The sequence below is a fragment of the Copadichromis virginalis genome, linkage group LG16 (assembly GCF_057382275.1).
Source record: "Copadichromis virginalis isolate Kocher_CV1m ecotype Utaka linkage group LG16, C_Virginalis_male_GT1.1, whole genome shotgun sequence".
Lineage (NCBI taxonomy): Eukaryota > Metazoa > Chordata > Actinopteri > Cichliformes > Cichlidae > Copadichromis > Copadichromis virginalis.
The window spans coordinates 1,024,556-1,095,803 of NC_140633.1; the positions used below are offsets into that span (position 1 = coordinate 1,024,556).

At 49.8% G+C, this 71,248-nt stretch overlaps 1 protein-coding gene and 2 long non-coding RNA genes across 4 annotated transcripts in view; all 3 read right to left on the minus strand.

Moving 5' to 3' along the window:
* LOC146690030 (rab3 GTPase-activating protein catalytic subunit-like) overlaps positions 1-11,598 on the minus strand; it is a gene marked incomplete at its 5' end in the record, with an annotated part of 24,695 nt that extends 13,097 nt beyond the window's left edge. Inside the window, 9 exons of the mRNA XM_085434732.1 lie at positions 1,197-1,287; positions 2,032-2,259; positions 2,362-2,368; positions 3,789-4,117; positions 4,418-4,472; positions 9,412-9,584; positions 9,762-9,850; positions 10,696-10,769; positions 11,528-11,598. Coding sequence (XP_085290858.1) covers positions 1,197-1,287; positions 2,032-2,259; positions 2,362-2,368; positions 3,789-4,117; positions 4,418-4,472; positions 9,412-9,584; positions 9,762-9,850; positions 10,696-10,769; positions 11,528-11,598 — 1,117 coding nt within the window. The remainder of the gene's footprint in view (positions 1-1,196; positions 1,288-2,031; positions 2,260-2,361; positions 2,369-3,788; positions 4,118-4,417; positions 4,473-9,411; positions 9,585-9,761; positions 9,851-10,695; positions 10,770-11,527) is intronic.
* A 9,923-nt stretch (positions 11,599-21,521) lies between these two features.
* On the minus strand, positions 21,522-26,702 carry LOC146690031 (uncharacterized). Its single transcript, XR_014915533.1, has 2 exons — positions 23,644-26,702; positions 21,522-21,647 (listed from the first exon to the last, which is right to left on the minus strand). It is a non-coding gene; the product is annotated as an uncharacterized LOC146690031 (long non-coding RNA).
* A 1,186-nt stretch (positions 26,703-27,888) lies between these two features.
* LOC146690032 (uncharacterized) lies at positions 27,889-31,503 on the minus strand. 2 transcript variants are annotated; one of them, XR_014915535.1, is made up of 3 exons: positions 30,384-31,503; positions 29,951-30,015; positions 27,889-29,468 (listed from the first exon to the last, which is right to left on the minus strand). It is a non-coding gene; the product is annotated as an uncharacterized LOC146690032 (long non-coding RNA). The 2 variants fall into 2 exon arrangements; XR_014915534.1 differs by lacking the exon at positions 29,951-30,015 and having other exon boundaries at positions 30,320-31,503.
* Positions 31,504-71,248: the final 39,745 nt, after the last annotated feature.

The window sequence follows — 71,248 nt, forward strand, 5'->3', positions numbered from 1 at the left end:
CCTACGCAGCCCTGAAAACATCACGTGTCCATCTCTGATACTTATAAGAGCTCAAAACTGGCCCAAACCCTGATGGAGTCCAAGGGCCTGCAGTGCAGAACACATCTTGAGCCCAAATCTTGGGGGGCTCAGGATTTGGGCTTTTTCTGCAGCTCATGGGCTGCATTCACTGAACCGACCACAAACTCATCTGTGCACCAAAGTACACAGTGAGACGTCCTTTACCCTCACATCACTGGACACTTCCAGGTTCTGGGTTCCATTCACTCTATACCAGTGGTGCCCAAATCTTTTTGCATCACAGCTGTGATACAGAACGGCTGTGTGGGCGGAGCCTGTTTCGCTTCAGTGCCGAAAAAAAGGGGTTGTATTTTGATGTAATGACTGTGTCGATGCAATCAGTCATTACATCACTCAGCTCAGGACTGAGCTGTGTAGACGCCAGCGTGTATCATACAGTGCATCCACTTGCAGCCCTCCTCGTTTCCCAGCCGTCGCGCCCCCGTCTGCACATCCCCACACAGTCCTCACGTTTCACAGTCAGTGATTGTAAAGAGTTCCTCTGCAGTGGCTCTGCCAGGAGCCTGTCTGCAGAGAAGTCATTCCTTTGTCCACCTGCAGAGGAAAGCAGCTACCATGCACCTTATCATTAAGCACTCGATAGGCAACTTTACAGGAGCAGAGCACAGACGCAGTTTTAGCAGAGACACTGTTGAGCACGACGGTTTAGAAGTGTGTGTCTGAAAAAGCCCTCTGACTTGTCTTTGTGCTCTGGATGTTTGGCGTCTTAGCTTGTTAAGCTTTAAACTGTCACAAACTTGCACTTTAAGACAGACACGCTGCGGCCTCTCCTCATCACCCACCACTGCGCAGGTATGCTTCATCTTATCTTCTTTGGCTTGGAAACATATTTGGTGATGCTTCATCCTCTGCTTTGTGTTTGTGTGCGAGCCCCGTCAAAAGGCTGTGCATTATGCTGGCAGCGTCCAAGATTTCTACTTTTTTATTCATGCAGCTTCTGGTTTTTTTTCTCCATTAACATCTCAGGTTGCATTTCATTTTCTTAGTACTTATTTTAATATCTTTAGTTTTTTGTATTTCGGTCTTACTGTAATTTACCTGCTGTGGGCTTAGAGTTATTTTCCCAGATTTTATTTCATATAAACGTGTTTTTCAACCAAACGGTGAGGACTTACCTTCTTCCTTCAGAATAGTTGCATGAAGTATACAGGGCAGGAGGTGACGGGCCAGGTCTGCAGGTTTCTGCATCGCCATGTAGTGCAGAACCTAAAGACAAACCCCCAAAAAGTTTAGTTTGCCTGGCTTCTGTTTTCCTTTTGCTCTTTCAGATCAACAGAATATTTTTGCACAGCCAACAGGCTGCCTCTGAAGAAGACTCCAGATAAACGGTGACCTTTCTCTATGATGGTTATTCACAGAGGGACCAGTCATACCCAGATCTTTAAATCTGTCATAAGACTATCAGTGAGCATTATTTTTAACTTTCTCTTTTTGGATAAACAATGTCTTTAAAAGACAGGCAACATTTTCAGTGACGGTGCAAACTGGAGCTCCGAGCTCTGCTTTCATATGTGCAGGAAGAACATGCAAACGCTTGGCAGGGACCTGCCCGGGTCCAAATCCAGGACCCTCTTTGGGTGAGGAAACAACTAACCCCAGTTACTGTTTGTCCCTTTCCCATAAAGCCGACCGGATCATTAATAGAAGCTGGTTTAAAGTTGTTCTTCATTTAACACCATCACACCACAGAAAGCTGCTGTGTGTCAGTTAAACATCGTGTGTGACAGCATCAGATCCTTTTTCATCAACATGTGAAAATGCTTCAACATGTCTGTGAGCACAGATCTGTGTTAAACTGACTTCTTCAACATACATGAGCCAAAACGGTCCCATGGCAGAAGCTGATCCTGAAAATCAGCAGAAACATTCATGAAAACACTTTGTGATCCACTTAGTAAACACGTTTGGCTTAAAACACGCATGTGGCAAAACGAACGACCTGCTTCAGACCTTCTCGGCCTCCTTGGTGTCATCAAAAAGTCTTTTTTGGCGTCGTGCAGGTGTGACCCTGGCAGTCTCCCAAGCCTCCACCCACATGTTGCCTGGGATCTTCATCCTGGGACTGAGTGTCCCCATCACCATTGTGTTGACCTTCTCATCAACCACTTCCTCTTCTACGTAATCCCGAGGTGAATACCAGCGCACAAAATCCTCCAGGACACAGCCGGGGTTGGCTGCCTGTGGACAGAGACACAAACTCGTACTTTAAATGAAGTAATGTGTAAATATATTCACTGACACCTCATACTGGCACTGACGACTCGAGCAGGGCCCACTCACGACACCACTGCATTCATGGACCCAAGCACACCAGGCTGTCACTGAACATAAAATGTCATTTAGGCATCAAAACGATTTCCTTCTGTTCAGGACTGGAAGTAAATACGTGTGATCTGGCAACAAAAATGTTTTACTTTTTTGTGTAAGAGTAAATCTGAAAATCTATGAATAACAAATCAATTGTATTTTAGTATTAAAACCAGTTCAGACTGAATAAAGAGCTCGTCCACACTGGATCAGAAACAGAGACATGGTGGGAATAACCAACACTGTAGATTCAGGGCAGCTGCAGCATGACTTACACTGTGTGCTGGTCATTATCACTGCATTACTGCCTCAGATCTGCAGGTCTCTGCAAAGACAAGGTTCAAATAACCTCTGAAGATGATTTATAAAACTGCAATGAGCTGTTTGAAAACTGACGACCACGTGATCGTCTGGTGATCAGAGGTTTCTGCACTCACGTAGCTTCTCCCAGCATGACTGCATCCATCATGCCACACGTGTCAGTGACAGAGTCACAGCTTTCCACAGCGTAGGCTGATCAACAGTCCTCTTATTCCACACTAGTTTACTTGTAAAAGCCTACATGACATTTATTATTAATTCATTAATATCCCATTCATTAACTGCACAGAGAAGACGGTTCCTGAAAATGAAACATGATGCACAGATATCAGACTCAGTCAGCTTCAGCTGAGGTTAATGACATTTCTGTGAACCACTTATATGAGATCTGCTTTCATGGTTTTGTCACACAAAGGCCGCCTCTGTACTGTTACAACCGCTTTCTTTTAGTTCTAATTATTAACTGCAGGTCTTTGAACATGGAGCGAGTGGGGTTGGGTTAACTCTGACTCTAAACTGCCCACAGGTGTGAATGAGAGCATAAATCAGAGGTGTCCAACTCCAGGCCTCGAGGGCCGGTGTCCTGCAGGTTTTAGATGCGTCCTTGATCCAACACAGCTGATTTAAATGGCTAAATGACCTCCTCAACGTGTCTTGGGTTAGGGCTATCCTTTGTCGCTAGTTAGCCTGACCTGTATCCCCAATGTTAAGTTTGTACATGGTATGTATGGTCGATTAGGTCATCTCAGTTGCAGGCAACCAACAAATAAAGCTTATCCTTATCGTGGAAGTTCTCCAGAGGCTGAACTAACCATCTGATTCAGGTGTGTTGACACAGGGTGAGATCTGCAGGACGCCGGCCCTCGAGGCCTGGAGTTGCCCACCCCTGGGTTAAATGTTTGTCTGTCTCTCTGTGTTCGCCCTGCAACTGGCGACCTGTCCAGGGTGAACCCCGCCTCTCGCCCTATGGTATGGGATAGGCTCCACCCCGTGTGACCCCGACTATTATTTTCAACATGCTGTATTTGGAATAAATAACAGCATATGATGTGTTTGCACAGTGAGGCAGTGACTCTGACCTGTGAACATAGAGAGGCTCTGCAGAGTTGAGCAGAGTCATGTTGTTGTAGGGGTGCAGCCTGCCCTCAGCTCTGCCCTCAGCTTGTGTCGCCTCAGTCTCGCCCTGGTCACTCAGGCACTCGAAGAATTCCTCCTCGCTGTCACTCCACGAGTCCCAGGATTTTCCTTGAGACATCTCTCTTGTTGAACTGGAAGCACTGGTTGCACACTCTGGTCCTTGGCGGCTCTTCTGGCAGGCACCTGAGACCCTGTGTTCCTTTTCTTTCCCCTCGGGTACCTTGTGAGATTCATCTCTGGCCTTCTTCCTTTCGATACAACAATTCAGCATCTGTCCAGGAACAAAAACTCTTTTCACACATGGAAACATAACACTGCTACTTGTGTTCAACAGACAACACGACATAAACAGGTGTTTGGGAGTTTGAAGATGCTGTATCACACTGAGCATCAGCTCTCAGAATTCATTTTTCTCTTTATCACCTAAACATCGTTCCAATTATCAAAGTTAACACAACACTTTTGATAAACCACTGGAATTAAAGTTGCAAGTCTACAAATGTGCATGATGTTGTTTTTTGTCTTTTAAATCGTTCGATTAGTCCTTGCACTTTGTGCACTGTGTGGCTACCTGGAACTTCTGATGCAAAAGACAACAGCGAAGATCAGGAGCTCCACCTGCCAGCCTGCAGATTAGGAAGCACAGAGATGGATATGAGTGAACACCAGTGTGTTAACAGAGAAACAAATACTGCTTAAACAATTTCAAGCAAAGTTTTAGTTAGAGCACGGCACAAACACTGCAGGGGCTTTTGTGCCTGGTATTATGTACTTGGATTTTTACATTTTGGTCATTTGTCTGTTATTAGAGACGGACGGAGATCCAACATGACTGACAACAAGACCAAAGCCTGATTCTAAAGTGTCGGCTCAGCTGGACAAAGTACAGACATCCAGCATTTGACTTTATTTATATGGCACAGGATAAGAACCACAGAGTGCTTCACAATAATATGAAACAGCACAAATCTAGTTCAAAGCCAGGCTAAATAAATGAGTCTCAAGCTGCTGTTTATAAAAATAAATGCAATCAAAGCAACATAATGATGGAGGCAAAGCACTCCACAGCCTGGGGGCCCCCACTCTGACAGATCCATCTCCTCTGGTCTCAAAATGTGTTTCTGTCTTCTGTCTGTGTCCAAGTCAACAGTCTAACGAGGTCCCACAAATGTCTGCAAATAGGTTCTGCTCTTCCACGAAGTCCTTTGAGATCCCGACTGAAATCGGCTGGTGCCAATATCTGCTGAGTGTTGGCCACGAATAAAGCAGCAATAACAGAGTTCAACGAGAACAACAACTTTTCATTATCAGTTATTCTTCACTCTCTCCACAGCTGATGGACCAACAGCAGCACACAGAGGACAGTGGTACCAGATACTTTGTATGCCGTCACCATCTGACAGAGGAGCTCCAGGGCTGAAAATATATCCTCAACCTCAGGTTCAACTAACGAACTGACCCAGTCACAGACTTCCAGGGAGGCTTTGGAGTATCATTCCCAAGTTCAAGCTCAGCCCCTAGTCCCACTTCTTAGAAAGGGAAACCGCTACTGTAGTCTGCTTATCCCGAGGTGGGAAACCAGGACAGTCCAACAACATCCACAGACTCAGTGGGACTCGCACCTCCAGCCCAGGAGTCCTGCCACCAAAGAGTCATGTAACTCGTCACAGACCTCGCCAATTAATATCAAATCAAATATCAGCTGGTTCAGTCCCAACTGATGGTCTCATTATTCAGGTTTCACACAAGAAACGTCTCATGACGGGTAAAAACAACGAGCTCTCTCAAGACTTTTGCAAAACATGCTGGTGGCAGTGGTCACAGTAGAACTACTGAAGGTTCCAGCGCACTTTTGGTAAAGTGGAAAGAATATTATTTCACCATAAATGGGCCACGACCAGGTGCTTCCCACAAGATTTCACACAGACCAGTGAAAAGAATTATCAGAAGAGTCAAGGCCCAGTTATGAAGAGCCACAGAAAGGCCTGGAATCAGCAGGTACGACTGTTTCAAAGAAAACAATATGGGCGCAAGAGCCACAGAAAAAAAGAGAAGCGTGAAGTGTGTTTAAAGTTTGCTGAACAAGTCTGTGAAACGCTGGCAGAATATTATCATCTGCATTCATAAAGTATCCACAGGCGTCTTTGCCTGCTCTCCTGTACACTCATGAGTTCACACCTACCTGCCCCTCTAACACCATCGTTACATTTGCTGATGATGCGACAATCATCAGCGGAGAAGACGGCGAACAGGCAGGAGGTTAAAAACCTGACAGGCTGCTGCAATGAACACAACCGTCTGCTCAGCGCCATCAAAACTAAGGAGATGTGACCTCAGCAGAGGGAAACACGTTCCTCTCCACATCAAGCAGACTGTGTTCAGCGAGTGTCCTCGTTCCTGGGGACTCACGTAGCTGAGGACCTCTCATGGTCCAAAGTCAAAGACTCCACCTCAGGATGCTGAGGAGGAGGAGGAACCATCTGGAGAAGAAAGTCTTGGTGGCTTTTTTACCACAGCACCATAGTGTGTCCCCACCTACTGCTAACAGCTTGGTATGCTAACTGCTCGGTGGGTCATTAAGACAGCACAGAAGAATAGTGCCTGTCCCTTTCCTTCCCTGGAGGACATGGTCAGCACTCGCTGTCTCAGGAGAGCCAATCAAATCTCATCTCATCCTGGACAGCACCTGTTCAAGAAACAGGACAGCCAGGCTAAGAAAACAGCTTTTCCCCTGGACCATCGATCACTGAACACTAAGCTCAGTGAACGGACCGAGTGAGCCTCCCTCCTACCTGAGACACTCCTGTGTAACATTCAGTATAATGTTCACTAATGCTGCCAAATGTAAGCTTACATCTAATACAAAACACCAGCATAACACGGGACAATTACACCCTCCCTCCATGGCTGCTGCCATCCAACCAGTGCAATACTCCTCTGGTTAAATGGTAAATGGACTGGTTCTTATATAGCGCTTTTCTACTCTTCTGAGCACTCAAAGTGCTTTACACAACTTGTGCATTCACCCATTCACACAAGCACATTTTTCTAGGTGCTTTCTAAGTAACATTCTCTCTCTCACACACACACACACGCGCACACTCCGATGAACGCATCGGAGAGCAATTTGGGGTTAGTATCTTGCCCAAGGATATTTGGCATGCAGCCTGGGGGAAGCCAGGAATTGAACCACCAACCTTCCGATCAGTAGACGACCCGCTCTACCGCCTGAGCTGCAGCCACCCTATTTTATTGCTATTTTATTCAGTTTGACGAATGAATGATGAGTGTAAGCAGGTAAGAATGTATGTAAGCTCTGCTCCAGTGTAATGCATAGGTACAACAATACGCTTTAACTTTATAGTTTGGTCACTTAATTCAATTCAATAAAACTTTATTGATCCTGAAGGCTGACCCCAATGGAAATTGGGTTAAGGCTGCCGACCTTTGCCAGCGCCATCTTACCCTTCTGACCATACATACATGACACAAACATCACATGGGGAAGACAGGTCAGAGAGGCATAACAATGGAAAATGCACCACATGAGGAAAGATAAGGAGAAAAAAATAACTCCCCCCAGACTGAGCTCCAACAGGGAGATCAGTTTGAGAACAGAAAAAAAACACCTCTGCACATGAAAAAAACTCTTAATACACGAAAGAAACACATGACAAGCAACAGGGATGGGTAAAGGGTGAGAGACAGCCAGTGTAGACAGTACATCCGGGCCTGCGTGCGCTGGTCTCCTTGATCCACCGTCAGCATCGGAGGGGAATAAGCGTCGAAGGCGTTTGGAGGGGGGAGGAGTGTACATCTGCATGTGTATATATGTCTGTGTAAGCGTGTGCGTGTCCAGAGTTCAGCTGAGACAGTGTCCTCCTCCCTGCCAGGCTAAGTAAACAGTCTTCCAGCCAACCCAGGTGGCCTTGCATGGAGTGGGAAGAACAGTCTAAACACAGTCGTTATCAGGGAGTTGTTGTTCGGCTCCAGCCTTGAGCCCACGGCTGGGGCCGAAGGGGTATCCGCATAAGTGATGGAGGTTTTTACTTTAGTGCGAACAGCTCATATGAATTTCAAAGCTGTTCTAACACTCCGACACTGGTCTCTCAATCTCCCGTTGGAGAGCCGTGAGCTTCTCCATGATGTTATCAAACTTGCGCTCCGTGATGTTGTCATTCTTGTGCTCAGAGAGCCGATTCTGAGAACTCAAAGACACGACGTCGTAGTCTCACTCCAAGCGCTTTATTTGTTACGCCATTTTTCTCCACACCAACAACAACCCTTCGCGGGCAACAGTACTCTCGCAGTATAACAGAAAATAACAAGTTAACAACGACCGCAGTGAGCTTCTCCAAGATGTGATCCAATTTGCACTCAGAAGTCTTATTCTGAGTATTCACAGCAGCCGTAAGCTTCTCCAAGATCTTATCCATGCTGCACTCAATGAGCTCATTTTGAGAAACTCACGCCTCTTCCCATCGTTTGAATCCCAGCGGGCAGCCTTGTGGGGGTTTGAACAGCCGGTTCCGCTTTCTTAATTCTTCGATAAGTCAGGGCCAAGCCAGCTCCGATCAGCCAGAACCCTGTTACCATGGTTCCGAACAGGTAGATCTCTTCAGCACTCAGGCTCACCCGAGCCCAGACTTCTCGTTGAGAAAGGGGTGTCAATTGCATTCAGGGACCAGTTGATCAAATCCATAATTCCTCTTTTAGGTTTTAGAGAACAGACTGTGAGAGAATGTTCCAGGGAAAAGTAATACAAAAAACACGAGAGTAAACAAGGACACAAGAGGCTAAGCAGGGAAGCTAAGGGAGAGGAGAAAAGTGCGACTGCCTTTGTTAAGAGCAAAACTCTCTGAATGCTGTAAACACACCGTGTTTGGGTGGCTGCATCCCAAAAACACCACAGCAACACTGAAGTCTGGAGGTGGGAGCATTATGATTTTGATGTTCCCAAAAAAAATGTGTGATTGCTTAGAAAAGTTATGCATAAAAACTTTATAACAAGCTGCAAAAGGGACTGAGCCATTAAATCTAACTCCAGGAAGGATGAATGGAGACATTGTTGATTAAAATCTGCTGCCATCTACCAGGATGATGAAGATGAAACAAGGATGGATGTTTCAGCAAGACCATGATCACAAACACAGCCAATGGAAACTGTTGGTTTCAGAGGAATCAAGTAAAGCTGCTGGAACGGCCCAGCCAATCACCTGAGCTGAATCTGTGGGAAGGATCCACGGAGCATTCGGGATTTATAGACTGTTTGTGTGGTGAGTGGGTCAAAGTCATGAGCAATGATGGGACTGGTTTCTCCATACAGAAGCTGCCATGAACTGTCATCACCAACATTTGTATAAAGTAATAAATAAATGTCTGTGTGTTTAATGTCCCTGTGTTACCGACATCTGGTGATAATTTCACATCAAAGCACCTTTAGAAATATATTTGCTTAGAGAACTGCTGACGTGTTCAATACTTATTTTACCTGCTATAGAATGAAAATGTTAATATGTGTGACATCTTTAAAATCAAAGCAGCACGAGCCTGTGAGGTACCCACCCACAAATAACATGGTTATTTTCCCACCGGTAACGCAACTCAAGGACAAACTCCTGCCAGAGGTGTCCAACAGCCCGCAGCCCACCGTAGTAATAGTTGACCAGACACACACACAGAGCCAGACGGTAGGTCAGACTGTCACTGGGGGCTGACTTCAGCTGGTGGAAAAGGTTCTACAACGAGGGAAAAGACCAGCATGAAATCAAACAGCAGGACACCAAATTTAATACATTCTAATAAAAATCCTGACAAAGTACTGACAGCACTGAGCCTGTCTTCACTCTGAAACTTATATTGGACCTGACCTGAGTGTAACCTTGAGTGTGCGAGTGGTGAAGAGGCAAACATACATAATCAGAGGTTTTCTCTTGCTCCGATGTCCCACTGGAGTTGGACAGCTGAGTGTTATTCTTACAGTCAGACTTCTCCACAGCAGCATCTGGAAACAGAGACACAAACACAAATAAATAAGTCTGTCATTTAGAAACTCTGTTGTTTTATAGATGTTAGAAGAATTAAACAAGTGGAGCTCACGTAGTCATCACTTCATGATAAAACACAGGATGCTGATCGCTCAGTGGCAAAAGCAGGATGTGACCAGAAGTAGACAATAAAAATAAGAACGCTGCCTGATATCCTGTTTAAGATGACGCTCTTGTGCTTTACTGAGCTGCTGTCAGATGGGATCAATATCTGTGGCCAGCACTCTAAGACATAAATGCAATTACGGCTGTAGTTTTAAGATTCAAGGTTGTCTTAGCTCGAGCTCGAGCTGCTGAGTGTGACGGGCTCAACAGTAACCAGGAAGGAAAAACTGTTTGTGAAAAGAAGCAGAGGAGCCACATCAGTACGAGTCAAACTACCACACGGAGGAAGTAGGAGGCCCACACAGAGAACAATGAGGAAAAAAAGACACTTTATTTGTCCTTGATTATGTTCTTTCTATCGGTAGCTTGATTACATCCATCTTATCTGCTGCGTATCATTTGGTGCATGAATTTTAGCCTCTTGGCTTAGAAATAGTTTCCTCTGTGCTGTTCGGACAAAAAACAAAGCCATAAAAAGTCTTCACACATCACACAACAATGTGTATGTTTGTAATGGATCCAAGTGTATTAGCAACCAGAAAAATACAACATTAAGGTCAGTGCACTTAATGCACTGACCTTAATGTAGTATGTAGCGGTGTGTTTGAAATCTGTACTGACTAGTAAAACCTCTGTGGTCAGCCCCAAAGCATCATGGTCTCCGTTCCTGAGTGTCCCACTGATCAGTTTAACTTACCCAGTAAACACTGAGGATTTTCAGCCGTCCTGACTCGAACTGACCAGTGAGGAGCTTGAAGAGGGTCGAGGTCACTGTTGGGTGATAAACAGAGTAAACAGTAGAGGAGAGTTTCTGATACACTTTTAGTTAAAGGGTTTTTATAAGTAATGAGTCATGTTTGATTACATGTGACGTAGTCCTTCACCAGTAATCAAGATAATTACACATGTAAGCATTTCCTTATGTCACACTCAGTTTGTCCCTTCATGCACAAGCTTGTTAGACCTGTGCCAGCTCTGTTTGGGCCTTACAATCAAACCCATGTACGTTTACCCTTTTAATAAACTGCTCCACCCATTTCCTACTTTACGAGTGAAATATGAAGCAATGCAGTGTGTACACGGATGCAACACTCAGTGCTCAGCGCAGCGTTTTGTGTGCTATAGTGCAAGTGAACAGCTCACTCCCATCAAAGCTTTTCCATTGGATCGTTAACACAAACACCAAATGTCAGGAGGACATGCGCCTCAAACTGGAGTTGTCTTTCTAGCCCGGGTACTGTGTTATCCTTGTCTGTATACCGAGCTTCTTATTAATAATCAGCTCTGCACAGGAGCAGAAGCAGAGTCCAGCCTGTTGCTCTTACAGTATAATACTCATAAAGAAAGTACAGTAACCGTGGTTAGTCACTGAGCAGCCCGGTGCGTTTCTCTTGATTTCTTTAGTCAGGGTAAATTCATTCACCTGCACGGGTTAGCTAAACGAACTTTACAAAACAAGTTTCCCCGACAGCCGAGTGCTCACCTAAGGACCTAAGTTACGGATTAGCTTACACACACATTTAACTTACCGAAAATAATACGGTGGGGCCTCAGGTCCTCCTGTCTGGTAGTCCAATTTACTGAAGAACACCTCAGGCTGTCACTTTGAAATAGCCGGTAATGTAAACGCTGGACCTCTCAGCATCTGCCATTCCCGAACAGACACATGCAAGTTTGTCCGTGACTGCAGCCGCGCTGTACATTTATTTCAGTTTCAATATTTATTTCAGTTTCAATATTTTTTTCAGTTTCAATATTTTTTTCGGTTTCATTTCAAGGTGGCATCGTTCTGATCCCATACACACACAAATTGATTTACAAGTACAAAATATTTATGAGCACAATTTGAGCCCATATACTCTCTCTACCACAGCTGCCTTTGAACTTGCCTGGCCAGGTCTGAGTCCAGCTTTGCTACTCCTGCCAGGTCACATGACACCGGCAGGCAGGTCAGTGGAGCCCTCTGGTGGTGGATATATGGCAGTGAAACAGGAGGAGGCCTGAGAACAGACAGCAGGCTTAACTAGCAGGACAAAGTAGCATGTAGTACTTGAAGGGGTCATCAAAGCCAATCAGCTCTCAGGAAAATGGAACATCATATAAATATTTCTCTTCTTTGATTTTCATCAATGTATTTCCTTTGATAGATTTTCCGTCAACACTTCTGCTTGATTAGAAGCTCATAGGCAGTTCCTGTCACTCTACAATAAAACAATGTAAAGGCTGCGCTCTCTGCCCTCCCTAATTTGACATATTTTGTTGTTTTGTGTGTGTGTTTGTCTGTGTGAAGTTTTGATGTGTATGTGAAAAACACAATTTTGAAAACACTGGAAAAAGACCTCAAGACATGTTTTCCTTTACTTTCTATGAAACAACAATTCCCACCAAGGCTTTTCAGTGTGAAATTTAGTGTATAGAAAATACCTGTGCCAGGTTGTCTCCATCTAGTGGTGAACATGGCCTCACCACTACATCAGGTGAGCTTTTCACTGTGCACAGTGACACAAAAGTCATTTAACAATTTTTAAAAAAGCAATGTTACAGATTCAGTAAGAACTGAAGTTTATCATAATCCTTCAAGTTTCATTCAGTAACAGCAGCTTTTTAATATTATTGACTATATTTTAGAGTCACATTTATATGAAATGTCAAACAATCACAGAGTGACACTGAACTAAACAATCAATGCCATGTGAGTTGTTCTTGTTTGTTCTTTATCTCAGATTTATTGTAAGCAGCGGGAGTAGAAGCTAAAGAAAAATAGTAAAGATATGAATGAATCTCTGCTCTTACAGCTTTTATTGTGCCATAATGTCTGCTTTGAAACTGTCCTCTTGCTCGTCTCTTGGATGCTCACCTCTTCTTCACCTGTTCCTTTGACCAAACTGCTGCACTCTCGTTCTCTGCTCTCGCCTCCTCTTCTGGTTATAATTAGGATGCAGTCAGCATGTGCCAAACAAACTCCCCCCAAATCGATCATGTTTGATATGATGATGACGTTTTTAACATCTTATTTATGCACTTGTTGGGTGGGAAAGAGTAAACAAAGATGGGGCATAGAAGCAGAACTGAGTCCTACGTGTGGCGGGACAGTAACTGTGTGTGTATATGTAAGCATTTAAACACTGCAGAGAGTCAAATTAACAGTAACACTATTTTGTCTAAGTCCGCCATTGTAGAAATTCATTTCACCGAAACAATAACATGGCGCACAATGTGACAATAAACGTATAAAACACAAATTCTTACCTAGCAGGAGAATAAATAATCAGTATTTTAAGGCTACTGCATGTATAGATGTCACTGCTGGCTCACATAAGCTAGCTCTGAGACCCGCCAGAGTTTACGCCACAGTTGACTGTCGCGAAAGAGTCGTAAATCACCGGCATTGTAAAACTTAAAATGATTCCAGGGCATGTTATAAAACACCCAATAGATGTACTGGATATTAAACGGTATCAAACGACTAAATGAACACAGGGTTACAATTACATGCTCACGTCGTCACATCGAGAGTTTATTCATTAATCATCAGAGTTCAACAATGTTACATCCAGTTGAAAACAGCTTCACTAACGCCAGCAAAACAGGCTAACAGTATATAAGAGCACAAAAACAGCCGTGCTTATCAACAGCTCGACATATCCTCAACAACTCACCTCAGTATGTGTAACCCGTTCATGTGTTACGCCTGTTGTTCTTGCGTTGTGTTCTGGCGTGAAAGTAAGAGGCAGGAGACAGTACTGGGTCTTTGGCTCTTTACTGCACATCTGCAACACAGAAACATGTGTCTGATCTGTGTGTGTCACGCGACTGCCAGTACACCTCTCCTCCGGCCATGCTGAAAGCAGCTGTGTCTGCAGCTTCATTAACACTACAATAATATAATGAATCAAATACAACAAATTGTTTTAAAACATTAACTTAAGCTCTCAAAAACAAAAAGCACAAAATAAATAATATGTCACTGAAAAAAACATCAAAAACAACTTATAAGAACAATAAACAAAATAATTCAAAAACAAATAAACAGTCAGATAAATACAATTCAATAACCAGGACCCAATATTCTGGTACTTATAGTTCAAACATTATACTTCAGTACAATTATATTAATAACCGCCATCTAACAGGCAGTACAACACTGTACTTATAAAAACAATGACTGAAAGACAGCATCTCCAAAACATAAGAACATCTCCATACCTGCAACACAGAAATATGTGTCTGATCTGTGTGTGTCACGCGACTGCCAGTACACCTCTCCTGACGAAGGAAAAAAGAGTGCATGCTGTTAAAAAAAGACTGCCGCGAGTAGCCGCTAGCAATCAGGCTAACTTAGCATGCTAGCATTTTAGCTGCGTTCTCGGCTAAAACTCATAAGCGTATATTAGTGAACTCCGCCCTCCACAAAACTTATCCCGAATGAGTCTCTTAATGACAAACAAAAACGCGGCGGTTTGGCTGTATTCACATTGCAGCTTGGGATCTGAACAAACTTTAATTAGCTGAGAGCAAAGTGGCAGTGACTTACCTCCGGCCATGCTGAAAGGAGCTGTGACCGGGGCACACATGCACGCGCCTACGTCACCACGCAGCGCACACACACATGAACGCACTATACACATATGCAGCATATTTATATTACTTGGTTTTAGAGTTGGAGTATTTACATATTGATCTGAAATATTTTGCTGCTGAGCAGCAGAGTTCCAAAGCGTCCCCCTGTAACCATGGTTACGCAGATGCGTTCCGACTGTCACGTCACCGAGGAGAACCTGTTTCAAATGTATACCTGGATCAACCTGCAATCAGTTTGAAAAGTTTTCTGCTGAGATCCGCAGCTCGACTTCCTGGCACCCCGGGATAAGATGAGTTGGTGTGTTTTTCACGGAGAAAAAATAACGTCAGTGTTAGATGAAAAAAAAAAAGATGCAAGCAGAAGAGGACAGCAGATTGAGAAGAGATTTATTCAAACGGTAAGGAGCTTCTAACAAGTGATATCTGATAAGCTTAAAACTTAAATCTTAAATCTAATGTCCAGATTCATGCTAAACTTTTCTGATTACTCCGTGTATCTGCACCGTTAGACTTTTCATCGCCACTTTACGGTAACATACTGGTGTCACTGCTGCCAGCGTCATACCGTGACGCCGTGTTACGGTAGCTTACCTTTCTGCAGGATGATACCGTTTTTTGCTGGTGTGGTATAATACTCTTGGACAAATTATGGTAACGCACCGTAGCCTTTTTTACGGTATCTCACTGGCGACAGTTATGTCAGTGAGATACCGTTATGTCGTTATGTCGTAAATTACGTCAACAAAGTAACATCATACTGTGATTAATAAATTGGTATACTACCGTTTATTCACGGTATGTCACTGTAAGCCCGCTGCAAGGTAATAAACTGCAATATATTAACCAGTAACTTACCGTTGGTACGCATCATCAGTACCAAAAATATTCATCTCTGCTAGAGGACACCGTGTCCTAACAGGCGGTCATTTACTCTTTTAAAAGGTCGTAATTTACCGTAATTTCAGTTAACAGTAACATACTGTAAGAGACTGGAGGGTTCCAAAAAAATTGGATGGATGGACACACACACACACACACACACACACACACACACACACACACACACACACACACACACACACACACACAAAATATAATTCATGTGCTTTACACCACTTTATTTCAATTCTGATTCTTCCCTGCTGAAATACACATTTCCAAAATCAAAAACTGAAAAGAACTGAAAACATATTTTCATTGAGGAAGCACTTGTTTTTACTAAACCATGTAATCCATTATTTTCTCAGATGGTTGTACAAACAATAACAATATTATGTCATATCCATATCATGGCAGACAACACATGCTCAAGTGTTGGGTTTCCTTACTTATATTTTGTAGGGTCTCAAACCTACAATGTGAAGTGCCTTGGCATTCATTTTGTTGGCACCATACAAACAAACTGAATTGTAATGGATATAATATCAAGCCCCACACGTCTGCCTTTATATACACTTTGTCCAAAATACTGGCTCACACGACCAAATCATTGCACAAAACAGGGTCCACAAGGACATGGATGAGCGTGTGTGGTGTGAAGGAACTTGACTGACCTGCACTGAACCCTGATCTTGCTTTGTGGACTGAGTTCATTGATTTGTAGGGTGAGCCAATACATGTGACAATTAAAGTGTAAGTAGCTGAAATAATTTTTAACAAACGGGTAAAAGAAGGTTAGCACTGTTGCCACACAGCAAGAAGGTCCTGAGTTCAATTCCACCATCAGGTCTTTCTGTGTGGAGTTTGCATGTTCTCCCCGTGTTTGCGTGGGTTCTCTCCGGGTACTCCGGCTTCCTCCCACCGTCCAAAGACATGCAGCTTGTGGGGATAGGTTAATTGGATAATCCAAATTGCCACTAGGTGTGAATGTGCGAGTGAATGTGAGTGTGAATGGTTGTCTGTCCCTGTGTGTTGGCCCTGCGACAGACTGGCGACCTGTCCAGGGTGTACCCCGCCTTTCGCCCTATGACAGCTGGGATAGGCTCCAGCGCCCCCCGCGACCCTGAAAAAGGATAAGCGGAAGTGAATGGATGGATGGATGGGTAAAAGAAGGGAAAAAAATCAAAACTGTTGCACTCAAAAAAACCTATTGGACAGAGACAGCGTCTTGCAAGATGGCGAGAGAGCTTGTCTTCATTGTTGCTCGTCTTGTGTAAATGTCCAGAAAGCATGGGCCATGGATCATCTGTGGAGACATGGGTAACAACACATTGGTCACTTAAATTATACAAGAAATGTACTAATTTCCCTAATTTGAAGTTCTCCACTCAAATTCAGTAAGCCACTGGAGGAAAGTTGTGACATGAGGGTTAATGTGAACAACCTTTCGCTTCACAGTGGTCCCAGTCTTCCTGCTTGTCCCAACCTTGGAGGTACATTTTGTTCCCTCTTCAGGGTTTATCCTTACAAAAAACCTTGCACCCGCTGACTCCTGGTATTCCAGGTTCAATACATAGAATGAACCAAAGAAGACTGACATTGCATCAGCACAGGTGTTCTCTTTGTCCAGCTCAACAATTACACGCCCCTCTGCACTCACCATCCAGCAGGTGGCGGTCATTGAACTTTGTCCTTAAATGTATAGGGGCAACATGTTGTCATTATGCAACATAAAATAATTTCAATACTTCACTTCTTCACACTGTCTAGATAGTCATAAAGCAAATACCTACGTACAGTTAATTATTAATGGCCTTATGTACATAAGTCCATTTTAACATATTATAATTGTACATAATTGGGAATTATTCTGCACATTAAACACACCTAACAAAGAGTCAGCCCAGTTAAAGTACCGGAGGTGAATCAACTGTATGGTTATTTTGGAGTTTATAGTTTGTGCTGCTGTTAAACTTTACAGTATTGACTTCAGTATTTCTGCTGTTGGTGTAGCTAGACTACTGTTGATCAGTAATATGTAATGTGAAATTTGATATTGTTACTTTGCTGGATTCACTGAGACACATGTCCAACAACCTTGGTTTATAAAGGAAATTACAGAAATTTGAGCTAACAAAACAGAGACTGGATACCTGTGTCCACGAAAAGCTCCTGTGCCAAACAGAAATTTTAATATGGTCTAATCAGCTCTATGTCATAAATGACTTCTTACCAAGCATAATCAGCCTTGGGGTGCTTGGCAGGCTTTTAACATGCAAACTGAACAATATAAATTTGTGTGCACTGAAGCCACAAAATTTAGAAATACACAGTTGCAAAAACTTCAGTGACCAATTACCTTTCCTGAATGACATATTCAATGCAAAAAATAAGAGTATTGTCAATAGGGACCAATTCCCAGTTTTTACATGATCAAAATTATTCACAAAAGGCTTCAATAAACAGAAAATGTGTGCCAACAAGAGAACAGTGCACAAAAATGAAAAGATATTTGAGCTCGACGCTTTAATGGGTTTAACATGACTTAGTCAGCACTCCGCACCGTACAGGTAGTACAAGCACACCTGAAAACACTGACCAGCTAACAGCTTTAAGCATTTGGGCGCAACCTCGGTAGTTCACCGATTCACCTGTTGCAAACGTCCAAGTTTCTATCAAGTCTCATAAATCCATCGGCAAATTACCTAACTAGTCTTTTGAGTCTCCACATTCAGAGATATTGACAATTTGTCTTTAAATGAAAATATCCTGGTAGGGTAGCTTAAAAGTCAAAACAAACAGTACTAAGAACGCATTTCGGACTTCTCTCGAATAAGTGAAAAAAACACTTACCTTCAGACTGATTAGCAGGTTCCGATCCAACTTGAATGTGTCCCATGTCAGTCCGTTTTAGGGAAAAAGTGTTAAGTGGTTTCATTTAATTTTGAGATACTCCCGCATGGACGAGCAGCAATTTGGAGTCTAGCAGAGTTACCACGAATAGCATACGATCTTCAGATATAATCCAATCAACCTTGCATTTAACCCGATTGAACATCCAGTTACCTCTGACTACTTCTAAGTTGCACATGTTAACGGTCTCATCATCACTCTGTGCTGCAGCGAACTGTATCTGTGGCACAGAATATTTGATGGCCATGTCGTTCTCCTGCTTTGCAGCTTTTTTTGAGTCTGAATTGCGGCTTAAACGTGCAAAACTAAGAGAAGCAGATCAATATTTTCTTCTTGTTGTTATTTAATGGTGGTTGGCAACCAGCGAAAGGAGCATTAACCACCTCGAGCACTATTTTCTATCCCCAGTGTTGTTTTGAAAGTGAATACCCGACGTGTGCGTCATACGTCACGTTGTACGTCAGGTGAAAGTGTGGTGTCGGCTATCGCACCTGTCGCATTACAAAGCTTTAAAAACGTAACAATCCAACACAACACAACGCGCTAAACTGTGATAATGTGTTACATTATCACTGAAGGAAACGGCTTCCAGGGCCTAATCCGTGGATCGGCTTCCTCCGAGGCGTGGACGTCTATCAGCAGAGAATGTACCTTAGTCTGTAACACAGTCAAATATATTCTCAAGTAATATTCAAGCATGCCATTCAGCGTGTTAGTACGAGCTCGGGAGCAGCTTGGGAGAACAAGAAAACAGAGACTGCTTCAGGTTGTCTTCCCAAATTGACTCAACTTTATTCACAAGTACAACAGTTTATATAGAGGGACAAATTCATGAGTCAGCAGATTCTCAGTTTAAACCAGTACAGACCAAGATAAGGGAGCGTCTTTCTGCCCTTGGGTGAAGAAGCATCCTTTGTATAGTGTATCAGTTCAGCTACAATTGTGATTATCTCAGCGACATATTTTCAAGGCACGAAATAAAGAGTTCTTTCATTAGTGAATTCTGAAACAAACCATCTGGCCTTCAACAGGCGTCTCCTAAAAGATTAAGAAACTAATGTAGCTGAGGGAGTGATCTCTGTGGTATTTCAACCTTGTACCAGCCTGTGATTCTCACACATCAATTCTTGGGTCAAAGAGAACAATAACTAAAACAAAGGGGCCTTATTGAATGACAGAGTTTTCCTGCATAATGTCACTATAAAACAATATCCAGTAAATGCTCCCATGGTACTAAAATACCTAACAGTTCCCCTCTTTTATTATTTTTTTAAAATAATAACTCAAATAGAAAGGAAAAATCACAAATGTAATAACATAATATAAAAAGCAAATCATAAAATGTAATAGTTCACAGCCTAATGTTCAATATACACACCAGGATCATCATTGGTAACATCTGGCACATCCTCAGGATCAATTTGTGCTAATTGCAAATACATTGAAGTAGCTGTACTAGGTGGGTGTCTTGCCAAGTGGAGCATGAGGTATTGTCAGCAAAATGTGGCTTGTAGAAATGTGAACAGGGTTGCAGTTTACAATACAAAATAGTAAATAAAAATCCTAAGGTTAATGCAGTAGATATGATTAATAATCTAAATATATAAAAAAACACAGTTCTTCAGTCGTCTCCTGGCCTGGTCCCAGGTTCGAGAGACCTAAGCGTCGTGTGATGACAATGGGCATTTCATTTTTTCCATTATCAGGATGAAACGAGTCTATCTTTATCAGGTTAGACATTGTGTGGTACTCTAGGCTTTCTGTTCCTGCTGGATGTTCGAGTACCTTGTTGTTGTTCAGGTGGGGGATCAAAGGGCTTTCTGAGTCTTGGCTCTTTCAGGCGTTGTGTGTTAATCAGTGATTGTGCGTGTGTAGGTGTATTGAATCCGGGCGCTGGCTCGCCTGAGTCGTCATCTACTTGATCCGACGCCTTAGGTGGTTTGGTGGGGCTGGTCTTAACCCTGCTGGCATGAATCCACTGAGGTTGTCCGTCTGTTAGGATGCTGGTTCTCGTCACTGCAAGTACAGTCTGGGGGCTGGAACACGCGGCCTCCCTGAGTGCCCTTGGTTTTAGCGACTTCACCAACACCGCATCTCCTGGTTTCCACGGATGGGTTGGATCTGTGGAAGGGAGAGGCTGAGAGAGACAAACTTTCTGATAGTTATTATTCAGTGTTTCTACCAGGTTATGAACATAGTCAGACAATGCAGTGTCTATGTCCCCTTCCAATAGCGGTGCCCCTCTGGAGGCTGACCATGGTGTTGGAAACGGTCTTCCCATGATTATTTCAAATGGAGATAATTTGGTTGCTGCGGATGGAGTCATTCTAATCTCGCAGAGGATTTGAGGAAGTAGTTTGATCCAGGTCATTCCTGTTTCTATCATTGCTTTAGTCAGGCGATTTTTTTATGGTCCTATTCATTCTTTCTACAACTCCTGAACTCTGAGGATGGTATGGCACATGATATTTCCAGTCTATTCCTAGAGTTTTAGCACACTTTTGAATTACTTCTGATGTGAATGAAGGTCCTCTATCACTGTTAATTTGGTGAGGTATTCCAAATCTGGGTATTATTTCATTGCACAACTTTTGACAGACTACTTCTGCAGTTTCTTTTGATGTTGGATAAGCTTCTACCCATTTACTAAATTGGTCCACTATTACCAGTAAGTACTTGATGCTTCCTTGTGCTGGCATGTGTGTAAAATCAATTTGTAATGTATGAAATGGGAAATCTGGTTGTGGTAAATGCTGATGTTTTGCTTTTGAGCTACCTACATTAGTTCGTGCACATGTTAGACAGGTTGCTAATATGCGTTTTACTGCGTGTGATGTTTTCTCGATTACAAATCTTGATTTTATTGCTCCTATTACCCCTCTTTGTCCGACATGACTCACACCGTGAAAATGGCGGACAAGGATTGGCAGTAGTGAAGATGGGAGGGCAATCAAACCCTCAAGGTTTTTGTATAAGCCGTCTCTGTTATCTAAGGTACAATCATTACTTTCCCAGTAAGTGTAATCTAAGGCAGAGGCTTGCTCTTGTATGAATTTTAGGTCAACATTTGTTTCTAAATAGTCTGGGAGTGCGACAAGTGGCAGCTGTAAAGGCAAAGATAATACTTCCTTTCTGGGTGGTTGCTGTGAGGCAGCAGCTGCTTTCGCGGTTACGTCTGCAAGAGCATTTCCCACTGCTTCGTCTGTGTCAGCCGTGCTGTGCCCCTTCGTTTTAACAACTGCAATTGCCGATGGCAGCTGTATAGCCTGCAAAAGTCTTTGAACAAGATCAGAATTAGCGATCGATTTTCCATCAGCAGATGTGAAGCCTCTCTGTCTCCACAATGTGCCAAAGTCATGCACCACACCGAATGCATAACGGCTATCAGTGTAAATTGTTACCCGCTTATCCACATGTAACTCACAGGTGCGTATTAAAGCCATGAGCTCTGCTTTTTGTGCTGAGTGAAATGGTAATGAGTGAGCCTCTAGTATGATGTCAGGCAATGTCACCACCGAATAGCCACAAAGAAATGAGTTGTCATTTGGTTTTGAACAGGACCCGTCCACATAAACAATGACTGAGTCTGGTATTGGTGTCTGCTCTAAGTCTGGGCGTGGTGCTGTGGATTCCTGTATACGTGTCATACAATCATGATCGTCAGGGTCGTCTGAACCATCCTGTCGGTCAGAGGAACACAGCATACGAATGAGTAAGTGTGCTGGCGAATTGGGTGTGCTGCTTGCTTTTATAGTGAGATTTGCTGTTGAAGTCAGTGTAGCTTCATAACCTGAGCGACGTTGTGCGGTCATATGTTGTGTAGTTATGTTTGCTAGAATGGTCGTGACCTGGTGATTGGTGTGTAGAATAGTGTCATGTGAGAGTGTGAGCTTCTCGCAGTCCCTTATCATGATAGAGCAAGCTGCTACTGCTCTCAGGCAGGCCGGCATCCCCTGAACTACTGCTGGCAGCACCTTTGAGTAGAAGGCTACTGGACAGTAGCCACAGCCATGCTCTTGGGCCAATACGCCTGCACAGGTTGTGCCGTTCTCTGTGACGTACAGGTGGAACGGTAAGTGGTAGTCAGGCAGACCCAAACAAGGGGCAGAGGTCAGCGCTCCCTGTAATGCATTGAAAGAGGCAGTCATTTCTGTTGACCACAGTATTCGAGGAGGCTTGTCTTTTTTGCAGCATTCACGCAGAATGTGGTCATGAAAAGAACAGTCTGGTATCCACTGTCTGCAATAGTTCACCATGCCTAGGAAAGACAGCATTTCCTTCTGTGTAGTGGGCTTAGGGACAGAGGTCACAGCTTTGACCCTGTCTGTAGTCATGGAACGTTGTCCGTGAGACAGTGTAAATCCCAAATATTGAACAGAAGTCTGACAGTACTGCATTTTCTTTGCTGATGCTTTGTGGCCAGTCTGTTGGAGGTGCTGGAGTAGCATATGTGTGGCAGTTTGACATAGTTTTTCACTTTCAGCACAGAGGAGGAGATCATCCACGTACTGGATCAAGGTACAGCCCTCTGGAGGAATGAAGCCGTCCAGGGTAGCACGTACCACCATTGAGAAAGCCGCAGGGCTGTCTAACATGCCTTGGGGTAAGCGAGTCCATGTGTACTGCTTATCTCTATGTGTAAAAGCAAATATCGGCTGTGTGTCCTCATGCACAGGTACTGAGAAAAAGGCGGAGCACAAATCCACCACAGTAAAATGTGTGGCTGTTGCTGGAATAGATGTCAGTATGCTGGGAACATCTGGGACAAGAGGTGGCAGAGGCATAATGACTGCATTAATTTGCCTTAAGTCTTGTGTGAAACGCCATACGCCAGGTTTGTTAGGCTTTGGCACAGGATTGACAGGAGTGTTATATGGAGATACTGTGGGCTTTATTACTCCAGCTGTCAATAAATCTCCTATGATGATGTCTAAGGCTGCGGCTTTTTCAGCGGAAATGGGATATTGCTTGACATATACCGGCTTGTTGTTTTTCAGCTGAGCATGATAAGGTGTACAGTCGATAAATCCTACATCATTCTCACCTCTTGACCATAATGTCATGTTTTGATATTCAGCTGGCAATGTGACAGCAAAGATAGTACAGTGTATGGGGTAGGTTAGATCTATGTGTCGACATGGTGCAGTAATGTCATAGCCTATGTCTGAGTTATGCGACAAAACCACTGTTTGGCCTTCACTGGTGTGAGCAGTTATCATGTTGTTGAACAGTGTGAGAGAAACAAATATGTGGCTTCCAGGCATGGGGTTACCTGGTAGTGGTGTCTGTACACGTGTTTGGCACAGTGTGTGACGTGGGGTACCAGTCAGATGGATATTGAGTTCATTCTCTGCTGAGGCGTCCAGCTGACACAGAGGCTGTTCCTTCTCCATGGTGTCGGTGCATAGGGCAGAGAAAACATAGCTGTTATCAGTGTCTGCAAACATTTCACCCTTTGTGTTAAATGAAATACACAAGTTCATTTTTGCCATTAAATCTCTGCCTAATAGATTCACAGGCGAGTTTGGAATAATTATGAATGGATGATATGTAATTTCGTCTGGTTTTGGGCCCCAGCGTGTTTTTAGAGAATGAGTTTTGGGGCATTGCACTAGAGTTCCGTTTATTCCCATGGTGTTGATGCACACAGAGGAAACAGGCCCACTATAGAATTTTCCAGACAGTGAACTTTTAGTGGCTCCACTGTCAACTAAAAAGGAATAAATCTTTTCACCTATTTCTATATCTAACGTGGGCAAGCTTTCTGTGTTACGGGACAATTGCAAATGCAGCATCGTGTGTAGTGCTTCACACTGTCCCTCGTCTTCACCTGGGCCTCCCTATTGTCGGTCCAGTCTTTCGTTATCATATGGGTGGGGATTAAAATGTGGATTATAAGGTTGCTGCCTAAGTGCAAAAGGGCCATTATTTTGATGTGATTCCTGTCTGCGTTGCCAGTTACCTTGTCTGGAAGAGCTCTGCTGACGCCTAGTGGCAGGAGCTGGTCCTGTGTTTTGTGGTTGAGACCTACGTGCTGCTGATTTGCATTCCCTCCTCCAGTGTCCTATTTTTCCACAATAAAAACATGCGTCTCCACTCCTATCTCTCCTTCTGAAATCTCCCTGCTGCGCTTGTTGAGGGGGCGGGGCCCCTGCATACATCATTTTTTCACTTTCCTCTGAGCCTTCAACATCAAAATTCAACATCATCTTAACACTTTTAGCCTTCGTGCTGTTGGGGAAAAGATCTGCACCAGCTTTTGTTTTGACAAGTGTGATAAAGTTCTTTATCTTCATGTCATAGAGATTATCAGTGGCAGTCAGCTTCAATAGTTGTGAACATTCTGGATGAATATTGTTTAAGAATGTTGTTATGAAAATCTGATCATTTCCTCCTTCAGGCGTGCATGCCTCATTAGTCCAGCAGTGTGTGAAACGTTTGATTTTATCTCTAGACATTGTGAGCAGAAATTTCTTTAGATTTTGAAAAAAGGCTGTGATTTTGTCATCGTTTATCCACAAAAACGAGGTGGTGTTGGCTGCTTGGTCATCTTTAGGGTCTAGTTCCTCTACTTCTTCAATAAGCTGAGATTCAGTCACACCTGGAATTCGTTGACATAATATATATCTATAATCAGGCCCACCCAAGTGGTGGTATCTGGTTTTACAGTTAATTTTGATTTTTTATCGGACCCGTCTAAGGTCTTTGAATTATTCTGACCCATGGTCAGTGATTTCCAGAGGGGTTTAGACGCTTGAAGGATTTAAGTTAGTTTTTATTTTGCTGTGGCACACCTGAGGTTACTTGATTTTTTGCTAGCAATTTTATCTTTTTAGTGAGCAACTTCTCACTTTTTAACGAGCAACTTCTCGTTTTATGACCCCAGGCAACTTCCTGTGTCCTTTCTGCTGGTGAGCAACTTCTTAGTTTATGACAACAGGCAACTTCCTGTGTCCTTTCTGCTTTAATTTACAAAACAACAGGCAACTTCCTGTGTTTCTATGTGGGCCACTAAAGAAGGCTCCTCAGCGTATCCCACTTGTTACTATGTGGGCCACTGAAGAAGGCCTCGTCAGCGTATCCCGTTTCTATGTGGATCACTGAGAAAGGCATAACACAGTCTTATAAAATAAAAGACGAGTGCCTACCTTCGTCAGGATCCCACTTCTGACACCAAAATTGAAAGAAACGGCTTCCAGGGCCTAATCCGTGGATCGGCTTCCTCCGAGGCGTGGACGTCTATCAGCAGAGAATGTACCTTAGTCTGTAACACAGTCAAATATATTCTCAAGTAATATTCAAGCATGCCATTCAGCGTGTTAGTACGAGCTCGGGAGCAGCTTGGGAGAACAAGAAAACAGAGACTGCTTCAGGTTGTCTTCCCAAATTGACTCAACTTTATTCACAAGTACAACAGTTTATATAGAGGGACAAATTCATGAGTCAGCAGATTCTCAGTTTAAACCAGTACAGACCAAGATAAGGGAGCGTCTTTCTGCCCTTGGGTGAAGAAGCATCCTTTGTATAGTGTATCAGTTCAGCTACAATTGTGATTATCTCAGCGACATATTTTCAAGGCACGAAATAAAGAGTTCTTTCATTAGTGAATTCTGAAACAAACCATCTGGCCTTCAACAGGCGTCTCCTAAAAGATTAAGAAACTAATGTAGCTGAGGGAGTGATCTCTGTGGTATTTCAACCTTGTACCAGCCTGTGATTCTCACACATCAATTCTTGGGTCAAAGAGAAAAATAACTAAAACAAAGGGGCCTTATTGAATGACAGAGTTTTCCTGCATAATGTCACTATAAAACAATATCCAGTAAATGCTCCCATGGTACTAAAATACCTAACAATCACGTATATCAGGACATCTCTTCTGAACCAAGACGAAGTGGTGCTACAAAGGAATTATTTCTTTAGGAGAGCATTTAATAGCAGTCTGGCCTGCAACAAAATGCACCGCTAAAAATACAGTTTCTGCTTGTCCCAGAATTTATTAATTTTGAGAGTGAAGTTGTAGGACTGATGCTGGTTAGTGGTGTAGGTTTCATGGATGTGACACCTTGTGTAAAATGACGACCAGAGCATATTATTAGGTCAGTTCACTGTAGTTAGGCAGAGGTGTCTTAAAAAGTACCACCTTATACAAAACAAATGAAGGTCCAGTATAAGAAAGAATAAGAAGAGAAAAAAAGCAACATCCTGCTAAATGAAGTCATTTTTAAACATTACTCTAAATGTAGCCATTAGTTTTTGTTGCTGGCCATACAAAAATAAGTATACTTCAATTATATTTCCCAAGTATATCTTACCTAGTACGTATACTAATAATGCTTCTTGGGACTATATTGGCCCCCGTTTTAGTACATAACAGTATTCTTGAAATTAACTTTTAGATGTACTTTTTGTTCACCATAATTGTACTAGCATAATGTCATAATGTCTACAAGAGTATAATTAAATATACTCGACTCTATCACAATACTAACCTTACAAGTATACTATTAATTAATAGTATTACTAATGTTTCACATTGTTTGACTAAACAAATGCATTTATTAATATATGAGGTTCCATTCAGTTCAAGGAATTAAATTTTAGTGTGGCTGCAACTTACTCCTTAAGTTAAAAATTATGCTGTATATTGTAGTTTATATGTTATACTGCTTTCACAGTGAATCACATTTTATAGTAATACACTCTGAATGAGGATTTTTTTTTCTCAAAGATATTTTTATTGAGTTGAAGCAACAAAGAAAAGCAAATACACGCAGAATTGTCAAACGCCAAACAAGCAAGTTTCACAGTGACTGTTAAAACTGAAATATCAGAATACAGATTAATGACACACTCACATGTCTTATAGTTGCTTCCAGCAGTTTATCCCCTACCCACAACACTTAGAACCCCTATCCCTCAGACCAGGAAGGAAAAAACCCAACAAACAAAGCAAGAAAAAAGAAGCAAACAAATAAAAACAACTGAATGAGGATTTAAGTAATTACTCTTAGATCTACAGTAGAAAACAACAGAAATCCAGATGGTGTAATAGTATAATCTCAGTAACATCACCAATTGTTACATTTGCTGTATTTTACAGCTGTTTCCATGAGTACGGTGAGTTACCGTAAAAATAGTGTAATCTCATGGAATTTTCCCACAATTACATGCAAATTACAGTACTAAACTGCTAACATCCTTTAGAGTTTTTTACTGTTGATTTTGCAGTACTAAGCTATGGAAATTACTGCAAAGGCTAACAGTGTTCATGTTTTGAATCGGGTAATTTCATGGTGAGAAATGTCTTTGACAAAAAAAATGCAGGATTAATTAATAGCTGTATATGACTGCTAGGTTAGGACGTGGTTAGGTGCAAATACTTAAGAGAGAGAGATTTTGCTCTATTAATATTTAATGGAAATCTTTTTCTTCATAAGATTGTGGGCAAAGTCAATAAATTGTCTCCTGGCTTTCAGGTCCCCTTGAGCCAAATTTACAGTTTTTGCAATTAAGAAAAGAAAAAAAGATTTAAGGTGAAACAAATTTTTTCAATTCATGGAATGATGACATTATCACTCATTCCATATTGTTCCTAAAGTTTGCAGTCTTTTTTTTAGTTAAAAGTTAAAGCAGAGCTTGTTTTTTTAGCTTCTTTGATAATGTAACTCTGCATATGTGTACATGCATGTGCACTGATGTGTGCATGGGGGGTGATTTAACATTACAGTCCCTTGAAATAGCATTCATAGTCCTTGAACTTGTGCACATTTTGTCACCTTACAACCACAAACAAAAGATGTTTTTATTGACAGTTTCAATGGTAGATTAACACAAAGTAGCACATAATTGTGAAGTGGCATGAAAATAATACATGGTTGTCAAAATTCTAAGCAAATGAAATTTGGAAAAGTGTGTCATTCTTTTCTATTCACCCCCTGCTCTTCATAGAGCCACATTTTGCTCCAGTTACACCTGCAGGTCTTTTGGAGTACGTCTCTACCAGCTTTGCACATCTAGAGACTGAATTATTTGCCCATTCTTCACTGTAAAACAGCTCAAACTTAGACAGATTGGATGGAAAGCGTCTCTGAGTCTGTATGACTATGTTTACTGTTTTGTCTATTTCAAACAGATGCCTGTCCTCACCTCTGCAGTGCTGCCGTCTCCTCTAACCCGGCATGTTTCTAAGGTATGTTTTCTTTCTTTTGGATGTTGTTCTTGTGGTTTTTCTTCAGAGATGAGGTTTGCAGTGTCTGTGTGGTGCAGCCGGTCTAGTCTAGGGGTAATGTCAGAGATTGAAACTTTACTGATAAATTGTCCAACTAAAAAAATACCGGGGTCCACAAATGTCATGTGACAACTAGGGATGGGTACCGGTATCCGGTGCCGTTATGGTACTGGTTCTGACATAAACGGTAGTAAACAGACCGAAAAGCAGCGCACATTTCGGTGCTTTATTTCGGTGCTTTTTTTCCCCTGAGATATCATACACTTTGGATTCTAGCCAATCATTTTACCTTTCCGAGGATAGTAGGCGGGCCCAGGTACGTACGTTCTTTTAGAGCAGAGCTACAGATTAAAAATGCCCAAGGCGAAGCGGTCAAAGTCTGGCTGTATTTCACAGCAAAAGATGCAAACTCAGCAGCCTGCAACAAGTGCTTTAAGGTGATACTGTGCAAAGGAGGTAACATCTCGAATCTGACGACGAACCTGGCGACGCATAGCGTTTTTTTAAAAGCCGAGAAATGCACCATATTTGATAGCTTGCTGCAAGACCTCACACCAAGCACATCTACTGCGGCTGTGGTGCCTGTTATCAGACCCGGAGTTAGCAACATCCCCCAAGAACCCGAAGACGAGAGTCCTGGCCCCTAGCCCTGCCAGTGTAGCGGAAATGATGACGGATGATGATGCAGCAGCAGCCGTTCTTCTCTGGGCGAGGAGCTTAATGTTGTTCGTGTGTAATTTACGTTGAGTAGGCTAACCACGTTATTACATTAATGCATGTAAGGTGAAGTAGCAAACACCGTCGTAGTTACATGCAGCTGTCTTCTTGTTTGATGGCAGATGCTCCCTTCATCCTGGCCAAAAAAGCTAAAATGACAAAAGAAAAAGTGGAAAACAGCTAAACATGAGAGGTTTTTGGACAAAGTTTGTGTTTTTTCCATTGTTTAAGCACTGCTAACCTAACCTAAACGATACCCATCCCTAGTGACAACCTAATTGGCTTACGGGATGATGACGTCCAGAGATGGGCAGTAACGCGTTACTGTAATCCGATTACTTTTTTCCAAATAACGAGTAAAGTAAGGGATTACTATTGCAAAAACGGTAATTAGATTACTGTTACTTTCCCGTAGGAACACTGCGTTACTAAAACCGTGATTTTTTTTTTGCGAGAATGTCTCATGACAGTGACGTAAGCGAGTGCCACATTTGTGACAACAGCTGCGTGCAGATCAACAATGGATCATATATCGAGTGCGGGAGAGAGTATGAGCGTTTTCCTTTACTTTCTATGAAACAACAATTCCCACCAAGGCTTTTCAGTGTGAAATTTAGTGTATAGAAAATACCTGTGCCAGGTTGTCTCCATCTAGTGGTGAACATGGCCTCACCACTACATCAGGTGAGCTTTTCACTGTGCACAGTGACACAAAAGTCATTTAACAATTTAAAAAAAAGCAATGTTACAGATTCAGTAAGAACTGAAGTTTATCATAATCCTTCAAGTTTCACTCAGTAACAGCAACTTTTTAATATTATTGACTATATTTTAGAGTCACATTTATATGAAATGTCAAACAATCACAGAGTGACACTGAACTAAACAATCAATGCCATGTGAGTTGTTCTTGTTTGTTCTTTATCTCAGATTTATTGTAAGCAGCGGGAGTAGAAGCTAAAGAAAAATAGTAAAGATATGAATGAATCTCTGCTCTTACAGCTTTTATTGTGCCATAATGTCTGCTTTGAAACTGTCCTCTTGCTCGTCTCTTGGATGCTCACCTCTTCTTCACCTGTTCCTTTGACCAAACTGCTGCACTCTCGTTCTCTGCTCTCGCCTCCTCTTCTGGTTATAATTAGGATGCAGTCAGCATGTGCCAAACAAACTCCCCCCAAATCGATCATGTTTGATATGATGATGACGTTTTTAACATCTTATTTATGCACTTGTTGGGTGGGAAAGAGTAAACAAAGATGGGGCATAGAAGCAGAACTGAGTCCTACGTGTGGCGGGACAGTAACTGTGTGTGTATATGTAAGCATTTAAACACTGCAGAGAGTCAAATTAACAGTAACACTATTTTGTCTAAGTCCGCCATTGTAGAAATTCATTTCACCGAAACAATAACATGGCGCACAATGTGACAATAAACGTATAAAACACAAATTCTTACCTAGCAGGAGAATAAATAATCAGTATTTTAAGGCTACTGCATGTATAGATGTCACTGCTGGCTCACATAAGCTAGCTCTGAGACCCGCCAGAGTTTACGCCACAGTTGACTGTCGCGAAAGAGTCGTAAATCACCGGCATTGTAAAACTTAAAATGATTCCAGGGCATGTTATAAAACACCCAATAGATGTACTGGATATTAAACGGTATCAAACGACTAAATGAACACAGGGTTACAATTACATGCTCACGTCGTCACATCGAGAGTTTATTCATTAATCATCAGAGTTCAACAATGTTACATCCAGTTGAAAACAGCTTCACTAACGCCAGCAAAACAGGCTAACAGTATATAAGAGCACAAAAACAGCCGTGCTTATCAACAGCTCGACATATCCTCAACAACTCACCTCAGTATGTGTAACCCGTTCATGTGTTACGCCTGTTGTTCTTGCGTTGTGTTCTGGCGTGAAAGTAAGAGGCAGGAGACAGTACTGGGTCTTTGGCTCTTTACTGCACATCTGCAACACAGAAACATGTGTCTGATCTGTGTGTGTCACGCGACTGCCAGTACACCTCTCCTCCGGCCATGCTGAAAGCAGCTGTGTCTGCAGCTTCATTAACACTACAATAATATAATGAATCAAATACAACAAATTGTTTTAAAACATTAACTTAAGCTCTCAAAAACAAAAAGCACAAAATAAATAATATGTCACTGAAAAAAACATCAAAAACAACTTATAAGAACAATAAACAAAATAATTCAAAAACAAATAAACAGTCAGATAAATACAATTCAATAACCAGGACCCAATATTCTGGTACTTATAGTTCAAACATTATACTTCAGTACAATTATATTAATAACCGCCATCTAACAGGCAGTACAACACTGTACTTATAAAAACAATGACTGAAAGACAGCATCTCCAAAACATAAGAACATCTCCATACCTGCAACACAGAAATATGTGTCTGATCTGTGTGTGTCACGCGACTGCCAGTACACCTCTCCTGACGAAGGAAAAAAGAGTGCATGCTGTTAAAAAAAGACTGCCGCGAGTAGCCGCTAGCAATCAGGCTAACTTAGCATGCTAGCATTTTAGCTGCGTTCTCGGCTAAAACTCATAAGCGTATATTAGTGAACTCCGCCCTCCACAAAACTTATCCCGAATGAGTCTCTTAATGACAAACAAAAACGCGGCGGTTTGGCTGTATTCACATTGCAGCTTGGGATCTGAACAAACTTTAATTAGCTGAGAGCAAAGTGGCAGTGACTTACCTCCGGCCATGCTGAAAGGAGCTGTGACCGGGGCACACATGCACGCGCCTACGTCACCACGCAGCGCACACACACATGAACGCACTATACACATATGCAGCATATTTATATTACTTGGTTTTAGAGTTGGAGTATTTACATATTGATCTGAAATATTTTGCTGCTGAACAGCAGAGTTCCAAAGCGTCCCCCTGTAACCATGGTTACGCAGATGCATTCCGACTGTCACGTCACCGAGGAGAACCTGTTTCAAATGTATACCTGGATCAACCTGCAATCAGTTTGAAAAGTTTTCTGCTGAGATCCGCAGCTCGACTTCCTGGCACCCCGGGATAAGATGAGTTGCTGTGTTTTTCACGGAGAAAAAATAACGTCAGTGTTAGATGAAAAAAAAAAAGATGCAAGCAGAAGAGGACAGCAGATTGAGAAGAGATTTATTCAAACGGTAAGGAGCTTCTAACAAGTGATATCTGATAAGCTTAAAACTTAAATCTTAAATCTAATGTCCAGATTCATGCTAAACTTTTCTGATTACTCCGTGTATCTGCACCGTTAGACTTTTCATCGCCACTTTACGGTAACATACTGGCGTCACTGCCCAGATAGCAAGGAAACATTGAAACAATGTTGAGTCAATATCAGGCTGTGTCATTGAATCAACGTTGAAGTGTGACGTTGACCTAACGTCACTCTTGCACCCTTTTTTAACGTTGAAACAACGTCAGGTTTTGACGTTGAATCAATGTTGAAACCTGACGTTGATTCAACGTTATATTTTCTAATACTGTTGACATTGAAACAATGTCAGATTCTGATATTGAAACACTGTTGAGCTATGGTGTTGATTTTCCACCTCTTTCGCACAGTTGCTTTTTATTAAAACAACAGTTAAATCATGACTGGAAATCTACCTTTCTTTATAGGTATTTTAACCAATACTAAACTACTGCATGTTTCCATCAATACTTCAACCACCTAAACACATAATTGTACTTATTCCTTAAATTGGACACCCTTTATAAAAAAAACCTAAATGTGTCACAATGTATCATGTCAATATTAATATCCTAAAATAAGAAAGCATTGCATGTGATGTAACAGAGAAAAAAAATAAACAAAAAAAGGTCAATAGGCATGTTTCGTTTGCTAAATACTTTATTAAAAGACAGTTTCCTATTTACGTTTATATGATTCACAGAAGTTTGTAATTTTTTGCATGATGTGCGTCCTGCACCACCCAAACGATCTGGGGCGTATCGGAGCCATTTCTGCACTGCTTGTGCAAAGACAAACTCGGACATAGAGTTTGCCCCTAACTGCTGCGTCAGGCTCCAATCAAGGCAAAGCGTCTCACCTATAGACACGTTTTAAGAGATGGAATTAGCGTGTCTCATGTCTTAAATGTGTATGCAAGTGCTTGTGTGTTTAATCAACAGGCCGTTGTTATGTATTTAAATCACATCTGACAGCTATTACACTTTATAGTTACAAAGTGTACATAACCTTTATATACTTACCATTGCCTTATTTGCCTCTTGTGATTGAAGAGGTGCCTCTGCATTGTTTAGCTCCTCAATGTTGTGCAAGGGCAAATCCAGAGGCAGTACCCCAGCATCTACCGATTCATTGCAGCCGGTATTGCGGATGGCTCTGACCTCCTCACGGAGTTCGTTAACAGCTCTCGTCAGGTCTGACAGAAAAAGATAACTTTTTTTTTTTAAGTATTTAAGAATACAGACAACTTGTCAAACGTTTCCTTGTGTCACACACAGATATGTACAAAGACACTAGACAGTATTTTATTACCTGGTATTTTCACTCGAGGGGCCTGGGGAAACCATTTTTTTGTGGGCTGCTCATCCTCTGAGTCACTATATGTGTACAGGGGATTTGGTCTAAAGAAAAAAAGCTGAAAACGGTCATAAGTAATTACAAATGTGCTTTTGGAATATTTTTTCCTAAAGTTACAGTTTGATTTATAACAACACACACAGGAAACGGAGATGTGCAAGAAGGTACAGTATACAAGGAATTTTTGAAGTGCACAAGTGTACACGGTTTTGCATTTATAAAAAGTTTACAAGCTTCCACTTTTTGGACTATATTATGTGGTGATATAGCAGTATGCAAGCACCACAGATATGTATAAAAGACAAGATCATAAATTCTTAGCAATCAAAGATATGTTTGTGAAATAAAAAAAGTTTTACTTGTGCTTTCTTTTATGACTGGTCTGAGTTTCAGCTTCGGACTGAAGGTCAGACATATCACAGTGTTCACTTAGATATTTCTGAAGACTGCGTTCTGCTTCGTGAAATGTGTCTGGAAGTACAAACACAATGTATGGCCAGACATAAATTAGGACACGAAAAACTTGTTATTGTTACATTTATACAACACCAATCCAGATGATACCCACCATGGCTTATTAGAAGTCGGACTGGTGCATAGGTGAGCCATGTTGCACCAGGATGAACTCTCCTCTTTACTGCGTCGTGGATCCTGAATGTGTCTCATGGAGGATATGGAGGCCATGACAATTTCTCCCCATTTATCCATGATCTAGGGACTATTTCTGTACCACCAGTGCTAAACTGCACAATGCACCAGTCTTTCATTTTTATCTTTTTTTTAATTTGGAGTCCTTTTTTGCCCTGTCTAGGATAAACAGGAAACAGATAATTACAATATATTTCATAGTCACTACAAAACTTGATCTATTGATTGAACTAAATAATAAATAATAGCTTAAAATGTATATAGGCAACAATTACAAGCAAACCCGTATATGTAAGCATTTAAACACTGAAGATAATAAAATTAACAGTATTTTGTCTAAGTCTGCCATTGTAGGAATTCATGGCACCGAGACAAAAACTTGGCGCACAGTGTGGCGTCAAAATAGGCGCACACCTTTGACGCTGCGTTTTCTCCGTCTTGCTCATCCACACGTAAATGCTAAACGCAGTTTACGTGTGGACAAAAGGTGCAAACGCAAGTTAGGTGAGCGTGCAGCGTAAAGTTTGAATTGAGTGCGAATCGAAGCGGGTGCTCACCAATCATTAAAAGTAACAAAGTCATTGAACACATTTATACAGTTACCTTTACGTTTATCAATCACAGATTTACAATTTTTTGTAGTACTATGCTAAAAAGCAACTACAGAGCGAAAGTCTGGGTCAAGCGCCGAGGCGACGGCAAGAACAAAGGAACCCTCGAAGCGTTAAAGCTAGCTTTGTAAGGGAATATAACGGAAAAGTATGAAACGAAAATGTTTTCTTTGTTGATAGACTTTGTTTGCAGTGCAATTTATTTGTTGCCGGATTGTAAGATGAAAGTAGACAATTTCGGGCTCCCACATTTTATCCGAAACTTTACATTAACAAGTTTGTTTGTTTGTTTTTACTGTTATTCAAATGCAACCGTGGAAATAACGAATAGAACAAAAGTCATTCATTCTTACCTTATACTAATCGTGGCGCAGGCCAGTGCAGTGCATGAACTGATGCCTTCTCCGGTCAATTCCGCTGAGAGTAAATCTAATGTCCCGCTCTACTGTACAAGACAATGGTTACCTGGAGGGATGTACCAATGTGATAGGGGTGCTGCGGAATAGTCCAAGTGGTAGCAGCTTTAATTTCCCGCTCAACTATAAATCGATGGTTTTTCAACGTGATTGTTGTCACCTTGTCAACTATAAATAGATCAACAATCAACGATGACAGAACAACAGTGAATCAATGTTATTTCAATGTCAGTGTCAGGTTTCATCAGTATTTCAATGTTGTTTCAACATTGGTTTTGTGTTGACATTTCAATCCTGACGATTCTGATGGTTCAGATGGAAAATCAACATCTGTTCAATGTCTCCTTGCTATCTGGGTGCTGCCAGCGTCATATCGTGACGCCGTGTTACGGTAGCTTACCTTTCTGCAGGATGATACCGTTTTTTGCTGGTGTGGTATAATACTCTTGGACAAATTATGGTAACGCACCGTAGCCTTTTTTACGGTATCTCACTGGCGACAGTTATGTCAGTGAGATACCGTTATGTCGTTATGTCGTAAATTACGTCAACAAAGTAACATCATACTGTGATTAATAAATTGGTATACTACCGTTTATTCACGGTATGTCACTGTAAGCCCGCTGCAAGGTAATAAACTGCAATATATTGTAACGTTCACAAGAACCAGACGGTTGGGTCTCAGTTTGTCCGTTTATTCGCCACATAAGCAAGCGGGTTGCTAACTCAGGGGAGAGCGCCCTCGTGCTACACCTCTCTTCAGCCTGGCACCCACACAACACAGAACCCAGGTCCCCCCTCCCCTTCCTCCACACCACCCTCCCTACTTCCTGCAGCACAACCAAACATGAATCTTAAAAGAACAACAACAGTGTGCAAAGATAACCAACATGTACAATAACACTTAACCATCGTTACACTGCCCCCCCAGCAATAAGTTCCTCGTCCCCGAGGGAACGACACAGTCTCTGAGGCGGGGTGGTAGCCTACGTTCCCTCCTTGACCTCCTGAGCCCCTGAGGTGGGCGTGGAGCGTCGGGGCTTTGGGGTGAAGAGTCCGAGGGAGGGGAACGCAGCCCCGGTCGGGGGCCCCTCTGAGCAGGGTCATGGACGCTCTGTACACGTCCCTCTGGAAAGGAGGGGAGGGACTGCCCTCTGTAGGGGGCCATCCGGTCTCTGTGCAGCGCTACTATCCTCCCCCTAGGAGGCAACTGCACCCTGTAAACAACCTCCCCCACTCGCTCTAGGACGCTGCAAGGCCCCACCCAGCTGCTATCCAGTTTAGGACACCGTCCCTTCTTTCTCTTTGGGCTGTAGACCCACACCAGCTCCCCAGCACGGAAGTGCCTCCCCTTAGTGGTGATGTCATAATTCCTCTTTTGGCGCAGGCCTGCCTTCGCCAGCTGCTCCCGGGCGTAGGAATGTGCAGAATCCAGCCGGTCCTGCAGCTTCCTTGCGTAGTCCCGGCCTGGTGGTGCTTCTGGCGCGTCCGGGGGCTTCCCAAAAGCCAACTCTGCAGGAGTTCTCAGCTCTCTCCCTAACATGAGCAGGGCAGGCGTACATTGGGTGGAGTCTTGCACTGCCGACCTGTAGGCCATGAGGATAAGGGGAAGATGGTAGTCCCAGTCCCGTTGGTGTTCTGAGGTAAGGATGGCTAGCTGCTGGGCCAGCGTCCTGTTAAACCTTTCCACCAGTCCATCGCTTTGGGGGTGAAGTGGGGTGGTGCGGGTCTTCTTGATCCCAAGGCGTTCACACATGGCAGCAAATACCTTGGACTCAAAGTTACGCCCCTGGTCACTGTGGAGGGTCTCTGCTGTTCCAAAGCGGCTGAACATCCCCTCCACTAATACATCAGCGACAGTCTCAGCCTCCTGATCTGGGATGGCGTATGCTTCCGGCCACTTGGTAAAATAGTCCATGGCCACAAGAACATAGCGGTTTCCTCTGTCTGTGCGAGGAAATGGGCCCATGACGTCCACAGCTACTCGCTCCATTGGAGCCCCTGCTGGTTGCTGCTGAAGCTGAGCCCGGGACTGGTCCTGTGGCCCTTTGTGTGAGGAACATGCATCACAGCTCCGGCAAAAGTCCTCCACATCCCTCCGCTGTTGACCCCAGTAATAGCCCTGGCGGAGGCGGCGGAGAGTCTTAGAGACCCCAAAGTGGCCGGAGCCAGTGCTCCCATGGCAGGCTTCCAGCACCGCTGACCTCAGCGACCTTGGCACCACAACCTGCCACCTCTCCTCCCCCGTGGCAGGATCCTTCCAGGCACGCTCCAACACCCCCCCCTTCAGCCTGAGAGCTGCAAACTTGGCCCATAGCCCCCTGGTACAGATGGAAAACCCAGTGACCTCATCCCAAAGGGGTTGCTCCCCCTTCTCCAGCCACTGCAGGACCGGCAGCAGGTCTGTGTCTTGTTCCTGCCGTGCCCTCCACTCCGCTGCATCCACCACCAGAAGAGCCCTGCAGGCGAGCTGTGCTGCTCCGCCTATTGTCGTGAGTTCCCGCTCTATTTCCTCTCGCTTCTCACAGTAACGGCAGCCAGCTGCAGCACATGGGCGGCGAGAGAGGGCGTCTGCGTTAGAATGGTGCGTCCCTGCTCTGTGCTCCACAGTGAAATTGAAGGCTTGGAGCTCCTCCAGCCAGCGAGCCACCTGTCCCTCTGGCTCCCTGAAAGACATCAGCCACTGAAGGGCAGCATGATCAGTTCTGATAACAAATGCTGTGCCGCACAGGTAGTACTTAAAGTGTCTCACCCCTGCCACCACAGCCAGCAGCTCTCGTCATGTGACACAGTAGCGCCGCTCACTCCTGTTCAGGACCCGACTGAAGTACGCCACCACCTTCTCACCTTCCGGCCCAACCTGCGACAACACAGCTCCCAGCCCCACATTACTTGCGTCAGTGTCCAGGACAAAAGGCAGGGTGGGGTCAGGGGGGGGCGAGGACTGGGGACTCTGTCAGCGATTTGCGGAGGGTGTTGAACGCCTGCTGACAGTCCTGGGTCCAGATGAAGTCACGGTCCTTCTGCAGCAGGTGGAAGAGTGGTGCGGCTATGGAGGAAAAGCCCTTCACAAACCTCCTGTAATAAGACGCCAGTCCTAGGAAGCTTTTGAGCTGTTTCTGGTCTGCTGGTGTGGGCCACTCGGTAATGGTGTGAATTTTTTCCTCCAAAGTGCTGATGCCCTCACGACCCAGCTTGTGGCCCAGAAACTCCACCTCCCTCCTCATGAAGTGGCACTTGTCGGGATGCAGCTTCAGGCCTGCAGCCGCCACCCTCTCCAACACTTGTCTCAGGGCATCCAGGGCAGCATCAAAGGAGCTCCCGTGCACTAGAAGATCATCCAGGTAAACCAGACACCGTTGCCGTGGGACGCCAGCCAGCACACTGTCCATAAGCCTCTCGAAGGTCGCAGGAGCGTTGCAAAGACCAAAGCTCAGGACTTTGAACTGCCATAGTCCCCTGTTAGTGCAGAAGGCTGTCTTCGGTCTGGATTCCGGGGACAGTGGCACCTGCCAGTAGCCACTCCGCAGGTCCAGGGTGGAGAACCAGGAGGACCCGGCTACTAAGTCGAGAGACTCATCAATCCTGGGAAGGGGGTAAGAGTCCTTCTTCGTCACTTTGTTGAGTGGTCTGTAGTCCACACAGAAACGCATCCTAGGACTTTTTTTCTTAGGCACCATCACCACCGCGGAGGCCCACGGGCTATCAGATGGCTCTATGATGCCCGCCTTCATCATTTCACACAACTCTCTGTCTGCAGCCTCCTGATGAGCCAGGGGCAGGCGGCGGGGGCGCCCTTTAATAGGCTGGACATCCCCGGTCTCAATGACGTGCTCTACCAAGTGTGTCAAGCCAACATCACTTTCTTTCAGGGCAAAAATGTCACTAAACTCTTTTAGTACCTGCCATAGACTCTCTTGCTGCTGTGGAGTCAGCCCCTCACAGTTCTTTGACCAGATACTCCTCACTGCTGAGAGCCTCTCCTCCTCCTCCGCTCGCTGTTCTGCTGGCGGGTCTGCAGGGGTCTCTGCGGTGGAGGTGGACGCCGCGGCAGATGCTGTGCAGACCGGGGGGGGAATAAGCGGCACCTTCTTCCCATCAGGGAGTGCGAGGAAGCCTTTGCCTAAGTCCAGTACACCACCAATGGCTCGTAAAAAATCCAGCCCAAGGATGCAGGCGTCCTGCACGTCAGCCACCCAGGCAGCATAAGACACACCGAGGTCCCCCACCTTGAACTGGAACACTCCCCTCCCTCTCATTGGGGCCAGATCACCGGTCACAGTCTTAAGTTGCACATTAGTCGGTTGCACAGCAGCTCCGGGTGGGACAACATCGGGTCGGACCAGCGTTGCATTGGACCCCGTGTCCAGCAGGGCCGTACAGGACACCCCCGCAATCGTCACTGGAACATGGCAAAAGCCGCCAACCTGGGTCCAGCCCACAGCGATGGCCGCACCAGGTGGGGGTGGCGGTGGAGTGGGGATGTCGTTCTCCCAGGCCCGTGTACTCCCGCCTACACGGGCCCATGGGCGTTTCCCTGAACCGCTGCAAGCTTGGGGCACTGCCTGATGAGGTGTCCGACTTGTCCACATCCCCAGCAGCTCTGCGGTCAGCGGTGTGGGCCAGCCCGAGGGGAAGGCGACTGCAGCGAAGCCACCTGCACCAAACTGCACAGGCCCGCTGGCGTCTCCGTCTGTTCCACAGGTGCTGACACAGCCCTCACCACGTGTGCGTCATCAGCGCCCCCAGAGGATCCCGCAAGCATCTCCCTCTCCAACGCTAGCTCCAGGGCTGCACTGAGTGTGGCCGGACGAGCAAGCTGAGTTTGCATACGGAGCTCTTTAGGGCTCAGGGCCTGCAGGAACTGGTCCCGAGCTAACTCCGCCTGCACTGATGGTGGCATGCTGTCATACGCCCTCCGGCAAAGGCACTCGACTTCATGGGCCAAAATGCGGAGGGGCTCACCTGGCAATCTGCGTCTGTTGTGGAACTCCGACCTCAGCAGCACTGGTTGGTTATACTGCCCGAAGCGCCTCTGAAGTGCTCCGACCAGAGCATTATAATCTCCCCTCTGCTCCATGGTTAGCAGCAGCAGGCATGCAGCTGCATCCTCACACAGGCACAAAGCCAACTGGAGAGCTTTATGTTCCTCAGACCAGCCAGCTGCAACAGCTAACAGCTCGAACTGTGCGATAAACACTTCCCATGGCGTCTTGCCGCTGAACTTAGGCGTTTTTATATGCGCTGCAGCTTGCTGGGCGCCGCCATGTTTGTTTACATCACGTGACGGCGCGCCAAGCGAGGTCGACTCCTTCCCGCCGGAATCGCGGCCGCTGTGCGAACAGTTCCCGAGCCTAGTCAAACCTGGAGAAAATCCAGCCTCGGCAGACAGCCGCAGCGCCGTTTCCCTCACTCCATGGGCGGGCGAGCGCGGACGAACCTCCCTCTCCTCCGTCTCCTTCTTAATCCTGCCCGGCAACATCCTCGTCTCGTAACGGCAAGCGTCGCCAGCAACAGGGTGTCGGGCGTTCTGGGGTTCTTTTTTCTTTCTTCACTTCTGACACCAATGTAACGTTCACAAGAACCAGACGGTTGGGTCTCAGTTTGTCCGTTTATTCGCCACATAAGCAAGCGGGTTGCTAACTCAGGGGAGAGCGCCCTCGTGCTACACCTCTCTTCAGCCTGGCACCCACACAACACAGAACCCAGGTCCCCCCTCCCCTTCCTCCACACCACCCTCCCTACTTCCTGCAGCACAACCAAACATGAATCTTAAAAGAACAACAACAGTGTGCAAAGATAACCAACATGTACAATAACACTTAACCATCGTTACAATATTAACCAGTAACTTACCGTTGGTACGCATCATCAGTACCAAAAATATTCATCTCTGCTAGAGGACACCGTGTCCTAACAGGCGGTCATTTACTCTTTTAAAAGGTAGTAATTTACCGTAATTTCAGTTAACAGTAACATACTGTAAGAGACTGGAGGGTTCCAAAAAAGTTGGATGGATGGATACACACACACACACACACACACACACACACACACACACACACACACACACACACACACACACACACAAAATATAATTCATGTGCTTTACACCACTTTATTTCAATTCTGATTCTTCCCTGCTGAAATACACATTTCCAAAATCAAAAACTGAAAAGAACTGAAAACATATTTTCATTGAGGAAGCACTTGTTTTTACTAAACCATGTAATCCATTATTTTCTCAGATGGTTGTACAAACAATAACAATATTATGTCATATCCATATCATGGCAGACAACACATGCTCAAGTGTTGGGTTTCCTTACTTATATTTTGTAGGGTCTCAAACCTACAATGTGAAGTGCCTTGGCATTCATTTTGTTGGCACCATACAAACAAACTGAATTGTAATGGATATAATATCAAGCCCCACACGTCTGCCTTTATATACACTTTGTCCAAAATACTGGCTCACACGACCAAATCATTGCACAAAACAGGGTCCACAAGGACATGGATGAGCGTGTGTGGTGTGAAGGAACTTGACTGACCTGCACTGAACCCTGATCTTGCTTTGTGGACTGAGTTCATTGATTTGTAGGGTGAGCCAATACATGTGACAATTAAAGTGTAAGTAGCTGAAATAATTTTTAACAAACGGGTAAAAGAAGGTTAGCACTGTTGCCACACAGCAAGAAGGTCCTGAGTTCAATTCCACCATCAGGTCTTTCTGTGTGGAGTTTGCATGTTCTCCCCGTGTTTGCGTGGGTTCTCTCCGGGTACTCCGGCTTCCTCCCACCGTCCAAAGACATGCAGCTTGTGGGGATAGGTTAATTGGATAATCCAAATTGCCACTAGGTGTGAATGTGCGAGTGAATGTGAGTGTGAATGGTTGTCTGTCCCTGTGTGTTGGCCCTGCGACAGACTGGCGACCTGTCCAGGGTGTACCCCGCCTTTCGCCCTATGACAGCTGGGATAGGCTCCAGCGCCCCCCGCGACCCTGAAAAAGGATAAGCGGAAGTGAATGGATGGATGGATGGGTAAAAGAAGGGAAAAAAATCAAAACTGTTGCACTCAAAAAAACCTATTGGACAGAGACAGCGTCTTGCAAGATGGCGAGAGAGCTTGTCTTCATTGTTGCTCGTCTTGTGTAAATGTCCAGAAAGCATGGGCCATGGATCATCTGTGGAGACATGGGTAACAACACATTGGTCACTTAAATTATACAAGAAATGTACTAATTTCCCTAATTTGAAGTTCTCCACTCAAATTCAGTAAGCCACTGGAGGAAAGTTGTGACATGAGGGTTAATGTGAACAACCTTTCGCTTCACAGTGGTCCCAGTCTTCCTGCTTGTCCCAACCTTGGAGGTACATTTTGTTCCCTCTTCAGGGTTTATCCTTACAAAAAACCTTGCACCCGCTGACTCCTGGTATTCCAGGTTCAATACATAGAATGAACCAAAGAAGACTGACATTGCATCAGCACAGGTGTTCTCTTTGTCCAGCTCAACAATTACACGCCCCTCTGCACTCACCATCCAGCAGGTGGCGGTCATTGAACTTTGTCCTTAAATGTATAGGGGCAACATGTTGTCATTATGCAACATAAAATAATTTCAATACTTCACTTCTTCACACTGTCTAGATAGTCATAAAGCAAATACCTACGTACAGTTAATTATTAATGGCCTTGTGTACATAGGTCCATTTTAACATATTATAATTGTATATAATTGGGAATTATTCTGCACATTAAACACACCTAACAAAGAGTCAGCCCAGTTAAAGTACCGGAGGTGAATCAACTGTATGGTTATTTTGGAGTTTATAGTTTGTGCTGCTGTTAAACTTTCCAGTATTGACTTCAGTATTTCTGCTGTTGGTGTAGCTAGACTACTGTTGATCAGTAATATGTAATGTGAAATTTGATATTGTTACTTTGCTGGATTCACTGAGACACATGTCCAACAACCTTGGTTTATAAAGGAAATTACAGAAATTTGAGCTAACAAAACAGAGACTGGATACCTGTGTCCACGAAAAGCTCCTGTGCCAAACAGAAATTTTAATATGGTCTAATCAGCTCTATGTCATAAATGACTTCTTACCAAGCATAATCAGCCTTGGGGTGCTTGGCAGGCTTTTAACATGCAAACTGAACAATATAAATTTGTGTGCACTGAAGCCACAAATTTCGGGGCCTGGGGAGCGAACACCCGCACAAAGGGTGGCCAGGCGGCCCGGTCCAGGTTTTTTCTTCTTTTCTTCTTTCTTTCACGCGCCTGGTGGGCGGTGCCACCCGATCACAAGGGCTGGCAAGGCTTTCGGAGCCTGGGGAGCGGACACCCGCACAAAGGGTGGCCAGGCGGCCCGGTCCGGGTTTTTTCTTCTTTTCTTCTTTCTTTCACACGCCTGGTGGGCGGTGCCACCCGATCACAAGGGCTGGCAAGGCTTTCGGAGCCTGGGGAGAGGACACCCGCACAAAGGGTGGCCAGGCGGCCCGGTCCGGGTTTTTTCTTCTTTTCTTCTTTCTTTCACACGCCTGGTGGGCGGTGCCACCCGATCACAAGGGCTGACAAGGCTTTCGGAGCCTGGGGAGCGGACACCCTCACAAAGGGTGGCCAGGCGGCCCGGTCCGGGTTTTTTCTTCTTTTCTTCTTTCTTTCACACGCCTGGTGGGCGGTGCCACCCGATCACAAGGGCTGGCAAGGATTTCGGAGCCTGGGGAGCGGACACCCACACAAAGGGTGGCCAGGCGGCCCGGTCCGGGTTTTTTCTTCTTTTCTTCTTTCTTTCACACGCCTGGTGGGCGGTGCCACCCGATCACAAGGGCTGGCAAGGCTTTCGGAGCCTGGAGAGCGGACACCCGCACAAAGGGTGGCCAGGCGGCCCGGTCCGGGTTTTTTCTTCTTTTCTTCTTTCTTTCACACGCCTGGTGGGCGGTGCCACCCGATCACAAGGGCTGGCAAGGCTTTCGTAGCCTGGGGAGCGGACACCCTCACAAAGGGTGGCCAGGCGGCCCGGTCCGGGTTTTTTCTTCTTTTCTTCTTTCTTTCACACGCCTGGTGGGCGGTGCCACCCGATCACAAGGGCTGGCAAGGCTTTCGGAGCCTGGAGAGCGGACACCCGCACAAAGGGTGGCCAGGCGGCCCGGTCCGGGTTTTTTCTTCTTTTCTTCTTTCTTTCACACGCCTGGTGGGCGGTGCCACCCGATCACAAGGGCTGGCAAGGCTTTCGGAGCCTGGGGAGCGGACACCCGCACAAAGGGTGGCCAGGCGGCCCGGTCCGGGTTTTTTCTTCTTTTCTTCTTTCTTTCACACGCCTGGTGGGCGGTGCCACCCGATCACAAGGGCTGGCAAGGCTTTCGGAGCCTGGGGAGCGGACACCCGCACAAAGGGTGGCCAGGCGGCCCGGTCCGGGTTTTTTCTTCTTTTCTTCTTTCTTTCACACGCCTGGTGGGCGGTGCCACCCGATCACAAGGGCTGGCAAGGCTTTCGGAGCCTGGGGAGCGGACACCCGCACAAAGGGTGGCCAGGCGGCCCGGTCCGGGTTTTTTCTTCTTTTCTTCTTTCTTTCACACGCCTGGTGGGCGGTGCCACCCGATCACAAGGGCTGGCAAGGCTTTCGGAGCCTGGGGAGCGGACACCCGCACAAAGGGTGGCCAGGCGGCCCGGTCCGGGTTTTTTCTTCTTTTCTTCTTTCTTTCACACGCCTGGTGGGCGGTGCCACCCGATCACAAGGGCTGGCAAGGCTTTCGGAGCCTGGGGAGCGGACACCCGCACAAAGGGTGGCCAGGCGGCCCGGTCCGGGTTTTTTCTTCTTTTCTTCTTTCTTTCACGCGCCTGGTGGGCGGTGCCACCCCATCACAAGGGCTGGCAAGGCTTTCAGAGCCTGGGGAGCGGACACCCGCACAAAGGGTGGCCAGGCGGCCCGGTCCGGGTTTTTTCTTCTTTTCTTCTTTCTTTCACACGCCTGGTGGGCGGTGCCACCCGATCACAAGGGCTGGCAAGGCTTTCGGAGCCTGGGGAGCGGACACCCTCACAAAGGGTGGCCAGGCGGCCCGGTCCGGGTTTTTTCTTCTTTTCTTCTTTCTTTCACACGCCTGGTGGGCGGTGCCACCCCATCACAAGGGCTGGCAAGGCTTTCGGAGCCTGGGGAGCGGACACCCGCACAAAGGGTGGCCAGGCGGCCCGGTCCGGGTTTTTTCTTCTTTTCTTCTTTCTTTCACGCGCCTGGTGGGCGGTGCCACCCCATCACAAGGGCTGGCAAGGCTTTCGGAGCCTGGGGAGCGGACACCCGCACAAAGGGTGGCCAGGCGGCCCGGTCCGGGTTTTTTCTTCTTTTCTTCTTTCTTTCACACGCCTGGTGGGCGGTGCCACCCGATCACAAGGGCTGGCAAGGCTTTCGGAGCCTGGGGAGCGGACACCCTCACAAAGGGTGGCCAGGCGGCCCGGTCCAGGTTTTTTCTTCTTTTCTTCTTTCTTTCACACGCCTGGTGGGCGGTGCCACCCCATCACAAGGGCTGGCAAGGCTTTCGGAGCCTGGGGAGCGGACACCCGCACAAAGGGTGGCCAGGCGGCCCGGTCCGGGTTTTTTCTTCTTTTCTTCTTTCTTTCACACGCCTGGTGGGCGGTGCCACCCGATCACAAGAGCTGGCAAGGCTTTCGGAGCCTGGGGAGCGGACACCCGCACAAAGGGTGGCCAGGCGGCCCTGTCCGGGTTTTTTCTTCTTTTCTTCTTTCTTTCACACGCCTGGTGGGCGGTGCCACCCGATCACAAGGGCTGGCAAGGCTTTCGGAGCCTGGGGAGCGGACACCCTCACAAAGGGTGGCCAGGCGGCCCGGTCCGGGTTTTTTCTCCTTTTCTTCTTTCTTTCACACGCCTGGTGGGCGGTGCCACCCGATCACAAGGGCTGGCAAGGCTTTCGGAGCCTGGGGAGCGGACACCCACACAAAGGGTGGCCAGGCGGCCCGGTACGGGTTTTTTCTTCTTTTCTTCTTTCTTTCACACGCCTGGTGGGCGGTGCCACCCGATCACAAGGGCTGGCAAGGCTTTCGGAGCCTGGGGAGCGGACACCCGCACAAAGGGTGGCCAGGCGGCCCGGTCCGGGTTTTTTCTTCTTTCTTTCACACGCCTGGTGGGCGGTGCCACCCGATCACAAGGGCTGGCAAGGCTTTCGGAGCCTGGGGAGCGGACACCCGCACAAAGGGTGGCCAGGCGGCCCGGTCCGGGTTTTTTCTTCTTTTCTTCTTTCTTTCACGCGCCTGGTGGGCGGTGCCACCCCATCACAAGGGCTGGCAAGGCTTTCAGAGCCTGGGGAGCGGACACCCGCACAAAGGGTGGCCAGGCGGCCCGGTCCGGGTTTTTTCTTCTTTTCTTCTTTCTTTCACACGCCTGGTGGGCGGTGCCACCCGATCACAAGGGCTGGCAAGGCTTTCGGAGCCTGGGGAGCGGACACCCTCACAAAGGGTGGCCAGGCGGCCCGGTCCGGGTTTTTTCTTCTTTTCTTCTTTCTTTCACACGCCTGGTGGGCGGTGCCACCCCATCACAAGGGCTGGCAAGGCTTTCGGAGCCTGGGGAGCGGACACCCGCACAAAGGGTGGCCAGGCGGCCCGGTCCGGGTTTTTTCTTCTTTTCTTCTTTCTTTCACACGCCTGGTGGGCGGTGCCACCCGATCACAAGAGCTGGCAAGGCTTTCGGAGCCTGGGGAGCGGACACCCGCACAAAGGGTGGCCAGGCGGCCCTGTCCGGGTTTTTTCTTCTTTTCTTCTTTCTTTCACACGCCTGGTGGGCGGTGCCACCCGATCACAAGGGCTGGCAAGGCTTTCGGAGCCTGGGGAGCGGACACCCGCACAAAGGGTGGCCAGGCGGCCCGGTCCGGGTTTTTTCTTCTTTTCTTCTTTCTTTCACACGCCTGGTGGGCGGTGCCACCCCATCACAAGGGCTGGCAAGGCTTTCGGAGCCTGGGGAGCGGACACCCGCACAAAGGGTGGCCAGGCGGCCCGGTCCGGGTTTTTTCTTCTTTTCTTCTTTCTTTCACACGCCTGGTGGGCGGTGCCACCCGATCACAAGAGCTGGCAAGGCTTTCGGAGCCTGGGGAGCGGACACCCGCACAAAGGGTGGCCAGGCGGCCCTGTCCGGGTTTTTTCTTCTTTTCTTCTTTCTTTCACACGCCTGGTGGGCGGTGCCACCCGATCACAAGGGCTGGCAAGGCTTTCGGAGCCTGGGGAGCGGACACCCGCACAAAGGGTGGCCAGGCGGCCCTGTCCGGGTTTTTTCTTCTTTTCTTCTTTCTTTCACACGCCTGGTGGGCGGTGCCACCCGATCACAAGGGCTGGCAAGGCTTTCGGAGCCTGGGGAGCGGACACCCTCACAAAGGGTGGCCAGGCGGCCCGGTCCGGGTTTTTTCTCCTTTTCTTCTTTCTTTCACACGCCTGGTGGGCGGTGCCACCCGATCACAAGGGCTGGCAAGGCTTTCGGAGCCTGGGGAGCGGACACCCACACAAAGGGTGGCCAGGCGGCCCGGTACGGGTTTTTTCTTCTTTTCTTCTTTCTTTCACACGCCTGGTGGGCGGTGCCACCCGATCACAAGGGCTGGCAAGGCTTTCGGAGCCTGGGGAGCGGACACCCTCACAAAGGGTGGCCAGGCGGCCCGGTCCGGGTTTTTTCTTCTTTTCTTCTTTCTTTCACACGCCTGGTGGGCGGTGCCACCCCATCACAAGGGCTGGCAAGGCTTTCGGAGCCTGGGGAGCGGACACCCTCACAAAGGGTGGCCAGGCGGCCCGGTCCGGGTTTTTTCTTCTTTTCTTCTTTCTTTCACACGCCTGGTGGGCGGTGCCACCCGATCACAAGGGCTGGCAAGGCTTTCGGAGCCTGGGGAGCGGACACCCGCACAAAGGGTGGCCAGGCGGCCCGGTCCGGGTTTTTTCTTCTTTTCTTCTTTCTTTCACACGCCTGGTGGGCGGTGCCACCCGATCACAAGGGCTGGCAAGGCTTTCGTAGCCTGGGGAGCGGACACCCTCACAAAGGGTGGCCAGGCGGCCCGGTCCGGGTTTTTTCTTCTTTTCTTCTTTCTTTCACACGCCTGGTGGGCGGTGCCACCCCATCACAAGAGCTGGCAAGGCTTTCGGAGCCTGGGGAGCGGACACCCGCACAAAGGGTGGCCAGGCGGCCCGGTCCGGGTTTTTTCTTCTTTTCTTCTTTCTTTCACACGCCTGGTGGGCGGTGCCACCCGATCACAAGGGCTGGCAAGGCTTTCGGAGCCTGGGGAGCGGACACCCTCACAAAGGGTGGCCAGGCGGCCCGGTCCGGGTTTTTTCTTCTTTCTTTCACACGCCTGGTGGGCGGTGCCACCCGATCACAAGGGCTGGCAAGGCTTTCGGAGCCTGGGGAGCGGACACCCGCACAAAGGGTGGCCAGGCGGCCCGGTCCGGGTTTTTTCTTCTTTTCTTCTTTCTTTCACACGCCTGGTGGGCGGTGCCACCCGATCACAAGGGCTGGCAAGGCTTTCGTAGCCTGGGGAGCGGACACCCTCACAAAGGGTGGCCAGGCGGCCCGGTCCGGGTTTTTTCTTCTTTTCTTCTTTCTTTCACACGCCTGGTGGGCGGTGCCACCCGATCACAAGGGCTGGCAAGGCTTTCGGAGCCTGTGGAGCGGACACCCGCACAAAGGGTGGCCAGGCGGCCCGGTCCGGGTTTTTTCTTCTTTTCTTCTTTCTTTCACACGCCTGGTGGGCGGTGCCACCCGATCACAAGGGCTGGCAAGGCTTTCGTAGCCTGGGGAGCGGACACCCTCACAAAGGGTGGCCAGGCGGCCCGGTCCGGGTTTTTTCTTCTTTTCTTCTTTCTTTCACACGCCTGGTGGGCGGTGCCACCCGATCACAAGGGCTGGCAAGGCTTTCGTAGCCTGGGGAGCGGACACCCTCACAAAGGGTGGCCAGGCGGCCCGGTCCGGGTTTTTTCTTCTTTTCTTCTTTCTTTCACACGCCTGGTGGGCGGTGCCACCCGATCACAAGAGCTGGCAAGGCTTTCGGAGCCTGGGGAGCGGACACCCGCACAAAGGGTGGCCAGGCGGCCCGGTCCGGGTTTTTTCTTCTTTTCTTCTTTCTTTCACACGCCTGGTGGGCGGTGCCACCCGATCACAAGGGCTGGCAAGGCTTTCGGAGCCTGGGGAGCGGACACCCTCACAAAGGGTGGCCAGGCGGCCCGGTCCGGGTTTTTTCTTCTTTCTTTCACACGCCTGGTGGGCGGTGCCACCCGATCACAAGGGCTGGCAAGGCTTTCGGAGCCTGGGGAGCGGACACCCGCACAAAGGGTGGCCAGGCGGCCCGGTCCGGGTTTTTTCTTCTTTTCTTCTTTCTTTCACACGCCTGGTGGGCGGTGCCACCCGATCACAAGGGCTGGCAAGGCTTTCGGAGCCTGGGGAGCGGACACCCTCACAAAGGGTGGCCAGGCGGCCCGGTCCGGGTTTTTTCTTCTTTTCTTCTTTCTTTCACACGCCTGGTGGGCGGTGCCACCCGATCACAAGGGCTGGCAAGGCTTTCGGAGCCTGGGGAGCGGACACCCTCACAAAGGGTGGCCAGGCGGCCCGGTCCGGGTTTTTTCTTCTTTTCTTCTTTCTTTCACACGCCTGGTGGGCGGTGCCACCCGATCACAAGGGCTGGCAAGGCTTTCGGAGCCTGGGGAGCGGACACCCGCACAAAGGGTGGCCAGGCGGCCCGGTCCGGGTTTTTTCTTCTTTTCTTCTTTCTTTCACACGCCTGGTGGGCGGTGCCACCCGATCACAAGGGCTGGCAAGGCTTTCGGAGCCTGGGGAGCGGACACCCGCACAAAGGGTGGCCAGGCGGCCCGGTCCGGGTCTTTTCTTCTTTTCTTCTTTCTTTCACACGCCTGGTGGGCGGTGCCACCCGATCACAAGGGCTGGCAAGGCTTTCGTAGCCTGGGGAGCGGACACCCTCACAAAGGGTGGCCAGGCGGCCCGGTCTGGGTTTTTTCTTCTTTTCTTCTTTCTTTCACACGCCTGGTGGGCGGTGCCACCCGATCACAAGAGCTGGCAAGGCTTTCGGAGCCTGGGGAGCGGACACCCGCACAAAGGGTGGCCAGGCGGCCCGGTCCGGGTTTTTTCTTGTTTTCTTCTTTCTTTCACACGCCTGGTGGGCGGTGCCACCCGATCACAAGGGCTGGCAAGGCTTTCGGAGCCTGGGGAGCGGACACCCTCACAAAGGGTGGCCAGGCGGCCCGGTCCGGGTTTTTTCTTCTTTCTTTCACACGCCTGGTGGGCGGTGCCACCCGATCACAAGGGCTGGCAAGGCTTTCGGAGCCTGGGGAGCGGACACCCGCACAAAGGGTGGCCAGGCGGCCCGGTCCGGGTTTTTTCTTCTTTTCTTCTTTCTTTCACACGCCTGGTGGGCGGTGCCACCCGATCACAAGGGCTGGCAAGGCTTTCGTAGCCTGGGGAGCGGACACCCTCACAAAGGGTGGCCAGGCGGCCCGGTCCGGGTTTTTTCTTCTTTTCTTCTTTCTTTCACACGCCTGGTGGGCGGTGCCACCCGATCACAAGGGCTGGCAAGGCTTTCGTAGCCTGGGGAGCGGACACCCTCACAAAGGGTGGCCAGGCGGCCCGGTCCGGGTTTTTTCTTCTTTTCTTCTTTCTTTCACACGCCTGGTGGGCGGTGCCACCCGATCACAAGAGCTGGCAAGGCTTTCGGAGCCTGGGGAGCGGACACCCGCACAAAGGGTGGCCAGGCGGCCCGGTCCGGGTTTTTTCTTCTTTTCTTCTTTCTTTCACACGCCTGGTGGGCGGTGCCACCCGATCACAAGGGCTGGCAAGGCTTTCGGAGCCTGGGGAGCGGACACCCTCACAAAGGGTGGCCAGGCGGCCCGGTCCGGGTTTTTTCTTCTTTCTTTCACACGCCTGGTGGGCGGTGCCACCCGATCACAAGGGCTGGCAAGGCTTTCGGAGCCTGGGGAGCGGACACCCGCACAAAGGGTGGCCAGGCGGCCCGGTCCGGGTTTTTTCTTCTTTTCTTCTTTCTTTCACACGCCTGGTGGGCGGTGCCACCCGATCACAAGGGCTGGCAAGGCTTTCGGAGCCTGGGGAGCGGACACCCTCACAAAGGGTGGCCAGGCGGCCCGGTCCGGGTTTTTTCTTCTTTTCTTCTTTCTTTCACACGCCTGGTGGGCGGTGCCACCCGATCACAAGGGCTGGCAAGGCTTTCGGAGCCTGGGGAGCGGACACCCTCACAAAGGGTGGCCAGGCGGCCCGGTCCGGGTTTTTTCTTCTTTTCTTCTTTCTTTCACACGCCTGGTGGGCGGTGCCACCCGATCACAAGGGCTGGCAAGGCTTTCGGAGCCTGGGGAGCGGACACCCGCACAAAGGGTGGCCAGGCGGCCCGGTCCGGGTTTTTTCTTCTTTTCTTCTTTCTTTCACACGCCTGGTGGGCGGTGCCACCCGATCACAAGGGCTGGCAAGGCTTTCGGAGCCTGGGGAGCGGACACCCGCACAAAGGGTGGCCAGGCGGCCCGGTCCGGGTCTTTTCTTCTTTTCTTCTTTCTTTCACACGCCTGGTGGGCGGTGCCACCCGATCACAAGGGCTGGCAAGGCTTTCGTAGCCTGGGGAGCGGACACCCTCACAAAGGGTGGCCAGGCGGCCCGGTCTGGGTTTTTTCTTCTTTTCTTCTTTCTTTCACACGCCTGGTGGGCGGTGCCACCCGATCACAAGAGCTGGCAAGGCTTTCGGAGCCTGGGGAGCGGACACCCGCACAAAGGGTGGCCAGGCGGCCCGGTCCGGGTTTTTTCTTGTTTTCTTCTTTCTTTCACACGCCTGGTGGGCGGTGCCACCCGATCACAAGGGCTGGCAAGGCTTTCGGAGCCTGGGGAGCGGACACCCTCACAAAGGGTGGCCAGGCGGCCCGGTCCGGGTTTTTTCTTCTTTCTTTCACACGCCTGGTGGGCGGTGCCACCCGATCACAAGGGCTGGCAAGGCTTTCGGAGCCTGGGGAGCGGACACCCGCACAAAGGGTGGCCAGGCGGCCCGGTCCGGGTTTTTTCTTCTTTTCTTCTTTCTTTCACACGCCTGGTGGGCGGTGCCACCCGATCACAAGGGCTGGCAAGGCTTTCGTAGCCTGGGGAGCGGACACCCTCACAAAGGGTGGCCAGGCGGCCCGGTCCGGGTTTTTTCTTCTTTTCTTCTTTCTTTCACACGCCTGGTGGGCGGTGCCACCCCATCACAAGGGCTGGCAAGGCTTTCGGAGCCTGGGGAGCGGACACCCTCACAAAGGGTGGCCAGGCGGCCCGGTCCGGGTTTTTTCTTCTTTTCTTCTTTCTTTCACACGCCTGGTGGGCGGTGCCACCCGATCACAAGGGCTGGCAAGGCTTTCGGAGCCTGGGGAGCGGACACCCGCACAAAGGGTGGCCAGGCGGCCCGGTCCGGGTTTTTTCTTCTTTTCTTCTTTCTTTCACACGCCTGGTGGGCGGTGCCACCCGATCACAAGGGCTGGCAAGGCTTTCGGAGCCTGGGGAGCGGACACCCGCACAAAGGGTGGCCAGGCGGCCCGGTCCGGGTTTTTTCTTCTTTTCTTCTTTCTTTCACACGCCTGGTGGGCGGTGCCACCCAATCACAAGGGCTGGCAAGGCTTTCGTAGCCTGGGGAGCGGACACCCTCACAAAGGGTGGCCAGGCGGCCCGGTCCGGGTTTTTTCTTCTTTTCTTCTTTCTTTCACACGCCTGGTGGGCGGTGCCACCCAATCACAAGGGCTGGCAAGGCTTTCGGAGCCTGGGGAGCGGACACCCTCACAAAGGGTGGCCAGGCGGCCCGGTCCGGGTTTTTTCTTCTTTTCTTCTTTCTTTCACACGCCTGGTGGGCGGTGCCACCCGATCACAAGGGCTGGCAAGGCTTTCGTAGCCTGGGGAGCGGACACCCTCACAAAGGGTGGCCAGGCGGCCCGGTCCGGGTTTTTTCTTCTTTTCTTCTTTCTTTCACACGCCTGGTGGGCGGTGCCACCCCATCACAAGGGCTGGCAAGGCTTTCGGAGCCTGGGGAGCGGACACCCTCACAAAGGGTGGCCAGGCGGCCCGGTCCGGGTTTTTTCTTCTTTTCTTCTTTCTTTCACACGCCTGGTGGGCGGTGCCACCCGATCACAAGGGCTGGCAAGGCTTTCGGAGCCTGGGGAGCGGACACCCGCACAAAGGGTGGCCAGGCGGCCCGGTCCGGGTTTTTTCTTCTTTTCTTCTTTCTTTCACACGCCTGGTGGGCGGTGCCACCCGATCACAAGGGCTGGCAAGGCTTTCGTAGCCTGGGGAGCGGACACCCGCACAAAGGGTGGCCAGGCGGCCCGGTCCGGGTTTTTTCTTCTTTTCTTCTTTCTTTCACACGCCTGGTGGGCGGTGCCACCCGATCACAAGGGCTGGCAAGGCTTTCGTAGCCTGGGGAGCGGACACCCTCACAAAGGGTGGCCAGGCGGCCCGGTCCGGGTTTTTTCTTCTTTTCTTCTTTCTTTCACACGCCTGGTGGGCGGTGCCACCCGATCACAAGGGCTGGCAAGGCTTTCGGAGCCTGGGGAGCGGACACCCTCACAAAGGGTGGCCAGGCGGCCCGGTCCGGGTTTTTTCTTCTTTTCTTCTTTCTTTCACACGCCTGGTGGGCGGTGCCACCCGATCACAAGGGCTGGCAAGGCTTTCGGAGCCTGGGGAGCGGACACCCGCACAAAGGGTGGCCAGGCGGCCCGGTCCGGGTTTTTTCTTCTTTTCTTCTTTCTTTCACACGCCTGGTGGGCGGTGCCACCCGATCACAAGGGCTGGCAAGGCTTTCGGAGCCTGGGGAGCGGACACCCGCACAAAGGGTGGCCAGGCGGCCCGGTCCGGGTCTTTTCTTCTTTTCTTCTTTCTTTCACACGCCTGGTGGGCGGTGCCACCCGATCACAAGGGCTGGCAAGGCTTTCGTAGCCTGGGGAGCGGACACCCTCACAAAGGGTGGCCAGGCGGCCCGGTCCGGGTTTTTTCTTCTTTTCTTCTTTCTTTCACACGCCTGGTGGGCGGTGCCACCCGATCACAAGAGCTGGCAAGGCTTTCGGAGCCTGGGGAGCGGACACCCGCACAAAGGGTGGCCAGGCGGCCCGGTCCGGGTTTTTTCTTCTTTTCTTCTTTCTTTCACACGCCTGGTGGGCGGTGCCACCCGATCACAAGGGCTGGCAAGGCTTTCGGAGCCTGGGGAGCGGACACCCTCACAAAGGGTGGCCAGGCGGCCCGGTCCGGGTTTTTTCTTCTTTTCTTCTTTCTTTCACACGCCTGGTGGGCGGTGCCACCCGATCACAAGGGCTGGCAAGGCTTTCGTAGCCTGGGGAGCGGACACCCTCACAAAGGGTGGCCAGGCGGCCCGGTCCGGGTTTTTTCTTCTTTTCTTCTTTCTTTCACACGCCTGGTGGGCGGTGCCACCCGATCACAAGGGCTGGCAAGGCTTTCGGAGCCTGGGGAGCGGACACCCGCACAAAGGGTGGCCAGGCGGCCCGGTCCGGGTTTTTTCTTCTTTTCTTCTTTCTTTCACACGCCTGGTGGGCGGTGCCACCCGATCACAAGGGCTGGCAAGGCTTTCGGAGCCTGGGGAGCGGACACCCTCACAAAGGGTGGCCAGGCGGCCCGGTCCGGGTTTTTTCTTCTTTTCTTCTTTCTTTCACACGCCTGGTGGGCGGTGCCACCCGATCACAAGGGCTGGCAAGGCTTTCGGAGCCTGGGGAGCGGACACCCGCAGAAATGGTGGCCAGGCGGCCCGGTCCGGGTTTTTTCTTCTATTCTTCTTTCTTTCACACGCCTGGTGGGCGGTGCCACCCGATCACAAGGGCTGGCAAGGCTTTCGGAGCCTGGGGAGCGGACACCCGCATAAAGGGTGGCCAGGCGGCCCGGTCCGGGTTTTTTCTTCTTTTCTTCTTTCTTTCACACGCCTGGTGGGCGGTGCCACCCCATCACAAGGGCTGGCAAGGCTTTCGGAGCCTGGGGAGCGGACACCCGCACAAAGGGTGGCCAGGCGGCCCGGTCCGGGTTTTTTCTTCTTTTCTTCTTTCTTTCACACGCCTGGTGGGCGGTGCCACCCGATCACAAGGGCTGGCAAGGCTTTCGGAGCCTGGGGAGCGGACACCCGCACAAAGGGTGGCCAGGCGGCCCGGTCCGGGTTTTTTCTTCTTTTCTTCTTTCTTTCACACGCCTGGTGGGCGGTGCCACCCCATCACAAGGGCTGGCAAGGCTTTCGGAGCCTGGGGAGCGGACACCCGCACAAAGGGTGGCCAGGCGGCCCGGTCCGGGTTTTTTCTTCTTTTCTTCTTTCTTTCACACGCCTGGTGGGCGGTGCCACCCGATCACAAGGGCTGGCAAGGCTTTCGTAGCCTGGGGAGCGGACACCCGCACAAAGGGTGGCCAGGCGGCCCGGTCCGGGTTTTTTCTTCTTTTCTTCTTTCTTTCACACGCCTGGTGGGCGGTGCCACCCGATCACAAGGGCTGGCAAGGCTTTCGGAGCCTGGGGAGCGGACACCCTCACAAAGGGTGGCCAGGCGGCCCGGTCCGGGTTTTTTCTTCTTTTCTTCTTTCTTTCACACGCCTGGTGGGCGGTGCCACCCGATCACAAGGGCTGGCAAGGCTTTCGTAGCCTGGGGAGCGGACACCCTCACAAAGGGTGGCCAGGCGGCCCGGTCCGGGTTTTTTCTTCTTTTCTTCTTTCTTTCACACGCCTGGTGGGCGGTACCACCCGATCACAAGGGCTGGCAAGGCTTTCGGAGCCTGGGGAGCGGACACCCGCACAAAGGGTGGCCAGGCGGCCCGGTCCGGGTTTTTTCTTCTTTTCTTCTTTCTTTCACACGCCTGGTGGGCGGTGCCACCCGATCACAAGGGCTGGCAAGGCTTTCGTAGCCTGGGGAGCGGACACCCTCACAAAGGGTGGCCAGGCGGCCCGGTCCGGGTTTTTTCTTCTTTTCTTCTTTCTTTCACACGCCTGGTGGGCGGTGCCACCCGATCACAAGGGCTGGCAAGGCTTTCGGAGCCTGGGGAGCGGACACCCTCACAAAGGGTGGCCAGGCGGCCCGGTCCGGGTTTTTTCTTCTTTTCTTCTTTCTTTCACACGCCTGGTGGGCGGTGCCACCCGATCACAAGGGCTGGCAAGGCTTTCGGAGCCTGGGGAGCGGACACCCGCACAAAGGGTGGCCAGGCGGCCCGGTCCGGGTTTTTTCTTCTTTTCTTCTTTCTTTCACACGCCTGGTGGGCGGTGCCACCCGATCACAAGGGCTGGCAAGGCTTTCGTAGCCTGGGGAGCGGACACCCTCACAAAGGGTGGCCAGGCGGCCCGGTCCGGGTTTTTTCTTCTTTTCTTCTTTCTTTCACACGCCTGGTGGGCGGTGCCACCCCATCACAAGGGCTGGCAAGGCTTTCGGAGCCTGGGGAGCGGACACCCTCACAAAGGGTGGCCAGGCGGCCCGGTCCGGGTTTTTTCTTCTTTTCTTCTTTCTTTCACACGCCTGGTGGGCGGTGCCACCCCATCACAAGGGCTGGCAAGGCTTTCGGAGCCTGGGGAGCGGACACCCGCACAAAGGGTGGCCAGGCGGCCCGGTCCGGGTTTTTTCTTCTTTTCTTCTTTCTTTCACACGCCTGGTGGGCGGTGCCACCCCATCACAAGGGCTGGCAAGGCTTTCGGAGCCTGGGGAGCGGACACCCGCACAAAGGGTGGCCAGGCGGCCCGGTCCGGGTTTTTTCTTCTTTTCTTCTTTCTTTCACACGCCTGGTGGGCGGTGCCACCCGATCACAAGAGCTGGCAAGGCTTTCGGAGCCTGGGGAGCGGACACCCGCACAAAGGGTGGCCAGGCGGCCCGATCCGGGTTTTTTCTTCTTTTCTTCTTTCTTTCACACGCCTGGTGGGCGGTGCCACCCGATCACAAGGGCTGGCAAGGCTTTCGGAGCCTGGGGAGCGGACACCCGCACAAAGGGTGGCCAGGCGGCCCGGTCCGGGTTTTTTCTTCTTTTCTTCTTTCTTTCACACGCCTGGTGGGCGGTGCCACCCGATCACAAGGGCTGGCAAGGCTTTCGTAGCCTGGGGAGCGGACACCCTCACAAAGGGTGGCCAGGCGGCCCGGTCCGGGTTTTTTCTTCTTTTCTTCTTTCTTTCACACGCCTGGTGGGCGGTGCCACCCGATCACAAGGGCTGGCAAGGCTTTCGGAGCCTGGGGAGCGGACACCCGCACAAAGGGTGGCCAGGCGGCCCGGTCCGGGTTTTTTCTTCTTTTCTTCTTTCTTTCACACGCCTGGTGGGCGGTGCCACCCGATCACAAGGGCTGGCAAGGCTTTCGTAGCCTGGGGAGCGGACACCCTCACAAAGGGTGGCCAGGCGGCCCGGTCCGGGTTTTTTCTTCTTTTCTTCTTTCTTTCACACGCCTGGTGGGCGGTGCCACCCGATCACAAGGGCTGGCAAGGCTTTCGGAGCCTGGGGAGCGGACACCCTCACAAAGGGTGGCCAGGCGGCCCGGTCCGGGTTTTTTCTTCTTTTCTTCTTTCTTTCACACGCCTGGTGGGCGGTGCCACCCGATCACAAGGGCTGGCAAGGCTTTCGTAGCCTGGGGAGCGGACACCCTCACAAAGGGTGGCCAGGCGGCCCGGTCCGGGTTTTTTCTTCTTTTCTTCTTTCTTTCACACGCCTGGTGGGCGGTGCCACCCGATCACAAGGGCTGGCAAGGCTTTCGGAGCCTGGGGAGCGGACACCCGCACAAAGGGTGGCCAGGCGGCCCGGTCCGGGTTTTTTCTTCTTTTCTTCTTTCTTTCACACGCCTGGTGGGCGGTGCCACCCGATCACAAGGGCTGGCAAGGCTTTCGTAGCCTGGGGAGCGGACACCCTCACAAAGGGTGGCCAGGCGGCCCGGTCCGGGTTTTTTCTTCTTTTCTTCTTTCTTTCACACGCCTGGTGGGCGGTGCCACCCGATCACAAGGGCTGGCAAGGCTTTCGGAGCCTGGGGAGCGGACACCCTCACAAAGGGTGGCCAGGCGGCCCGGTCCGGGTTTTTTCTTCTTTTCTTCTTTCTTTCACACGCCTGGTGGGCGGTACCACCCCATCACAAGGGCTGGCAAGGCTTTCGGAGCCTGGGGAGCGGACACCCGCACAAAGGGTGGCCAGGCGGCCCGGTCCGGGTTTTTTCTTCTTTTCTTCTTTCTTTCACACGCCTGGTGGGCGGTGCCACCCGATCACAAGGGCTGGCAAGGCTTTCGGAGCCTGGGGAGCGGACACCCTCACAAAGGGTGGCCAGGCGGCCCGGTCCGGGTTTTTTCTTCTTTTCTTCTTTCTTTCACACGCCTGGTGGGCGGTACCACCCCATCACAAGGGCTGGCAAGGCTTTCGGAGCCTGGGGAGCGGACACCCGCACAAAGGGTGGCCAGGCGGCCCGGTCCGGGTTTTTTCTTCTTTTCTTCTTTCTTTCACACGCCTGGTGGGCGGTGCCACCCCATCACAAGGGCTGGCAAGGCTTTCGGAGCCTGGGGAGCGGACACCCGCACAAAGGGTGGCCAGGCGGCCCGGTCCGGGTTTTTTCTTCTTTTCTTCTTTCTTTCACACGCCTGGTGGGCGGTGCCACCCGATCACAAGGGCTGGCAAGGCTTTCGTAGCCTGGGGAGCGGACACCCTCACAAAGGGTGGCCAGGCGGCCCGGTCCGGGTTTTTTCTTCTTTTCTTCTTTCTTTCACACGTCTGGTGGGCGGTGCCACCCGATCACAAGGGCTGGCAAGGCTTTCGTAGCCTGGGGAGCGGACACCCTCACAAAGGGTGGCCAGGCGGCCCGGTCCGGGTTTTTTCTTCTTTTCTTCTTTCTTTCACACGCCTGGTGGGCGGTGCCACCCGATCACAAGGGCTGGCAAGACTTTCGGAGCCTGGGGAGCGGACACCCGCACAAAGGGTGGCCAGGCGGCCCGGTCCGGGTCTTTTCTTCTTTTCTTCTTTCTTTCACACGCCTGGTGGGCGGTGCCACCCGATCACAAGGGCTGGCAAGGCTTTCGTAGCCTGGGGAGCGGACACCCTCACAAAGGGTGGCCAGGCGGCCCGGTCCGGGTTTTTTCTTCTTTTCTTCTTTCTTTCACACGCCTGGTGGGCGGTGCCACCCGATCACAAGGGCTGGCAAGGCTTTCGTAGCCTGGGGAGCGGACACCCTCACAAAGGGTGGCCAGGCGGCCCGGTCCGGGTTTTTTCTTCTTTTCTTCTTTCTTTCACACGCCTGGTGGGCGGTGCCACCCGATCACAAGGGCTGGCAAGGCTTTCGGAGCCTGGGGAGCGGACACCCGCACAAAGGGTGGCCAGGCGGCCCGGTCCGGGTTTTTTCTTCTTTTCTTCTTTCTTTCACACGCCTGGTGGGCGGTGCCACCCGATCACAAGGGCTGGCAAGGCTTTCGGAGCCTGGGGAGCGGACACCCTCACAAAGGGTGGCCAGGCGGCCCGGTCCGGGTTTTTTCTTCTTTTCTTCTTTCTTTCACACGCCTGGTGGGCGGTGCCACCCGATCACAAGGGCTGGCAAGGCTTTCGGAGCCTGGGGAGCGGACACCCGCAGAAAGGGTGGCCAGGCGGCCCGGTCCGGGTTTTTTCTTCTATTCTTCTTTCTTTCACACGCCTGGTGGGCGGTGCCACCCGATCACAAGGGCTGGCAAGGCTTTCGGAGCCTGGGGAGCGGACACCCGCACAAAGGGTGGCCAGGCGGCCCGGTCCGGGTTTTTTCTTCTTTTCTTCTTTCTTTCACACGCCTGGTGGGCGGTGCCACCCCATCACAAGGGCTGGCAAGGCTTTCGGAGCCTGGGGAGCGGACACCCGCACAAAGGGTGGCCAGGCGGCCCGGTCCGGGTTTTTTCTTCTTTTCTTCTTTCTTTCACACGCCTGGTGGGCGGTGCCACCCGATCACAAGGGCTGGCAAGGCTTTCGTAGCCTGGGGAGCGGACACCCTCACAAAGGGTGGCCAGGCGGCCCGGTCCGGGTTTTTTCTTCTTTTCTTCTTTCATTCACACGCCTGGTGGGCGGTGCCACCCGATCACAAGGGCTGGCAAGGCTTTCGGAGCCTGGGGAGCGGACACCCGCACAAAGGGTGGCCAGGCGGCCCGGTCCGGGTTTTTTCTTCTTTTCTTCTTTCTTTCACACGCCTGGTGGGCGGTGCCACCCGATCACAAGGGCTGGCAAGGCTTTCGGAGCCTGGGGAGCGGACACCCTCACAAAGGGTGGCCAGGCGGCCCGGTCCGGGTTTTTTCTTCTTTTCTTCTTTCTTTCACACGCCTGGTGGGCGGTGCCACCCGATCACAAGGGCTGGCAAGGCTTTCGTAGCCTGGGGAGCGGACACCCTCACAAAGGGTGGCCAGGCGGCCCGGTCCGGGTTTTTTCTTCTTTTCTTCTTTCTTTCACACGCCTGGTGGGCGGTACCACCCGATCACAAGGGCTGGCAAGGCTTTCGGAGCCTGGGGAGCGTACACCCGCACAAAGGGTGGCCAGGCGGCCCGGTCCGGGTTTTTTCTTCTTTTCTTCTTTCTTTCACACGCCTGGTGGGCGGTGCCACCCGATCACAAGGGCTGGCAAGGCTTTCGTAGCCTGGGGAGCGGACACCCTCACAAAGGGTGGCCAGGCGGCCCGGTCCGGGTTTTTTCTTCTTTTCTTCTTTCTTTCACACGCCTGGTGGGCGGTGCCACCCGATCACAAGGGCTGGCAAGGCTTTCGGAGCCTGGGGAGCGGACACCCGCACAAAGGGTGGCCAGGCGGCCCGGTCCGGGTTTTTTCTTCTTTTCTTCTTTCTTTCACACGCCTGGTGGGCGGTGCCACCCGATCACAAGGGCTGGCAAGGCTTTCGTAGCCTGGGGAGCGGACACCCTCACAAAGGGTGGCCAGGCGGCCCGGTCCGGGTTTTTTCTTCTTTTCTTCTTTCTTTCACACGCCTGGTGGGCGGTGCCACCCGATCACAAGGGCTGGCAAGGCTTTCGGAGCCTGGGGAGCGGACACCCTCACAAAGGGTGGCCAGGCGGCCCGGTCCGGGTTTTTTCTTCTTTTCTTCTTTCTTTCACACGCCTGGTGGGCGGTGCCACCCGATCACAGGGGCTGGCAAGGCTTTCGGAGCCTGGGGAGCGGACACCCGCACAAAGGGTGGCCAGGCGGCCCGGTCCGGGTTTTTTCTTCTTTTCTTCTTTCTTTCACACGCCTGGTGGGCGGTGCCACCCGATCACAAGGGCTGGCAAGGCTTTCGTAGCCTGGGGAGCGGACACCCTCACAAAGGGTGGCCAGGCGGCCCGGTCCGGGTTTTTTCTTCTTTTCTTCTTTCTTTCACACGCCTGGTGGGCGGTGCCACCCCATCACAAGGGCTGGCAAGGCTTTCGGAGCCTGGGGAGCGGACACCCTCACAAAGGGTGGCCAGGCGGCCCGGTCCGGGTTTTTTCTTCTTTTCTTCTTTCTTTCACACGCCTGGTGGGCGGTGCCACCCCATCACAAGGGCTGGCAAGGCTTTCGGAGCCTGGGGAGCGGACACCCGCACAAAGGGTGGCCAGGCGGCCCGGTCCGGGTTTTTTCTTCTTTTCTTCTTTCTTTCACACGCCTGGTGGGCGGTGCCACCCCATCACAAGGGCTGGCAAGGCTTTCGGAGCCTGGGGAGCGGACACCCGCACAAAGGGTGGCCAGGCGGCCCGGTCCGGGTTTTTTCTTCTTTTCTTCTTTCTTTCACACGCCTGGTGGGCGGTGCCACCCGATCACAAGAGCTGGCAAGGCTTTCGGAGCCTGGGGAGCGGACACCCGCACAAAGGGTGGCCAGGCGGCCCGATCCGGGTTTTTTCTTCTTTTCTTCTTTCTTTCACACGCCTGGTGGGCGGTGCCACCCGATCACAAGGGCTGGCAAGGCTTTCGGAGCCTGGGGAGCGGACACCCGCACAAAGGGTGGCCAGGCGGCCCGGTCCGGGTTTTTTCTTCTTTTCTTCTTTCTTTCACACGCCTGGTGGGCGGTGCCACCCGATCACAAGGGCTGGCAAGGCTTTCGTAGCCTGGGGAGCGGACACCCTCACAAAGGGTGGCCAGGCGGCCCGGTCCGGGTTTTTTCTTCTTTTCTTCTTTCTTTCACACGCCTGGTGGGCGGTGCCACCCGATCACAAGGGCTGGCAAGGCTTTCGGAGCCTGGGGAGCGGACACCCGCACAAAGGGTGGCCAGGCGGCCCGGTCCGGGTTTTTTCTTCTTTTCTTCTTTCTTTCACACGCCTGGTGGGCGGTGCCACCCGATCACAAGGGCTGGCAAGGCTTTCGTAGCCTGGGGAGCGGACACCCTCACAAAGGGTGGCCAGGCGGCCCGGTCCGGGTTTTTTCTTCTTTTCTTCTTTCTTTCACACGCCTGGTGGGCGGTGCCACCCGATCACAAGGGATGGCAAGGCTTTCGGAGCCTGGGGAGCGGACACCCTCACAAAGGGTGGCCAGGCGGCCCGGTCCGGGTTTTTTCTTCTTTTCTTCTTTCTTTCACACGCCTGGTGGGCGGTGCCACCCGATCACAAGGGCTGGCAAGGCTTTCGTAGCCTGGGGAGCGGACACCCTCACAAAGGGTGGCCAGGCGGCCCGGTCCGGGTTTTTTCTTCTTTTCTTCTTTCTTTCACACGCCTGGTGGGCGGTACCACCCCATCACAAGGGCTGGCAAGGCTTTCGGAGCCTGGGGAGCGGACACCCGCACAAAGGGTGGCCAGGCGGCCCGGTCCGGGTTTTTTCTTCTTTTCTTCTTTCTTTCACACGCCTGGTGGGCGGTGCCACCCGATCACAAGGGCTGGCAAGGCTTTCGGAGCCTGGGGAGCGGACACCCTCACAAAGGGTGGCCAGGCGGCCCGGTCCGGGTTTTTTCTTCTTTTCTTCTTTCTTTCACACGCCTGGTGGGCGGTGCCACCCGATCACAAGGGCTGGCAAGGCTTTCGGAGCCTGGGGAGCGGACACCCGCACAAAGGGTGGCCAGGCGGCCCGGTCCGGGTTTTTTCTTCTTTTCTTCTTTCTTTCACACGCCTGGTGGGCGGTGCCACCCGATCACAAGGGCTGGCAAGGCTTTCGTAGCCTGGGGAGCGGACACCCTCACAAAGGGTGGCCAGGCGGCCCGGTCCGGGTTTTTTCTTCTTTTCTTCTTTCTTTCACACGCCTGGTGGGCGGTGCCACCCGATCACAAGGGCTGGCAAGGCTTTCGGAGCCTGGGGAGCGGACACCCTCACAAAGGGTGGCCAGGCGGCCCGGTCCGGGTTTTTTCTTCTTTTCTTCTTTCTTTCACACGCCTGGTGGGCGGTGCCACCCGATCACAAGGGCTGGCAAGGCTTTCGTAGCCTGGGGAGCGGACACCCTCACAAAGGGTGGCCAGGCGGCCCGGTCCGGGTTTTTTCTTCTTTTCTTCTTTCTTTCACACGCCTGGTGGGCGGTGCCACCCGATCACAAGGGCTGGCAAGGCTTTCGGAGCCTGGGGAGCGGACACCCGCACAAAGGGTGGCCAGGCGGCCCGGTCCGGGTTTTTTCTTCTTTTCTTCTTTCTTTCACACGCCTGGTGGGCGGTGCCACCCGATCACAAGGGCTGGCAAGGCTTTCGTAGCCTGGGGAGCGGACACCCTCACAAAGGGTGGCCAGGCGGCCCGGTCCGGGTTTTTTCTTCTTTTCTTCTTTCTTTCACACGCCTGGTGGGCGGTGCCACCCGATCACAAGGGCTGGCAAGGCTTTCGTAGCCTGGGGAGCGGACACCCTCACAAAGGGTGGCCAGGCGGCCCGGTCCGGGTTTTTTCTTCTTTTCTTCTTTCTTTCACACGCCTGGTGGGCGGTGCCACCCGATCACAAGGGCTGGCAAGGCTTTCGGAGCCTGGGGAGCGGACACCCGCACAAAGGGTGGCCAGGCGGCCCGGTCCGGGTTTTTTCTTCTTTTCTTCTTTCTTTCACACGCCTGGTGGGCGGTGCCACCCGATCACAAGGGCTGGCAAGGCTTTCGTAGCCTGGGGAGCGGACACCCTCACAAAGGGTGGCCAGGCGGCCCGGTCCGGGTTTTTTCTTCTTTTCTTCTTTCTTTCACACGCCTGGTGGGCGGTGCCACCCGATCACAAGGGCTGGCAAGGCTTTCGGAGCCTGGGGAGCGGACACCCTCACAAAGGGTGGCCAGGCGGCCCGGTCCGGGTTTTTTCTTCTTTTCTTCTTTCTTTCACACGCCTGGTGGGCGGTGCCACCCGATCACAAGGGCTGGCAAGGCTTTCGGAGCCTGGGGAGCGGACACCCTCACAAAGGGTGGCCAGGCGGCCCGGTCCGGGTTTTTTCTTCTTTTCTTCTTTCTTTCACACGCCTGGTGGGCGGTGCCACCCGATCACAAGGGCTGGCAAGGCTTTCGGAGCCTGGGGAGCGGACACCCGCACAAAGGGTGGCCAGGCGGCCCGGTCCGGGTTTTTTCTTCTTTTCTTCTTTCTTTCACACGCCTGGTGGGCGGTGCCACCCGATCACAAGGGCTGGCAAGGCTTTCGTAGCCTGGGGAGCGGACACCCTCACAAAGGGTGGCCAGGCGGCCCGGTCCGGGTTTTTTCTTCTTTTCTTCTTTCTTTCACACGCCTGGTGGGCGGTGCCACCCGATCACAAGGGCTGGCAAGGCTTTCGGAGCCTGGGGAGCGGACACCCTCACAAAGGGTGGCCAGGCGGCCCGGTCCGGGTTTTTTCTTCTTTTCTTCTTTCTTTCACACGCCTGGTGGGCGGTGCCACCCGATCACAAGGGCTGGCAAGGCTTTCGTAGCCTGGGGAGCGGACACCCTCACAAAGGGTGGCCAGGCGGCCCGGTCCGGGTTTTTTCTTCTTTTCTTCTTTCTTTCACACGCCTGGTGGGCGGTGCCACCCGATCACAAGGGCTGGCAAGGCTTTCGGAGCCTGGGGAGCGGACACCCGCACAAAGGGTGGCCAGGCGGCCCGGTCCGGGTTTTTTCTTCTTTTCTTCTTTCTTTCACACGCCTGGTGGGCGGTGCCACCCGATCACAAGGGCTGGCAAGGCTTTCGTAGCCTGGGGAGCGGACACCCTCACAAAGGGTGGCCAGGCGGCCCGGTCCGGGTTTTTTCTTCTTTTCTTCTTTCTTTCACACGCCTGGTGGGCGGTGCCACCCGATCACAAGGGCTGGCAAGGCTTTCGGAGCCTGGGGAGCGGACACCCTCACAAAGGGTGGCCAGGCGGCCCGGTCCGGGTTTTTTCTTCTTTTCTTCTTTCTTTCACACGCCTGGTGGGCGGTGCCACCCGATCACAAGGGCTGGCAAGGCTTTCGTAGCCTGGGGAGCGGACACCCTCACAAAGGGTGGCCAGGCGGCCCGGTCCGGGTTTTTTCTTCTTTTCTTCTTTCTTTCACACGCCTGGTGGGCGGTGCCACCCCATCACAAGGGCTGGCAAGGCTTTCGGAGCCTGGGGAGCGGACACCCGCACAAAGGGTGGCCAGGCGGCCCGGTCCGGGTTTTTTCTTCTTTTCTTCTTTCTTTCACACGCCTGGTGGGAACCTTGGTGCATTCCGGAACTCTGAACATTCCGGAATTCCGAACATTCCGGAACCTTGGTGCATTCCGGAACCTTGGTGCATTCCGGAACTCTGAACATTCCGGAACCTCTGTGCATTCCGGAACTCTTAACATTCCGGAACCTTGGTGCATTCCGGAACTCTGAACATTCCGGAACTCTGAACATTCCGGAATTCCGAACATTCCGGAACCTTGGTGCATTCCGGAACTCTGAACATTCCGGAACTCTGAACATTCCGGAATTCCGAACATTCCGGAACCTTGGTGCATTCCGGAACTCTGAACATTCCGGAACTCTGAACATTCCGGAATTCCAAACATTCCGGAACCTTGGTGCATTCCGGAACTCTGAACATTCTGGAACCTTTGTGCATTCCGGAACCTTGGTGCATTCCGGAACTCTGAACATTCCGGAACTCTGAACATTCCGGAATTCCGAACATTCCGGAACCTTGGTGCATTCCGGAACTCTGAACATTCCGGAATTCCGAACATTCCGGAACCTTGGTGCATTCCGGAACTCTGAACATTCCGGAACTCTGAACATTCCGGAACCTTTGTGCATTCCGGAACCTTGGTGCATTCCGGAACTCTGAACATTCCGGAATTCCGAACATTCCGGAACCTTGGTGCATTCCGGAACTCTGAACATTCCGGAACCTTGGTACATTCCTGAATTCCGAACATTCCGGAATTCCGAACATTCCGGAACTCTGAACATTCCGGAATTCCGAACATTCCGGAACCTTGGTGCATTCCGGAACTCTGAACATTCCGGAACCTTGGTGCATTCCGGAATTCCGAACATTCCGGAACCTTGGTGCATTCCGGAACTCTGAACATTCCGGAACCTTGGTGCATTCCGGAACTCTGAACATTCCAGAACCTTGGTACATTCCGGAATTCCGAACATTCCGGAACCTTGGTGCATTCCGGAACTCTGAACAATTCCGGAACTCTGAACATTCCAGAACCTTGGTACATTCCTGAATTCCGAACATTCCGGAACCTTGGTGCATTCCGGAACTCTGAACATTCCGGAATTCCGAACATTCCGGAACCTTGGTGCATTCCGGAACTCTGAACATTCCGGAATTCCGAACATTCCGGAACCTTTGTGCATTCCGGAACCTTGGTGCATTCCGGAACTCTGAACATTCCGGAATTCCGAACATTCCGGAACCTTGGTGCATTCCGGAACTCTGAACATTCCGGAACCTTGGTGCATTCCGGAACTCTGAACATTCCGGAATTCCGAACATTCCGGAACTCTGAACATTCCGGAATTCCGAACATTCCGGAACCTTGGTGCATTCCGGAACTCTGAACATTCCGGAATTCCGAACATTCCGGAACCTTGGTGCATTCCGGAACTCTGAACATTCCGGAACCTTGGTGCATTCCGGAACTCTGAACATTCCAGAACCTTGGTACATTCCGGAATTCCGAACATTCCGGAACCTTGGTGCATTCCGGAACTCTGAACATTCCGGAACTCTGAACATTCCAGAACCTTGGTACATTCCTGAATTCCGAACATTCCGGAACCTTGGTGCATTCCGGAACTCTGAACATTCCGGAATTCCGAACATTCCGGAACCTTGGTGCATTCCGGAACTCTGAACATTCCGGAATTCCGAACATTCCGGAACCTTGGTGCATTCCGGAACTCTGAACATTCCGGAATTCCGAACATTCCGGAACCTTTGTGCATTCCGGAACCTTGGTGCATTCCGGAACTCTGAACATTCCGGAATTCCGAACATTCCGGAACCTTGGTGCATTCCGGAACTCTGAACATTCCGGAACCTTGGTGCATTCCGGAACTCTGAACATTCCGGAACTCTGAACATTCCGGAATTCCGAACATTCCGGAACTCTGAACATTCCGGAATTCCGAACATTCCGGAACCTTGGTGCATTCCGGAATTCTGAACATTCCCGAACCTTTGTGCATTCCGGAACTCTGAACATTCCGGAACTCTGAACATTCCGGAATTCCGAACATTCCGGAACCTTGGTGCATTCCGGAAATCTGAACATTCCGGAATTCCGAACATTCCGGAACCTTTGTGCATTCCGGAACCTTGGTGCATTCCGGAACTCTGAACATTCCGGAATTCCGAACATTCCGGAATTCCGAACATTCCGGAACTCTGAACATTCCGGAATTCCGAACATTCCGGAACCTTGGTGCATTCCGGAACTCTGAACATTCCGGAATTCCGAACATTCCGGAACTCTGAACATTCCGGAATTCCGAACATTCCGGAACCTTGGTGCATTCCGGAACTCTGAACATTCCGGAATTCCGAAAATTCCGGAACCTTGCTGCATTCCGGAACTCTGAATTCCGGAACCTTGGTACATTCCGGAACTCTGAACATTCCGGAACTCTGAACATTCCGAAACCTTGGTGCATTCCGGAACTCTGAACATTCCGGAATTCCGAACATTCCGGAACCTTGGTGCATTCCGGAACTCTGAACATTCCGGAATTCCGAACATTCCGGAACCTTGGTGCATTCCGGAACTCTGAACATTCCGGAACCTTTGTGCATTCCGGAACCTTGGTGCATTCCGGAACTCTGAACATTCCGGAACCTTGGTACATTCCGGAATTCCGAACATTCCGGAACCTTGGTGCATTCCGGAACTCTGAACATTCCGGAATTCCGAACATTCCGGAACCTTGGTGCATTCCGGAACTCTGAACATTCCGGAATTCCGAACATTCCGGAATTCCGAACATTCCGGAACTCTGAACATTCCGCAATTCCGAACATTCCGGAACCTTGGTGCATTCCGGAATTCCGAACATTCCGGAATTCCGAACATTCCGGAATGCACAATGGTTCCGGAGTGTTCAGAGTTCCGGAATGTTCAGAGTTCCGGAATGCACCAAGGTTCCGGAATGTTCGGAATTCCGGAATGTACCAAGGTTCCGGAATGTTCAGAGTTCCGGAATGCACCAAGGTTCCGGAATGCACAAAGGTTCCGGAATGTTCAGAGTTCCGGAATGCACCAAGGTTCCGGAATGTTCAGAGTTCCGGAATGCACCAAGGTTCCGGAATGCACAAAGGTTCCGGAATGTTCAGAGTTCCGGAATGTTTAGAGTTCCGGAATGCACCAAGGTTCCGGAATGTTCGGAATTCCGGAATGTTCAGAGTTCCGGAATGCACCAAGGTTCCGGAATGTTCAGAGTTCCGGAATGCAGCAAGGTTCCGGAATGTTCAGAGTTCCGGAATGTTCAGAGTTCCGGAATGTATCAAGGTTCCGGAATTCAGAGTTCCGGAATGCACCAAGGTTCCGGAATGTACCAAGGTTCCGGAATGTTCAGAGTTCCGGAATGCACCAAGGTTCCGGAATGCACAAAGGTTCCGGAATGTTCAGAGTTCCGGAATGCACCAAGGTTCCGGAATGTTCAGAGTTCCGGAATGCACCAAGGTTCCGGAATGCACAAAGGTTCCGGAATGTTCAGAGTTCCGGAATGTTCAGAGTTCCGGAATGCACCAAGGTTCCGGAATGTTCGGAATTCCGGAATGTTCAGAGTTCCGGAATGCACCAAGGTTCCGGAATGTTCAGAGTTCCGGAATGCAGCAAGGTTCCGGAATGTTCAGAGTTCCGGAATGTTCAGAGTTCCGGAATGTATCAAGGTTCCGGAATTCAGAGTTCCGGAATGCACCAAGGTTCCGGAATTCCGAACATTCCAAAATGTTCAGAGTTCCGGAATGTTAACAGGCAGACGCTGTGGGGTGACCCAAGGGGAGGAGCCGTATAACGTCACAAAAAGGGAGGTAAGCCTGTGTTCTAGGATAATGGCTGACAGCCCAACCATGACACCTACTGGGCACAGAGGCTATAAGCCTCTGAAGGAGCAGCAGGAACAGTTAAAAAGAGCCATTCGTTTAGCTTCTCCTGGATCTTTAAAATTAGCTGAGAAGGAATGCAAAGCAATGGAAGCTGAGCTAAGCAAGCTTATTGCTTCCCAACAGAGAGGGCTGGATGACAAAATAGCCCTAAGTCTTGTGCTCAAAATAGAAGGAGAGAGATGTGAGCAGCAACTGGAACAACTGCAAACCGAGGCAGAGAAACGTTCAATTAACTGGAGAATTAACCAACAAATCAAGAAAATACAGCAAACTCATGCAAAGTGTTGCAAGTGGATGTTCTTGTGGAACGGAGCATCTTCCTGGATGGAGGAGGATGACACAGCTGAAACAGAAGATATGGAGAGCATAGTGGAGGCTTTGAAACAACGGAAAAAGCAAAATAAGAAGCTGGAAGACCAAATGAAGAACTGGATTCCAAAACCAGGAGATGCTAACAAGTATCACACAGCAGAGATACTTCCTTGGGCCACATTAACATCTAATGCTGTAGGACGACAACATGTCATGCCTGTAATGACCCTTAGGGGAGGACAAGTTCAGGGCCCAAATGGACAGACTGCAGTGGTTGTAGGAGGAGTAGCTGATGTTGAATACACCAGGGTACCACTGGTGTTTCATAATGAAGGGCCTATGACAGTTAAATGTCAGTCCCTGAGTGGGAGTAGGGAAGGTGAGCATCGGGCATGGTTTCGCTCAGCGGTGCTGGCAGGGCTGCCAAACCAGGTCATAGAAGATCTACAGAAAAATCCAGATTTTGCCGTAGCAGATTCGGTGCAGTGGGAAAGACACGTCTCACATCGTTTACAGCTGGAGCAGGACAGGGCGAACAAGCAGAAAAAAGAGTTGGGGGAGGCACAAGCGTCTCTGCTCAAACTACAGTTGGCGGAGGCCAGAAACAAAGCCTGCGAAAAGAAAAAAGAGGAAAAAGAAAAAACAGAAAAAATGATGATAGTTGCGACCCAGCCTGGTCCTGGGCCTGAATGGCCAGATAGTGGCCCGGGTCCCTGCACTAATGACGGATGGCCCGCCAATGCACCAAGGCAGAACCAACCCACAGGGAATTGGGGAACCGGTGGATCGTACAGAGGGCGTGGTGGCTCAGCGGAGGGAGTACTAAGAGCTCGTAACACGGGGAATCTCAGCAGTGTGCCTTGGAATGTCTGTTGGAGGTGTGGAGCAGAGGGTCATTGGAGCAGAAATTGCCCAGAACGTCGTCAGAACAATCAAAGAAGAGGCTACCAATCCCAGGCACGTGGAGCTCCAAGAGCAAG